General features: G+C 53.7%; 2 long non-coding RNA genes across 3 annotated transcripts; both read right to left on the reverse strand.

The window, feature by feature from the left end:
• Positions 1-5173: 5173 nt before the first annotated feature.
• On the reverse strand, positions 5174-8620 carry LOC140694491 (uncharacterized). The gene is made up of 4 exons (XR_012070121.1): positions 8521-8620; positions 7979-8151; positions 7103-7813; positions 5174-6847 (listed from the first exon to the last, which is right to left on the reverse strand). It is a non-coding gene; the product is annotated as an uncharacterized lncRNA (long non-coding RNA).
• A 44324-nt stretch (positions 8621-52944) lies between these two features.
• Positions 52945-60635, reverse strand: LOC140694443 (uncharacterized). Of its 2 annotated transcripts, none has more exons than XR_012070082.1 (4): positions 60559-60635; positions 56618-56779; positions 53750-53902; positions 52945-53283 (listed from the first exon to the last, which is right to left on the reverse strand). It is a non-coding gene; the product is annotated as an uncharacterized lncRNA (long non-coding RNA). The 2 variants fall into 2 exon arrangements; XR_012070083.1 differs by lacking the exon at positions 60559-60635 and adding an exon at positions 58620-58693.
• Between the last annotated feature and the right edge of the window lie 10230 nt (positions 60636-70865).

Below are 70865 nucleotides of genomic sequence, written 5' to 3' on the forward strand. Positions count from 1 at the left end.
CCTCCCCCTCCAGGGAGCACCCTACGGAGGACTGTGACTCACTGCACCATGCTGTGAGCTTGTGGGGTTCCGGCCGTGGTCCCTGCAGAACCAGACTTGAGACTGGCTTTCCGACAGAAATAACAGGACTGATTCCTGAGCAGGGCTGGGGGGAGGGAACAGGGGAAATTGAATGTGACCTCAAACACCTAAGTGGGTGCTGGGTCTGTTACTAAAATGGGGAGCCTGGGAGGTACTTGCCAGGAATCGAATTCCAGAGTAAATGGTGGACATGGGGCATTTTTAAGATGCCATTTGTCATCCAAGTTAGGACTTCAAAGAGGCACTCGGGTCGGTGAGCCTGGGGCACAGGTGAAGGTGCCGGACTAGAGATACACGTTGGGATTCATCCCTTTTAGCTGGTGTTCACAGCCTTACATGTGGGTTAGCACTTCTCAAGGGGTGCAGACTGAGGCTGAGGGAGGGCAGGGCTGTGCCTCGGTTGGAGGAAAGCCCCAGACCATGCAGCTTTGGTGTGTCAGTCAGCGGCATTTGTGATTTTCAGAGCAATGCCATTTATCCTTAAGGGGCCGGGTGTTCGTCAGGGCCAGCCAGGATGAAATCTAAAGGGAGGGTCGTGGCCACGTGTGCGTCTTGGGAAGATGCAGAGGCTGTAGTGTCTGGGAGGGGAGACTCCTCAGAAGCTGGAGTTGGATTGGGGAGTGGGGAGAAGGTAGTGACACTGACCTGTGAGGGAGGGAGGGAGGGAGGGAGGCCTAAGGAGTCCCCACCCTACCGGACTCTCTTTCCCATGAACAGAAGGCAGCCAGACAGAGGATCTGAGATGACAAGGGATGGGTGCTGGGAGGGGAGCCAACCTGGAGAATGGTGCTTGGACAGTTCTGGAATAGTCTCCCTGCAAAATAGAGTTAAAAAAAACCCAGACTCTAAAGAATATTGATAGTAACTGGGGAGGAGGCAGTTTTTGTGGCCTCCTAAGGGTAAGTCATGTATCCGGGGATACACAGAAGATCGGGCAGTCTCTTGGGGGGCTTGATCCTTACCAGAGGCAACAGTGCAAGTTTAAAGGGGGAGAAGGGCAGCGAAGGGAAACTAGCCAGGCCCTGTGTCAGGTACCAGTCGGCTGCCCTAATTGTGTGTTCCATTCACATCCATCCCTCCCATGTGGGCGGTGGCAGCCCCCTTTTGCGGATTGGCAAGCCTTCTCAGAGGGGTTAAGGTATTGGTCCGTTTAGCGGCTAGTAAATGCTGAAGCAGGATTCAAGCAGGGCCTTGGCAGACTTCAAGGGCATGTTTTCTCTAATTCCAGTTCCTCCCTTTTGTACGTGGAATGGTGAAGTGGGTCAGTTTTGGAGACTTTCAGAAAAAGTGCGATTTAAGTGCCTCAGGACTGTTTCACAAAGCTCAGTGTTTTTTGATGGTTCGGAAGCAATGCAGTGCTTTACGCCCCACAGATGTAAGGTCTTACTCGTTTGACGATGACGTGGTTGCAAATGACGTACAGGTGCAAAACCAGACTTAGCAGCTTCTGAAGGGAAACTCTCCAGTTCTCCCCTGATCGGCTGTCTTCCGCGGGATGTAACTCTGCTGCAGCGTAGGCCTGAGGTTTTCGTATGGACTGAGGGTTTGATAACCAGTGTTAACATAAAATGATCAGATGGAGAAAATCGACGTTGGCAATTTATTTTTGGGTTTCATTAGATAAGATGCATTATTGGTTAATGGTCCATATAACATATGAAATTCAGTACAGAACATTTAATTTCTTACTTTCTACTTAGAACTGTCTTCCATTGTAAGGTTGTCTGCTTTGAAAATTCAGCTCAGCCACTTGGCGCCTGTCAGTGTGTTGGTGTGATTGCATTTTACACAGTGCATGTAATCTGGGCTTCCTTAGCCCTAAACACTCCAGTGCAGAATCATGGGCTGTAGCAATCACTTAGTTTTACAAATACTTCTGAAACTATATGATTCCAAAAAAAAAAAAAAAAGGAGAGAGAGAGATTGCCTTTATCAAAGTTCTTTTGGAATTTAAATGCAAACTGTTGTTGAGCAGTTCTGGCTTGCTTTATATATGAATATATACATTTCTTTGCATGTAACTTGGTTTTTGAACTAGAACACCAAGCTCTTGCTTTCCATGAGCCACAAAAATCGTACCCAAATGACACACGTATGAAACATTTTATTATTTTTTTCTGAGAAAGAATCCTTAAATTTGGGACTTGGGTTTTGATTCTTCTTTTTGCTCTTCCCAACACTCTTGCCATCTCACTCCTTATTCCCATGTGGCCTCCAGGATGTCATGGTCTCAAAGGAGTGGGTGGACAAACACCAGTTGGTAGCCATGCAGTGCTGCTGTAGAGGAAGCACAGCCAAGAGCTTAAGGGCATTATCAGAGAGGACTTCCTGGAAGAAATGGGCTCTACATTCAGTTCTGAGGGCAGAGTAAGAGTCAGCCAGGAGAAGGAGTCCAGAAGGTGGCTCAGGTGGCAGGTGCAGCCCGGGCAGAGGCCTGGAGGCTTGTGGGTGGGGACTCGTGGAGACTGCCCTGTGCGGTCCAGGGTGGAAGGCGCCCCTGCTGGGGAGGACACTGGAGAGGTCCTGGGAGGAGGGCTTTGGAGGAGCTTGTGTTTTATTAAAACTGACACAGGAGGCAATGAAGGGTGTCAGCAGGAAGTGACCCTCAGGAAAGGTACTTCTGGTTATGCTTCTGATATTCTACTGAAAGAAGGGCCAGAACTGGCGAGAGCAGGTATGTCTCTCCCTTCGAGACCCACCCCGTCATTCATTTATTCATAACACGCGCACTTCTGAGTGTCTAGGGGAGAGAGGGCGGACCCACATTAATAAGCAAAATGTATTAGCTTCTTGGGAGCTTAGCAGTATCAGAAGTTGACTTAGCCTAGAATGTTCTAGGAACAGAGGAACAAAGTGCGGAGGTTGGAGGGAGGGAAGGCTTCCTTGAGAAACAGTCAAAATGAACCTGGAGGCAAGTGGGAAGTAGGAGCAGGTCAGGGGGCCCCTCATGTCACTGGGGACCTGGGTACTGAGGTAAGGCTGGGCGAGCAGGGTCAGGGTCAGGGTCAGGGGTGAGGCTAGAACTCCACCAGGGAGCCTCTGAAGGGTTTGAAGTGGGGTTGCGCTTTGGGAAGGCTGCTCTGGCTCTGTGTGTGTGTGTGTGTGTGTAGCGGGGAAGAGGGGGAGGTTGCCACCAACTGGCGGGGTCACTGGAAGACCAGTCACACTCTGGGAGGTGACCAGTGGGAGAGGGGCGTCGGGGCTGCTTGGGGACGGCAGGGGCAGTGTGGATGCCGGATTTCCTTATGTGGAGGGCTTGTAAGCGGGGCCGCCGTAGCGGCACCTTGTGGCTGGAAGAAAACAGATGGAGGCCGCCAGGTGGTATTTCCTCTTCTCTCCTTCCCTGCCTTGCCTGATGATCTTAGCACAGCCAACATTTGGAACAGAAGAGTTACGTTCTAGGGTAGCCCAGTACTTTGTTGTGCCTGTTCGAGTGAGATCAGATAGGACATAAATTTGTGTTCAGATCTGGATGTGCACTTAGTTACAAATTTCCCGTCTTTTGGATTTCCATAGGGGTTTTTATTCTTAATAAAGATTGCTTTCTTGGTGAGAGGAAACTTAAAACAGCTGTTGTTTTTCTAAAAAAGAAATCATACGATTTAAGAAATTTAATATTCAAAAGAATAGGAATATTTAAAAATGATAAAGTAAGGTTTTGGGGTAGTTTCTTTGGTTTCTGGCTTAATGTGGACTTATAGCCTTAGCATTACTTAATAGCACATCCTTGTCAGTATTTAAAGAGCTGTTAGTGAGCGCCCCAGGACCCATCTCTCAAAGCATCATTAAAGTTTGCTCTGAAATAGTGAGGTCATAAAGGTTTGTTTGCACAAGCCAAACAGTTGGTTTATAATATGCAGCATATTAGAAAAGTTTGCTGAGCTATTTCGGGGGCCCTCTCATCCTAGTTCCTATCTCCAAGGTGGTTCAAAGTCCAAAAGGCGGTCAAGCACTTAGTCAGATAGGTCCCTCGTAAAGAATGCCTCCCACATCACGACGACAGACTTCTTAGGCCAGCTGAGAAGCTCCTTCAGTTCTGCGCCCGTCTCGGCTCTAAGTTGACGTCAGTCCTCCAGGATCCAAGAAAGCCACGTTGGAAAACAAGTGGTGATTTTGATGGGACAGGAGATCAGTCATTTGGGGGGCGAAGGGTGGGGTAGGGAGAGATACCAGCCTGTCTGTCTGTTTTCATCCAGTGTGGGAGCCGTCCCTAAGAGATAACTCGAGAAGAGAGAAACGGGGAGTTGACAAAGAACACGTGCGGTGGCGTGCCCTCCCCCCACCCCAGGAGAAGGCCAAGCCAGAAGTCCCTCCGGATGGCGGGCTCCGGACTCCGGCTTCCAGGGGAAGCGACTTTTTTTCCTCCTCATTTCAGGCCCGGAAGAAGAGGGAGAGGCAGCGTGTCCTTCTCGGGCATCCGCTGTTTCTGAAGCACGCTTGTTGCCGAAAGATCGGGCCCCGTCCCCGACGAGCCCAAGAATCCAGAGGCGAGGTCTTGGAGCTTAGAAGCAAAGAGGCCATTTTATCGCTCTGCCGGGCAAAGGGGATTCACAGCAGGCTAGCGTCTTCAAAACTGTGTACCCACCTTGGGGATGGAGTGGGTGGGGTGGTTCTAGAGCCATAGCTCAAACAATCAAGCATCGATCGCCATCCACAGAATCGTTTTCTCAGCAGAAGACTCAGAATGGTGTCACGATGCCTCCCAGGTGACCCATTCTATAGAGGCTGGCGGTTAGATCTCGTTATCTCATAAGCACTCAAGGCGTGGCCTTCTTGGTCACTCAGGCTATTTTGTCAGGTCACTAGTCCCGTGACCGACCTCCTCCTCGGAGAAGGACTCAGAGACCCAGCACGATGATGACTTGCAATGACTGAAATACAGTAGAAACAGTAAGATCGATAGCTTCCAGTTTCAACAACGGGCCTGGAACCGTGAGCAGCAACCGGTCAGTCAGAACAGTTGATCGTTTCAAGGGTGAGCATAAGAAACCGAATGAAATCCCCCCCAAGCAAATGAATGAATGAATGAATGAATGAATGACCTAATGATCCTCCCCTCCCCTCCCCCGCCTAAAAAAGAAGAGGCAATCCGTTAGCCTAATTCCGGCCATTTTATTCATCCTCCTTCACCCTGAAGCCCCGATCAGCCACGTGCCACAGTGGTCTGTTTTCTGGTTTCCTTCACCACCCTAACCCCCACCAACGACCACCCCGCCAACATCCCCCCATGCTCAACCACGGCCCCAAGCGCGGGACTGGACGGGGGTGCAGGGGGCTGAGGGGGCGGCGATGGCGGCTTGAGGTGAGGGTGGGGAGTGTTCCGCCCAGATCGTATAGGAAGCTCAAACACAGCTGCAGTACGAGAAGAGATGGTAGATTTCTGTGAGTCCTCCCTCCTCTTAAAATCCTTCCTAAGGAGGAGACAGACAGAAAGAGAAACATCACCCTCACTCCCAAAGCCTCCTGCGCCCTCGATGCGCCCCAAAACAACAACAAGGAAAACGAAAACAAACACAACCACAAATAACTCGCTATCCCTGGGGAAGAAGGTTTCGAAGGCATGGGGATATCATTCTAAACTTCATTCCCTCTTCATCACATTTCATGGAAACCGATTGCGATCTATGAGGCCCTGTGAAGGTAGGGGTTGGGGGGTGTAGGGAGGAGGGAGGGAAGGGAAAGGGGGAGGGAGAGAGAGAGAGAGCGAGCAGAGGAGAGGAGGGATAAAAGGGGAGAGGACAGGAAAGGAGAGGAGGGAAAAGAGGGGAGGGAAGGGGAAGCGAGAGGAGGCGAGGGGAGAGGAGAGGAGTGGTGGGGAGGGGAGAAGAGAGGAGCGGAGGGGTGAGGGGGGAAGGGAAGGGAGAACAGGGAAGAGGAGAGGAGGGGAGAGGAGAGGAGAGACAAGGGAGACAGACAGACACGCATGCGCGGGCGCCCGCGCGCGCGCACACGCACACACACACAGACACACGCAGAATAGCGAAATGGAGAGAGAGGCAGAGAGAGACAGACAGACACGGATCTAGGTCAGGGAGACTACACATGGGTGTTCTTCTGAGTGATATTATGTGTTTTCTCAGTCGCCACCTTTGGAGATAAAAATCGCTCCCATAAGATGAAGGGAGTCCTTCTGCCACCGCCCCCGGCCCCGCCCTCCAGCACCGCTTGTGTTTGTCAGGGATTCCAAGCCAAAGCACGTGGAGGAGCGGGAGAGCTTCCTGGCGGCCCAAGGGGGAGGAAAGTCCGGCAGCATGAGAGAGGTGGTTGGCACGGGGAAGCTGGAGGCAGGCTGACGAGAAGATGGGTGAGGGGGCAGGGAGGAGGGTTTCCCAAGTTGGAGAGCCAAGACGAGGGACGGGAGCTGTCGGTGGTCGCGTTCTGACCCTGACCCCGACCCAGACTGGAGCGGATCCCTGAAAGGAGGCGGTTCGGGCTCTCCGGCCGAGAACGCCCCTCTCTTCCTCTTTGTGCAGAAACACCTTCCGCGGACCGAGAAAGTCCATCCTGAGACCCTCGTCGGAAGAGTCCTTTCCAGACCCATCTCGATCCTCCTGGGCCAAGGGGTCCAGGGGATGGGGCGGGGCCTCCATTCGCTCCGTCTTCCGTCCGTCCATCCACAAGATCTTGAACATCCATGTAGGATTCCGGACGGTAGCAGTTTTCCAGGATCCTCCAAATCCTTGTAAGTCCTCTCCTGGCAGATTCGACCCCTAGGTCGTACCGCGCAGCACAGGGCACTAGATTCAGTCCCTCGGGGCGAGGGTTCCTGAAAAAGACCAGGAAAAAGAAGAACACAGTCACTATGGTGTGCACCAGCCAGAAAGCAGCACAACCTCGTCACTCTTAACAGACTTGCCAAAGGCGGGGTGGGGAGAGAAAGTCATAGGATGGCTACCATCCCTTCCACCCCCACCCCACCGTCATCCCTGCTCCCCCTCCCCTCCCCCATTCCTCTCCCCTCCCCTCCATCGACACCCGCCTCCCGCTTGTACCCCACTCCTCTGAACCCAGCACCACCCACCTCGGCCTGGACGTGCTCAGCTCAGCTCGGCTCGGCTCGGCCCGGCTCGGCCCGGCTCGGCCCGGCCCGGCCCGGCCGTCCGGTCGACTTCTTCGCAGGGTCTAAAATAGCGCCCGGCCGACAGGCAGGTGGCACACGGCACCCGGCAGGGGAGCGAGCGGGACGGTTCGGGATCTCTGGGCGGCGGGGACACGCGGCCGGACAACCAGGAGCACGGACGGCCTGGCGTGCGTTTCTCTGCTCCGGGGGGGGGGGCTCGACCAGGGACCGTGGTACGGGGAACGGGGACACACACACACGGCACACACACACAGACACACACACACACACACACATCCCTTCACCCCCACCCCCACCTCTGACAGCTTTCGTTTGTTTTCGGCCGACCGTCCCTCGATGAGGGACGAGTGCCAGGGCTGGGGCTGGGGCTGGGGGGGGGTTGGAGTTCCTCCCTCCACAACGACCCCACACGGGCCCTTTTCCGGTCACCCGAGTCCTCTTCCAAGTCAGACCACAGGCCTCCGTCAGCCGGCGCGAGCACTCGGGGAAAAAGTCGCCATCCTCATCGCTCCACTCCACCTCTACACGTGAAGAACAGTTCCCAGCCCACGCCACTCAACCCCACCCCACGCCCCGATGCCACCCACCGCAGTGTAGAGAAACGAGACGAATCCACAGACGTCCATCCATCCGATGAAGAAAAGGACGGCCCTATTCCAAGGAAGCATAGATATCTAGGTAGGAGATTCATCGAGTACTATGGAGGCGGTGGGAAGGGGGGGGGGGTTGCGGTGGGGAGGGCCTAGAGATCCAGCAGTAGAGCCCGTGCTTAGCATGCAAAAACTAAAGGCCCAGGGTTCAATCCCCAGCACCTACTCTTCAAAAATAACCCGAGGAGAAGCAAGACGGCGGAGTAGAAGGACGCTCGAAGCTCACCATCTCCCACCAACACACCAAAACTCACACCGACGGACCCACTCGGCCAATCAGAGCACCTGCGGAACTCCGACAGAACACCGCCCTCTTCGAAAGACAAAGACGCCCAAAATCTGGTAGGAGAAAAGGAGAAAAGAAAGAGTAAAAAGCAAAACAGTGCGGGAGGGACCGGTCCCGCGGGGAGGGAGCGGCAGAGGAGGAATAGGGCTCGTCGGAGAGGCCGGCGGGACGGAGGGGGCGCCCCCGAGCCTCAGATCTGCCCGGAGCACCCCTTGGCCGACCGATCCAAGTGAAACGGGCACAGCGGGTCCCCGCGATACGCAGCCCGAGTCGCAGGCCGGCAGCGGGGGGCCGGGACAGGCCGCACGAGCCGGGCGGAGGACCGTGCCGCGTGCGCCGTGGCCGGGAGGGGATACAGAGCAGAACAGCCCGCCCGCCCCCACCCCCCACCCCCACCCCCACCGCCACCGCCACCCCCGTACATGACGGGAAAAGAAAGGCAAAGCAACACGGCCGGTGTGCCCTGGGGGGAGGGGCGCCGTAGCCTCCGTCTCCTCAGACCCGCGGCGCCATCACCGGCGCTCCTCGCGAGAAGAGAGGCGGGGCGCAGCCACAGCCGCCGCAGCCTCCGGCGCGCAGCATGCGGGCGGGGGCGGGGCCGAGACTCGAATCCGCGCCCGGGGGCTGCGCAGCCTTCTAGGCAGGACTGAGACTCGTTTACAGCCCGAGGCACATAGGATATTTCTGCCCCGGTACCTCAGAGAACTCGCGCCACCAAGACTAAGAAGGAGCCGAGTTCTGGGACGCAGCAGGGGCGGGGCGGTTCCACGGTCTTCCCCGAGCCCACCTACGGAGAGGAGCGCCGCCGACCCGAGGCGGAGCACACAGCCCGCACAGAGCAGCGGAACGACCGGGGCCGGGAGAGGGCGGGCGGCCAGCCAGCCACCCTCCTTCCCGGCAGGAACGCAGCATCCGACCGCGGTGCCGGGAGGGGGCGCGACGTACTAGCCCACAGGCACCGAGAGCGGCACAGACCGAGGGCGCCGACGGAGGGCCTGCGGAAACAGCAAGCTGAGTTCACGGAAACAGGGCGACGACAGAAAGACTTCTCGGTGAAACCGTTAAGAGCGCACCGTCTCCAGGAGAACACGTCCTCCCGCCCCCCCTTTTTTTTCCTTTTCCTTTCTCTTTTTTAATCTCTTTTCTATCGGTTTTACCTTCTGCTACCTTTTTAACCTTTACTTTTGAACAGTCGTATACGTTTACGGTTTTAATCCCTTTTAAATGTTTCATTGAAAATCTTTTTATTATTATTATTTTTAAACATCCACCCCCTTTCCTTTTTCGTTCTCTTGGTTTTGATCTCCTGTTAGTGATTATTCACAGGTTTCAGATATCGTTTCTCGATTTTTTTTCTCCATTTTATTAAGGTTACTAAAAGACGTCTCAACTCGATCGCTCTTCTGCTTCCACTTACTCTTCTATTATCGATTACACACTGTCTTCAAACCTTTTCTTTCTCCCTCCTTTTAAAACCCTGTGTTGTATCTCTTGTTCAAATCTGTTCTATTTCCGATTACCTTTTAAAAATTTACTTTTGAAACAATTGTGTTTTATTTTCTGATCTTTTCTAGTTTTTAAAGGCTTTTAGAAGACGTCTCAACTCGATCGCTCTTCTGCTTCCACTTGCTCTTCTACTATTGATTGTACACTGTTTTCAAACTTTTTTTCCTTCATTCTTTGAAAATCCGGCTCCCCCACCCCCCTCCCCCTCTCCCCCTCTGTCTCTGTCTCTGTCTCTGTCTCTATCTCTCCCCCTATCCCCCTCTCCGTCTCCCTCTCCCTTCCTCCCTCTCTCCCTCTCTCTGCCCCCCCCCTTTTAAAGTTTTATTCCTGTATAGGCTTTAGATAAATACATAAACTCCCTAAGGACCACGATAGATAACTGATACTCCTTAAGCCGCAGGGCCAGAGAGATAGGAGCAGCATGAGGAAGCAGAGGAACCACTCCCAATGAAAAGAGCCAGAGGGGAATTTCCCTGAAAGCACGATCCACGAAATAGACACGGATGGCCTGCTAGATCAAGATTTCATAAAAGGAGTGATCCAAGTACCGAAGGAACTACAAGAGATAGTGTTTACATATATACTGTACGTCAAAAACGAAATCAAGGAGAACTGGTAAACTCATTGGCTGACATGAGGAGTGGTCTAAAGGCTGTCCAAAGGAGGCTAGATCACGCCGAGGAGCGAATAAGTGGCCTAGGAGACAGGACAACAGAAAGAACCCAATCAGAACAGCTGAGAGAAAAACAAAGAGCAACGAAAACAATCTTAGGGACCTACGGGACCATCGAAAGAAAGCGTGCCCATCTACGCACAATAGGGGTTCCAGAAGGGGAAGAAAGAAGCAAGGGGATCGAAAAGGTATTTGAAGAAAGCATGACTGAAAATTTCCCAACTCTAAAGAAGGAATCAGATAGCCAAGTCCAGGAGGCTCAGAGGGTGCCAAAACAGGAGGAACTCAAACAGACCCACACGGAGACATATCCTAATCAAGACGGCCAGAGTCAAGGATAAAGCAATGATCCTAAATGCCTTTAGGCAAGAGAAAAGCAAAGAGTGCGTTCCAAGGGAACCCCCATAAGCCTCTCAGCGGATTTCTCTACACAAACACGTCAGGCCAGAAGGGAGTGGCAAGAGCTATTGAAATTCTTAAAGGAAAAACAAAACAAAAAGATGCAGCCTAGGATACTCTATCCAGCAAAGCTATGCTTTAGAATAGAAGGAGAGGTAAAGAACTTCACAGACAAGCAAAAACTAAAAAGAGTTTAGCAACACTCAACCCATGCGAAAAGAAACATCAACAGGTCTACTCTAAATAGAGAAGCAGCAGGATGGTACAAAAATGAGACACTCATCCCCGGAAAGGTGATCACTACCGTTCATTCCAAACAGAATAAACACAAAATTGTAAAAGAAGACATCGAAATCATCAAGAGTGAGTGGCAGAGGGAAGCAAGGAAATATAGAGACTTTTTCCCCCCCTTCTCCTTCCTTTCTTCCTCTTTGAAACGTTTTGTTCACGGTAGGATGGGCTTGAGATTCTATTACTATCTGTTTCGTACAAACAGTTACAGTCCTAGGTGAAGAGATTTCCAAAAGCAAACGAACAAACTAACAAACAAAACAGAAACAGACCGACAGAATACAAACTTGAGGTTGTCAGGGGTAAGGGCGGTGGGACGGGACTGGGATTTCAACATGTAGACTAGATAAACACGATGGTACCGTGGAACACGGCGAAGTACAGACAGGCTCTCTCGGTGGCTCACAGCGAAAGAGAACGGGACAAGGAACATACGTGTGTGTTCATGTAGAAGTGAAAAAAAACCAAAAAACAAAAAAAAAAAACCAAGCCTAATGACGCCTACCCGCCCGAAGAAAGTAAAGTCCATAGAGACGTACACGCATGCATTACACACATCACATACAGACAAAGACAGACAGACAGACAGACTTAAGCCAAGCATGCAAAATAAAAATCCCTCCATGACGTGAAGCAACCCATGTCCTCCAATAACCAAGGACGCCCGTTTGACTAGAGATCCTTGGGGACGCAGGAGGCCAGGTAAGCCGCATAGGCACACGGAGCACAATCCCTCGGGCCGCGGGGAGCCGAGAGGCCCGCGACGGCTGGTCGACCTCGGTGTGGGCAAGAATCCGCTCGGGGATCCCCTGACGACACGGGGAGCGAGAGGGCCGCGACGTACGTTCAACCTCGTTGGCGGTATCCACTCGGAGATCCACCAGGGCCGAGGGGGCCGCGTAGCCCGCAGGACACAACGGGATCCACCGTGGTCGCGGGAGCGACTGGGACGCGAACCACATGGGACACTCAGGGATCCCCCTCAGGGCCCGCTGGAGCCGTGTGGAGCCTCTGCTTCTGGTCGACCGCACGGCGACCCGGAAAAAGAAGGGGAAGCCGGCCTGCCTAGGGGCCGCGACCACCCACAGAGGCCCGTGCGCCGGTGGGTCGCCTCGGGCCGGCGAGGTTTCACAACGGGGCGCAGCCGGCACCGACACGGCGCGTGCCGGCTCGGACACCCCACAGGCGCCCGGGGGTTCCCGCCTCCCGCAGGGACGCGTTGGGGGCGCGCCAAACACGCGGCCACCGACCGTCCGCCGGGCCGCCTGGCGAGGCCCCACCCGACGCCCGCGGCGGCGGCGAGCGACGTGGCGCGGTGCCCCGGCCCCGGGGAGGCGGAGTCTGGGGGACGACGAGGGACGGACCCCCCGAGTCCCCACGGGCCCGACCGCCCCGACCCCAAGGCGGACGGGCGACTCCCCCCTAAGGGTCTTTAAACCTCCGCGCCGGGACGCGCTAGGTACCTGGAGAGGGCGAGGCGGGCGAGTCGTGGACGGCAGGACCCCCCGGCCCCAACCGTCGGCCACCGCCCCGACGCCGACCGCCACACTCCGGCCAACGACACGGGGCCACACCGGGCACCGGCCGGCCCCCGCCCCACCACCGGGTCCCACACCGCCAACGCGTGCCGACGGCAACCTTACCCCGTTGCCCCCCGCGTCCAGACAGACCGCCCGCCCTCCTTCCCACCTCCACCTCCAAACCCAAAGGCCCTGCAGGGCCACCAACCCGCACCCGCGTTCCGGGGTTCCCCTTCTCGCCACGGGGGACGAGGGGGGCCCACGATGCGACGCGGAGCACAACGGGCGGGGCGCCTTGGGCGTGAGGGGCGGGAAGCGAGAGGCGAGAGGCGTGAGCCGGCCGGCAGGCCCGGCCGGGGAAAAGAGGCCCGAAGCTCGCTCGGGTGGGGGGGAAGCCGAGAGGCACGTGGCAAGGCGGGGCGGCGGGATCGGAGGAGCAGAGGGCCGACGACGGCCCGTGGGGACCGGCCCAGGGCGAGCAGCCGGAGGCGGCCGCGGCCGCGGCCGCGAGGAGCGGCCGGCGCCGGAAAGACGAGGGCGCGGCGTGCGGAGGGGGGCTGGCACAGCCCACAGAGCCCTCAGACCCTCCTCTCGGCAAGTGGCGGGGAGGCCGGGCGGGGAGAGAGAGAGAGAGAGACACGGTCGCCAGAGGCGCCGCGGGCAGACGCGGCGTCGCCTCGGGACAGGAGGCCTTCCGGCCGAGACCACGGGTGGGGGGGCACGCGGTGCGCAGGAGGAGGAGGGGGCGGGCGGGGGGAGACGGGCGGGGAAGGGAGGCGAACGAGAGCCGCCCCACAAGCCGTCCCTTGCACGCCAACCCGCCACTGTTTCCCTCTCCCTCCCCTCCGGGACGACCGCCGGCCCGGCCCGGTCCGGACCGGCCAGGCCACCCGCCCGCCCGGGCAGGCGGGGCAGGCCCGCCCGCGGCACACCTCCGGCCGCCCTCTCCTCCCTCTCCCGTCCGTCCGTCCGACCGTCCCGCGCCGCACGGGTGGGAAAAGCGAGCGAGCGAGCGGGCGGGCGGGCGGGGCGGGCGAAGGCGCTGGCCAGGCGCCCTCGCTTCGCTTCGCGCCGCTCTGCTGCGCACGCGCGTTAATGATCCTTCCGCAGGCTCACCTAACGGAAACCTTGTTACGACTTTGACTTCCTCCCGATAGTCAAGTTCGACCGTCTTCTCGGCGCTCCGCCAGGGCCGTGGGCCCACCCCGGCGGGGCCGATCCGAGGGCCTCCCAAGGGCAGGGACTTCATCAACGCAAGCTTATGACCCGCACTTCCTGGGAATTCCTCGTTCCTGGGGAAGAGTTGCAATCCCCGACCCCCATCACGAATGGGGTTCAACGGGCTACCCGCGCCTGCCGGCGTAGGGTAGGCGCACGCTGAGCCAGTCAGTGTAGCGCGCGTGCAGCCCCGGACACCTAAGGGCATCACAGACCCGTTGTTGCTCAAGCTCGCCTGGCTGAACGCCACTTGTCCCTCTGAGAGGTTGGGGGACGCCGACCGCTCGGGGGTCGCGTAACGAGTTAGCATGCCAGAGTCTCGCTCGTTGTCGGAATTAACCGGACAAATCGCTCCACCGACTAAGAAGGGCCATGCACCGCCACCCACGGACCCGAGAAAGAGCCAGCAGTCTGTCAATCCTGTCCGTGTCCGGGCCGGGCGAGGGTTCCCGTGTTGAGTCCAATTAAGCCGCAGGCTCCACTCCTGCCGGTGCCCTTCCGTCAATTCCTTCAAGTGTCAGCTTTGCAACCATACTCCCCCCACAACCCAGAGGCTTTGGTTTCCCGGAAGCTGCCCGGCGGGTCATGGGACTAACGCCGCCGCCTCGCCAGCCGGCATCGTTTATGGTCGGAACCACGACGGTATCCGACCGTCTTCGAACCTCCGGACTTTCGTTCTTGATTAACGAAAACATTCTTGGCAAATGCTTTCGCTCTGGTCCGTCTTGCGCCGGTCCAAGAATTTCACCTCTAGCGGCGCAATACGAATGCCCCCGGCCGTCCCTCTTAATCACGGCCTCAGTTCCGGAAACCAACAGAATAGAACCGCGGTCCTATTCCATTCTTCCTAGCTGCGGTATCCAGGCGGCTCGGGCCTGCTTTGAACACGCTCATTGTTTCCAAGTAAACGCTACGGGCCCCGCGGGACACTCGCCTAAGAGCATCGAGGGGGCGCCGGGAGGCAAGGGGCGGGGACGGCCGGCGGCTCGCCTCGGGGCGGAACGCCCGCCCGCCCGCTCGCTCCCTCCCAAGAGCCAACTCCGAGCTTTCCAGCCGCAGCAACTTTAGTATACGCTCTTGGAGCTGGAATTACCGCGGCTGCTGGCACCAGACTTGCCCTCCAACGGATGCTCGCCAAAGGAGTTCCAGTGGACTCATTCCAATTACAGGGCCTCGAAAGAGTCCTGTAGGGTTTGCCGTCACTACCTCCCCGGGTCGGGAGTGGGTAATTGGCGCGCCTGCTGCCTTCCTTGGATGTGGTAGCCGTTTCTCAGGCTCCCTCTCCGGAATCGAACCCTGATTCCCCGTCACCCGTGGTCACCATGGTAGGCACGGCGACTACCATCCAAAGTTGATAGGGCAGACGTTCCAATGGGTCGTCGCCGCCACGGGGGGCGTGCGATCCATCGGCCCGAGGTTCTCTAGAGTCACCAAAGCCGCCGGCGCCCGCCCCCCACCCCCGGTCCGGGGCCGGGGGGAGGCTGACCGGGTTGGTTTTGATCTGATAAATGCACGCATCCCCCCCGCGAAGGGGGTCAGCGCCCGTCGGCATGTATTAGCTCTAGAATTACCACAGTTAGCCAAGTAGGAGAGGAGCGAGCGACCGAAGGAACCATAACTGATTGAATGAGCCATTCGCAGTTTCACTGTACCGGCCTGTGCGTACTTAGACATGCATGGCTTCATCTTTGAGACAAGCATATATATGCTCCTTACTGGCAGGATCAACCAGGTAGGCGAGGTAGGCGAGACCGCGCGCGCGCACACGCGCGCGCACGCCCCGGGGTGGGGGAGCGCGCGGCGCGGCGGGGCGGAAACGGGACCGTCCGTGCCGGACGCGGGGTGCGCGAGGCGCGAGCGGGGGCGCGGAGCGCGGCGCGAGGGGAGGTGGCGGAGGACGGAGCCGGCCCCGAAGGCCCCCCGAGCCGCCACCGCGGCGAGGGGGCCGACCGCCACGGGCCCGGGGACGCAGACAGCGCAACGCCGCCGGCGCGGAGGGAAGCGTAACGCGCCGTGGCGCGGCCCCAAGGGACGGGCGGACGGGGGAGAGGACAGGACGAGCGAGGAAGCAGCGGCCCACGGCCGGCGCGCCCGCGGACGGGCGACGCCGCCTGGAAGCCGGCAAGCAGGAGAGGAGGGCCGTGGAGCCACCGCCAGGGGCCCGCGCCAGCAACGCAGACGCGAGTCGGCCGCCGGGGTGCGACACGGGGTCTCAGCGCCACAGGCCCTCCGGCACGGGGGCGGCCCCGCGGCACCCAAGGCGCCGACTGGCTCTCTCCTCGGCACCCCACGGCACCCTCACGGGGGCTCAGGGCCACCCTCGCCCGACACCGCAGAGCCTCAGAGCGGCCCACCGCAAGGCTCTCCCGCCGCACGGGCCGGCGCTGCCCTGCCCCGACGCACACCCAAACGTTCGTGCCGTGCCGTGCTGAAGCACCCCGCCTACCCCGGCGGGTCCGACGACGCTTCACCCGGGGCCGCCTCCAGTGGAGGGACAGCACCCACACGCGGTGAGGCCACGTTCTGGTCCAGGGCGCGGGGTCGGCGGGGGAAGGCTCGGCGCGGGTGGCCATCGGTCCGGGCAGGGGAGGGCCGCCGACGACGGGGAGGGGCCGCTCGCGCGCAAGAGCGACGGACGCAGCAGGGGTGGGGGTTGTGGGCGGGCACCAGCCCAGGGAAGAGGAAATCCCGAGACACGACCGGGCCGCCGGGGAAACAACCGCAGGATCCCACCGCCCCCACACGTGGGGGCGGCCCCACGACGCCCAGGACGCCGGCCGGCCTCCGCCAACCCTCGGCGGTTCGTCCCACGCCCCGGCCCCGCCGCCGGGACTCGCGCGCAGCAGGCTAACCCCCAACTCGAGAGGATAGCCCCTTCCGCTCGCTCACTCGTCCGTCTGTCTCGTCTGTCCGTCCACCACGCCACATCATCCAGCTTCGTCTGGCTCGCCCCCAGGCCTCGCGGCCCGGGGAAACGCTCCCGAGCGAGGCGGCCCGACCCGTAGCCCACGCATCGCCACCGGTGGCTGCGCCTCGGGACCAGAACAGGTGGGGTGGCTCCTCGCGGCGGGGAGACGGGGGGGGGCACAGAGTCGGGGTGGACCGCCTTCCCCCTCCCCCACGGCACGCGCCGGTGAGGCAAAGGCCGCGCGCACACACGGCCCCGCGCCAGACGCCGGGCCCGTCCCGGCAGAACCCTCCCCCGACTCGGAGGGGGGAGGCGCGCGCCACAGCAGGCAGAGAGCAGCACACGGCCCCACCGCGGGGCCCGCGCAACCCACACGCCAAAGCGACGGGGCCCTGCCCACACGCTGTGGCAGTCACCCCCGTGGTGACTGCACGCTCTGGATGGAGGAGCGGCGGCTGGGGGTTGTCCGGTACCCCAAGGCTCCCCTCTCAGATCGCTAGAGAAGGCTTCCTCTCACCGAGGGCACATCGCTCCCTACCCAGCGTGCCCCCTTCAGGCCTACGGCAGTCCGCCAGGGTGGACGCCAGCGCTCGGCTGGGCGGGAGGGGTAAGCGGTGGGCCGAAAAGCGAGCGTTCGCGGTCGGGACCGGGGAAAGCCCGTGCCGCCTCGCGAGGAGGCGCACCCAAGACCGCGTGGGGACGAGACACACGCGCGCCCACAACGGCCCATCACCCGGCCCCACCACGTTCGCTCCCACGCCCGGGCGCGAACCCCACAGAGGGGGACCCACCCGGCGTGCGCCCGGCCACATCAGTCCCCCACGGTACAGGGTGAGGGCGACGATCAGGAGGCGGCCCGGGCCCCACCGCGGGTGGGGAGCGGCCACGCCTCGCTTACCATCTCGACCCCTCCGCGCTCCTCAAGAGTCGCTCGGGACACACGACCACCACAGGGGTTACCCGAGAGGACTCGCTGGGGACCGGGAGCGATGCCACCGCTCGGCCTCGGGCACCTGAGGGACAACCTGGAGCGCTCCAGGGGCACCACAGAGGGCCAAGGCGAGACACACGCTCACACCCCGACCAGGGGATAACGTGGCGTGGCGGCGGGGCAGCCCTCCCCCACTGCGGGGGAGGGCCCCTCGCGAGACAAGACGCCGAGCAGGCCAGGAGGCGAGAGTGTCTGCCGCGTCACAAGACCCCGGCCCCGCCAACACCACAAGGCACGGGAGACCGAGGTCGGGCCGGAGTCCGCACCCCTTCCTTGCCCCGCCACCCACGGGCGGCGGAGGAGAGGCGAGGGGCCCGCAGGCAGAGCGAGAAGAAAGGCCACGTTTACCATGAACGTCCCGTCCCTCGTCTGGCGCGGCTTAGGCCCGGCCCGGGAGAGCATGACACCACCGCATCAGTCAGGTGAGCGAGCGAGCGAGCCATGGGGCAGGGAAGCCCCAGAGGGGAGGGCGCGGCGAGGACAACCACCAGAGGGGGCCTGCTTCAGCCTCACCAGGCGCCACCCACTCCTCGGTCCTCTCCAAGGAGAGCGGCCAACGACCCCAGGCGGAGAATGCCTGACACGCGGCACGGAGCGTATGAGGGTGGGCTCGTGCCAGCCACCACCGGGTGCCTGCGACGGGGAGCACACGGGGTAAAAGACCCACGTCGCCACCTCACCCCACCGCCCTCGGGCCACCGGAGTCCGGAGGCCGCACCACGGGCCACGTCAGCCGGACGCACACACGAGAACCGGCGCGCAGGCCCGGGCGGGCGGCTCGAGTGTCAGAAGCAGAATCGGATGCTGCCAGGCCAGGCCTCACGCAGAGAAAAAGCCCAGAACCCCACACGCGTCCGGAGACCCAACAATCGGTGACAGACACCGAGGAAGACCGTATCACCACCTATCTGCTGGCACAAAATGCCCGACACGACAGAAAAAATGACAGCGCCCGGAAACGGGTCGGGTCCACGATTTGCAGGGGGGGGCCCCGGATCTCGGTCCGGCCACCTGCCCCCAACCCTACCCCCATTAATGGCAGACCCGAAGCTCTCGGGGGCCATCTGATCGACCGTCGCGCGGGTGGGGGGGGGTGGTAGGGGGAGGGGCGAGGGGAGGGGTTTAGGGGGAGGGGCGAGGGAGGGTTTAGGGGGAGGGGCGAGGGGAGGGGTTGAGGAGGAGGAGGAGGAAGAGGAGGAGGAGGAGGAGGAGGAGGAGCAGTGGGAATGGGAAGGGACGAGAGGGAGACGGGATCGGGATCGGGCCGGGGACGCCCTGCCCGTTTCTCGCCCGCGTGGCCGGGGACTTGGGGAGATGCCACAGAGGCGCCTCCGACGAGAGGGCCCCCCCCACGAGGGGCCGCTCCCGAGCACCGGGCCCCGGGCCCCGGGCCGGGGAAAGCCTGCCTCCCCCACATCCCTCGCAGGACGCCCCCGTGCCGGTCCCCGAGTCCGGATGAAGTCTCGGTCCCTCAAATGCCACCGGAACCCACGCGGGCAGGCTTACGGGCCGGGGGGCGCCCTCCCTGGCCTCCCGCGCCAACAGGGGCCGGCCCAGCCACGTCTCCGGATCCATCGGGACTCAGAAAACATTTCATCCAAGGAGGCGCCTCCGACGACCGACCGGGAACCCCAGCGCGCCAATCCCCGGCCTCACCGCACTGGGCCCGGGCCGCTCCTCGCCTCAGGAGCAGTCGTCCAAGGGACGCAGACGAGGGCCGGACCACCTAGCCGCCGGCGGCCCGGGCGCGGGACACCCTGTCCCTTTCCCCCGCGGCGGCATGAGGCAGGCCGCGTCCGATCGGCTCGGGTCGGTCCCCGCGGCTGGAGGGGCACAGGCGGATGCTGTTCGACCAGGCCAGGCCACACGGCTTCCCCCAACACACGAGATCCTGGGAGCGCGGAGACAGTCACCCCCTCATCGGCCTGCGAGTCCAATCTGTGCCGAGAGCAGGACGCGCCCGCGGCTCAGCGCCACGGGGACTGTCACCGCCGGTGTTTTGGAGGCCAGAAAAGACTGGGATAACATAAGCCAAAATATTGCAAGGTAAAGAAACACTGCCCACTAAGAATACTACACCTGTCCACAAAAGGAAAAAGAAAGAAAAAAGAAAAAGAGAGAAAAACTGCAAGACAAACAAAGTTCAAAAATGACAGCAGTAAGTCATTCTTGATCAAACATTATTTTAGCTGTAAATGGGCTAAACTCCCTAATAAAAAGATACATAGTGGCTGAACGGATTAAAAAGCCAAGATCCACCTATATGCTGTCTGCAAGAATTCATCTTAGATTTAAGGACACACATAGGCTGAAAGTAAAGTGAAGGTAAAAGATATTCCATGAAAATGGTGACCGAAACAAAGCAGGAGTGGCTATTATACTTGTCCCAGACAAATGTGACGTTTAGCCAAAAATGCGACAAAAAAATGTGTTATGTAATTATAAACACGTCAGTTCACTAGGAAGTTATAACAATTGCAACTATTTATACACATCTAATAGCAGATCGTCTAAATATGTGACGCAAACATTGACAGACCTGAAAGGAGAAATTTAATGCAGTACAATAGTTAGCATCTCTCTATCTGATTATCAACAGCGGATAGCACATTGAGACAGAAATCAATAAACAACCACTGGACCTAAACAACACTTTAGACAAATGGACCTAACAGACATACACAGAACTTTTCATCCAGTTGCAGAATAATTCACACTCTTTTCAAGTGAAAACAAAACATTCTCCAGGATACATCACATGTTATGTCACAAATTGAAGAAGATTGACATCATACCAAGAATCTTTTGTTGCACCATGAAATGAAACTAGAAATCAATTACAGCACAAAATTAAAAAACTCCACAAATACGAGGAAACTAACTAACACAATCTCAAAAACCACTGGGTCAAAGGCAAAATCAAGAGAACTGCCGATTATAAAATTTGAATTTGAGAAGTCATAACTCACCTCTTCTCTCTAAGACTTTTAGATAAAACTAGACTCATCACAAGGCGGATGTCTGTTACTTAGGACTTATGAACTGTGACTAATGGCAAATGATACCTCTACATGGAACAGAACACCTCTCATGTGAAACATTTTACTAAGTGCTTAGGAGTATTGATTTTTAAACTGAGGTCATGTTTAAAGTGTTCTGTATAGAAATCAGTGAATTAATTGTCAATGTCTATTACTCACTTCAATCACAGAGAATTCAGATGCCCAGCCCTGCACATGACTGAAGAGGATTCACGCAGATCTTGGGGCTAGCAGGTGCAGATTCTCTAATAACTACACACCTCAGATGTCCATTACCAGACGTGTGGACAAAGTCAGCATCACAAGAGACAAGCACCACTCGGAGGGTTGGAATACTCAGATTTATTACACTGGCGGGCTCAGAGGGGCTTCTGCTCTGAAGCTCTGAGCACCTCCAAACCTTGTGCATTAGGTTTTGTAGAGTTAATTGCAAGCATGGGGCTATAGCCAGTAAGGTGTGAACAGCAAAAGCAGGGAATCAGTACACTGGAATTTATCTATTAGGAACAGATCATGCTACTTTTGGGAGCCCATGATTGGGTTAACAAATTGTAACAGACCCCAGCCATTCGTCTCCTTAAAGAAGAGCAAATGTGCTTAGTTGACTGCCTTGCAACCAGGCACCTGTGCATCCGCACGCCAGTCTCCTGGCCATAAAAAGCAGAGACAATGCCTTGCTTGCATAGTTGAGGTTTTAGATAGAACTCTGCTCATTGCAAAGCAACCACCCAGGCCCTCAGCTATAAACCCTGGGTGTCTCTGCTGTTAGATAGTCTTCTTTGCCCAAAACAAGGAGCTGGCTGGGCTGGTGGTCTTTTCTAACATATCTATAGGGATATATCTTGTTCCCCTCTTCCCATGACTTCCCCGAAGATAAACAAAGCCTTTGTACTCACTGTGATTTCTACAATCTCAATCCCACCCTGTCTTTCCTTAAATTCCTGCATTCCATCACACAACTGTTAGTGATTTTTCCTTTGATTGTACACAATAAATGTGGGGGCATTTGAGAGGCTCGTGGAGTTGGCTCCCGACTCCCTCTCCCTCTCTTGACTTTTTCCACAGAGTCTTGAGTAATTCATTCCGTCTCAGTGGGACTTCTGCTGGCCAGAACCCAGTTACTGGCACTTGTTGGGCTAGGACTTATGCGTTAACTTGTTAGCCCAGTAAACCAACACTTACTAAACTTCAGACTTATGAGTTAGCCCAGCAGTACTTAGATCAGTAAACTGACACTTATTACACTTAGATTTAAGGGTTATCTTGTTAGTCCAGCCTGGCTTTTCCTTCTCATTATGAGAAAATGTCGATCGTGGCAGTATTTTGCCTTGAAAATGAGATAAGCTAAGAAGCACATTTTAAATATAAAATATTTTAAGTACAAAATAAGTAGTTGTATTCCTTTAAAGGCAGGAAATTAAAAGCATAATAAACTCTGACTTTGACACACTTAAAATAGAAAAGTCAATATAATGTGTTTTCATACACCTCTTTCCCTGTGTCAGTAACTTCTCAGCCCCCTTCACGTTACTCCCGAGTCCCCGCCAGTGACCTGTGGTGTTTACCTCCGACCACACGGGGAAGGGGGGCCCAGGCAGTGAGAACGAGGGGCGCGAACCCTCACCCCGTCCCAGCAGCTGAGGACAACGGCCGAAGCGGGTCCGCCGGCGCGCCCGTCCCCTCCCTCCTGGACTGGGAACCCAGCTCGGCCAGGTCCACACACACCCCGGTGTGAAGCTGGCTTAGCATGCGGGGAAACCGGCATCACCTCAGACAGCGAGCGAGGAGCGTCCTCCTCCTGCAGGAACGAGGGCCCCGCGGTCCCGAAGCCGCCGTGGCGCCGCCCGCTCCGCCCCGAGGAAAAGGAGCGTCGCCCTCAGGGAGGACGCCGACCACGGCTGTCGCGGAATGCGCATGCGCCCCACCACCTAAGCCCTGTTGGCTTCGCGCGCCCCCTGCAGATCCTTGGGAGCAGTGCTGGATGTTCAGAACTCACCGGAGAACACATGACCCGTCCCAGCCATGACGCTAAATCACTGGGAATCTCAGTGCCCTGGTCTCTTTGTTAATGTCACTGGTGATGCTCTGATCCAGCCGTGTCTGCTCTCTTGCCTGGATCATGCCTCACTCCTTGGAACCACGCCTGGATCAGATGCAGAAGAGTCTCAAATCCCATATTTAGAGATGATCAGGGTTGGTCTGGAATCCAAACCCAAATCTCTCAACTCCCTGGGGTCCTCTGAGGAGCGTGGCTTTCTCAGAACCGTCTGTTCCATGTCAGGAGCAGACCAAGCCTCAGGTAGCTTAGAAGGAATGTCATGCAGCCCATGCTTTGGACAGTTCTCAGTCCTGACCTGCATCATCTTGAGACCCTTTTGTAATTCCTAACACCCTGTTTTCTCATACCTGTATTGATGGTTATTGATGGCTAACTGAAATGTTGTTCTTATAATGCAGAGGTGCTATTGTTCTTCAGATAACAGAATATTTTGAAGGGAGCAATTATTTATCACTCCCCCTAATTAAACATACTTTTAAAGCTAGAAATTTTTCAGGCGGGCAATCAGGTCCTCTTCTTGTACCAGTTGCTGTGGTGCTGGGATTATCTGGTCTGAGCTCCAGATCCTGATCCTTCTGGTGGCTTATGGTGATACCCGTGTGAACATGTTTCTCCTTGTGCATCTGTGTGGAAAGGGGACAGCCCTGTTCCCAGATGGGACAGTTTCATGCTGACGCTCAAAGCAAGCACAAAAAAGAATCACAGAGTCCCCAGTACCAGCTCTCCCAGGTAGAAACGCCACCTCCATCACAGTGTTCCTGTGCTCCCATCAGGCCTTCCCTGCTCCCAGCAGGTCCTGCATGAGCAGTGTGACAGGTGAGTGCCTGTCCCAGCACAGCATGGTGGTGACAATCCCACCTTAATCTGTTTACCTTTGGAAGTTCCCACACCTCTCTGAGCTTCACTTTGCTCTTCTCAAAGACAGGGTTGTATAGGCATGGACCTCACAGGGTTATGGGAGGAAGTCATGGTACATGCTCACCTGGCGGCTGGCTCTGCAGAAAGGGCTACTGGGCGTGCTGTGTGTCTTCACATTCATCCTTCTCTCTCCCCAGTGAAAATACTCTCAGCCTCATCCTTCCCCGGCCTGTGGCCTTTCTGCATTTGCAAAAGAACATGCCACAGCACTTTAACCATGATGCCCTCACAGCCTCTTCTAGACGTGGTGCACCTCCCATATTCACCCGCACAGATGAATCACAGGACAAACTAAAGCTGTAGGTGGTCTTTGGATCCACAACAGGGGCTGCTGTCTCCTCAGAACAAAGTAGGTTCGGGGGCTGTACTGGGGAAAGACGGACAGAACCTGGAGCTCACACATCTATTAATTCCCCTGAAGAAGAAAATGAGTCACAAAGCGCTGTGGGTGGGGTCCCAGCCTCCCTGGGATTCAGAGGACTGTTGGACTGAGCTGATCCCTGAGAGACCCATCCCCCCAACAGCCCCATCTCCCTCACCTGCTCTCTCTACATGCACCTCCATGACCTCCATAGCTGGGGGCCAGAGCAGGAGGAGTGGGGAGCAACCCACTCACAAAAGTGCCTTCAGCCCAGTCCTGAAGCTCCTGTGCGTGGAGGATGGGGTAGGCTGTGCCCATGGCCTTGGAGAGAAGGGTGTCGGTAGGACCACACTCACAGCGGGTCCCTGTCAGGCCTACTGCATGACCAGCCCTCCCGCTACAAGGACGGCTGTCACAGGGGTGGAAGTGGGCTGAGGCCACCACCTGGGTCCAAGAGCCAAAGAAGGGAGTGTGAGAGCTCAGCATGGATGAAAGGCCAGGCCTCTGACTCTAGTTCATGCAGAAACCTCCCATGCCCTTTCCAGTACCTTGGGACCCTAGCGGCATCAGTACCTGCAGCTCACCTGGCAGCCCTGCACAGTTGGCCTACACTCCACAAGCCACACGCTACAAGATACAGTTCCCTCCAACATGATGCACCTGCCCCACCTTTTCCGGGTCATCGTGAACCTTCTAGCACCCACTGAGGCAGGGCCAGAGGGTAGGAGGCCTGCAGGCAGGGGGAGCTGTCTGAGTTGGGGTTCAGAGGCTGTGTGTCCCTTTTGAAGGCAGCAGAGCTTTCTTTTGGGGGAAGACACAGGGAAAGTCAGTTCTGTGGGTGAACCTTTCTCTTTACCCTCCTCTTGTGCCAACCCCACACCTGAAAATTTGCTGGAGAGCCAGAGGAAGGGTCAACTTAGGGCCTGGAGACAACCCCTCTCTGTTTTTACCAGCACCCCTGGCGCCGCAGCCAGCGTCACCGCCACCAGCTGCTCCAGTAGTGGCACAAGCAGCATCTGCCCCAGTGGGGGCGCACTCTGAGGCGGAGCAACGGGGCCCGTCCACTCAGCATTCCATCTCCAGCCTCAAAACTGGAGACAGAGCCAGCTCCAGCCCCAGGGCCCCTCTGCCCCTGATACATGACCAGGAGGAAGGGGACAAGTAAGGAGCAGTCTGAACTCACAGCCTCCCCACAAGGCTGGCGGCAGAACTGCTGACTCTCCTGGATGTGCTGGTGGGTGGGCTCTCATGGGGGTGCTGGAGCAGGGCTTCCCTTTGAAATAAGCTGTCCCACCCCATCCTTTCCAGGATCCAGACTTCTGGGACCAGAATCCAAGACCGCAGCTCCACCGCTAATCAACCGTGTGACCGGGGCAACTTTCTCAAACCCAAGCCTTCTCTGTCCACCTTCAGAGGTGGAGGATAACAGGATGTTCCGCACAGAGTGTATGTGTAGATTAAATAGGTAGAACAGAAAGAAGAGCGGGTGGGGCCTGGCCCATTGGTTGCGGGGGGGGGGGGGGAGGTCACCCTGTGCAACCAGGTCCAAGGGTCACCCAGAAATATGCCCAGAGGTTCAGCTGCCCTAGCACTTATCACATATCTGATGTGCACTTAAACACAGGGAGAGAAACAAACAGCCTGAGTGTAGCTGCCACTGGGGAGCATGCATCTGGGGAGTCAGACCAGAATGTGATCAGGATGGTGGAAGATGCCCCCTGGGGTTGAGCAGAGTGGAGCTGCCCTCTGGAGCCTGGAGTTAGTGAGGTTGGGCTTGTGGAAATTCCCCTCTCCTTTACCCATCAATGCTGGGTCCTGTGGGTACTGAGTCCCACAATCGGTGTGGTGCTGGTGCCCTCAGCACAGAGAAAAACCCAGGCTTCAGCCATGTCCTCTACTTCCTGGACTCCCACTCTGGTGACCCCCACCTGGGATGCAGAGATGAGGTATCGCTGATCATGTGATGTTCCCTCTGCTCCGGGAGGTGTTGAAGAAAGTGGTTCCCTCTCAATGTCTGGGATTCACCCAGTCCCAGAAAAACAGCCCTGGCAATGAGCACATGGCACCACCATCCATGCCACTATCACTCAGCTGAACAGTGTGGCCAACTGCATCATCACCCCTACCACAAGGACTGAGTGTGGTGGCCCAGGAGCAAGCCTGGGTGGTGGAGCACTGGGTCAAGGCGGCCAGGGTATGGGATGGACCATCCAGTGGAGCCTGTCTCTGGAATCTCGGGAATGGCCTCTTCTCCTCTGCCTGCTTTCTGGATGGAAGTCTGCGATCCAGGCCCCTGCACAGTCCCAGGTCCATCCTGCCGGGGCCGTGCTGACCTTGACTCCCAGCTCTCAGTGGGTGGATGCTTCCTACCTGTCTCCTTCCTTGGGCTGAGCTAACTTCATTCCTGTGGATTTTCAACATCCTGCTGTCTGTCTTACGTATTGTGTGCCTTCTAGGTCCTCCCTGGGCTCTCTGGGGGTGTGTCTCATCCAGGGCAAATTGAGACAGTGAGGGGACTAAAGCAAGAGCAAGCAGGGCAGCAGCTTCCCACCTCCAAGCCTGCTATGTTCCCCTCCCCAAGGGTTCCAGTCCTCAGGAAATTTTGCTCCCTGAATGCAGTCCTCTCTGCTCTGCCTCAAATCACTCTCCGAAGGAGACATGGGGCAGTTTCTACGTGGCTGGGTGTCTCTCCACAGGAAGTTCAAAGTCAACGTGGGGTCACTTATTTGTCTGCCATCCCCAACCCCAGGCAGCTGGCACCTCCTGGGGGAAACAAATTTGACAGGCATGATCTGGGTTGGGGGCCAAGTCTCTAAGCCCCCTTGGGAAATAGGCCATCATTCCTACTGCTTTAGGAATTTATTTTCTTAAACGCCCCAGGGGCTGCAGTCAAATTGGAGAATTTCTAGTGTTCTCTTTATACCAACAGAGCCCTGCCCAGCTGAAACTCAAACTGGTGAAAACAGATCTTCTCAGTAGAAATGGAAATGGAGGCCCCAGGTGACCAACCCCAGGGCTCCATCCCCAGCCCCACAGCACCTTCCTGCCCAGAGAATCCCAGTGAGACCCTCATCCAGGCAGTCTGAACACTCCATGTTCTCAAGTAAAAGGGATTTGCCCTTTAACTCCTCATGCACACATTTTCTCTGAACTTCTCCTTCCTTCTTCCCCTTCCCCTTAGGAAGAGCTTCTGGAAATGTGAAGATCCGTGTAGCAAAGCCGATTCCTGGAGCAGGGGTCTGCTCATCGAGGTAGCGTGGAGGCCTGAGGTCTGGAGGGGGGAGGGTCAAGGAGGGAAGGGGACGGGGTGGGATGTGGTTTTCAGTTTCTCACTAAAGCGTCTGAAAAATCCCCATCTTCTCTGGATCAGCAGGACGAGGGATGTGTTCTGCCCACAGAAAGGTGGAGGGGCAGGAGGCCCGGGGAATGTGGTGTGTCCGTGCTACTCCAGGAGGGGGCACTCGGATGGCAGCGCTAGCGGGTCTCTGGCTCCCATTCTAGTCCCTCCCGCTGGCACGTGGCTTCTTCCAGGCTCCTGGGTGGACGGGGTGGGTAGGGGGAACTTTCTTCTCTGACCAGCCCCATCTGTCCTCAGGAGCCCAGGTCCTTGCTGCCCATTCTGTCTTCACTGCACCTCCGAGGGGAGGGCGCCCTTCTCATCCCAAGGATGAGCACTGCAGGGGCCCTATGGTCTAGGTGTGCATATTGCCGCCCAGTCCTGGGTCCTAGAGGCTGGACCGGAGACAGGTATGTGTGCATTCTGTGACTCCACACTGCGCCCAACTCACCATCAGTGCTGGTCAGTCACGGTCAGGATTCTCACCCTGGTCCCCAGTCAGCAACGACCCAGGCCCCGGGTGGCCCATGAGAAATGTCTGGGAACTGATGGGAGCTTAGTTGATCCTTCCTGAATGACTTCAGAAGCTTCATGTGAAAGAGGAAGCAAAGTGTCCTGTCCCCTCCGACCTTGTGAGTCAGAGGTGGTGCCTCAGGGGTCACGTTCCTGAGTGCATGAAGAAAGCCTGCTGTGCAGGGGGTGTTCTGAGCTGTTCCCGGGGAGGGCAAGGCTTCAGCATGGCCTTGTTTCCAGCCTGGGTGGCTGAGACTGCAGGGATCCTGGGGCAGGCAGGGGCCGCAACCTGGCCTCCAAGGCCCATGTCCCCTCCATCCACAGCTCCACCCAGATGGGGGCCCGTCACCGCTTGGGAGCCCGAAGGGCACAACTCCCACCGATGGCGGAGCTGGGCTGGGGGAGGGACGCTGCCCCAGGGCCTCTGGCTGAGAAGGGGTTATGGCCTCTCCTCTGTGGGCCCCTGAAGCACCCCACTGCCCCTCGGCGGGCCTCTGCCTCCTCAGCCGGGAAATGGAGGGAGGATGACCCCGTGGGGCCAGCCTCACAGAGCGGCGATGAGGAGAAAGGTAGGAGGGTGCGGGGCTTTCTGTTCTGCTTCAGCAGGAGGTGAGGATAAAAGTGACATGGCCCTGAGACCTCAGGAGAACCTGGCGGGTAAGTGGGCGTCCAATACTTGCCAGGTGAGGAAACAGGCTCCGGGGGGCTAGGCCGCAGCCCCAAGTCACACACCCAGTGCGTGCCAGCGCTGGGATTGTTCTGGAATCAGAGCATGCTGGAGGGCACGTAGCACTGCTACCAGTGCCCGGGTCAGGTGTCAGGGTCTGAGGTCGGGGGGCTTGGGGAACCGGGTGAGGGGGGCAGGCTCAATGGCTCTGTCCTCCACTCCGGCAAGAGCAGCCTCCAAGCCCAGCGCCCTGGGGCGGGGCCTCCAGAGCCCGGGAGAGGCTGCGGGAGGGGGTGAGCGCCCTGCAGGGGAGGGGCTGCAGGGTCACAGGAGGGCGCTACCCCCAGCTGGAGGCCCCCAAATCAAGGGAGGAGGGGCCTTCCTCCTCCAGCCCCGCCTCCCACTGCCACGTTAGCTAAGATCCTCCTTCCAAGTGACTGCCAGGAAGGCCTGGAAAAGCTGATGCAGGTAGACTTGGTGATGGGAGTAGCCAAGGTTCAAACACCCTGTGATTTGCTGACACAAGTCTTGGGGGTTGACTAGGAGCCAGGGTTCTTGTAGGGCGAGGGGTGTGGAGATCGAGGAGGCTAGTAAGAGTCCCAGACTTCTCCACCTGCAAACAGTGGGGTGGACCCAGAGCTGAGGGTGAGGGGTTTTCACGGAAGGGTCTGTGGGGCCCTGAGATCAGAACCCAGGTTCATCCTCTCCCTCAGCAAAAACATCACCGACCTGGTGATGCTGGACCCAGTGTGGAGGGTGATCTGGATGTGAGTCTGGGGGCTGAGCAGGGGGACCAGGGTCAAGGCCTGGGAAGAGAGAGGCCACACACCAAGGCCTGGGCTGTCAGCATTCAGCAGACCTTTTGTGAGACCCTCATGGCCGGTCCTGTGAGCTGGGGTGTCAGGCCCATTTTAGGGGTGAGGAAAAGGAGGCTCCACATACAACAGTGGTCCAAGTTCCCTGGGCTGGTGGAGCCACAGAACTGGCAAACCACAGAGCTGCAGGGTGTTTTGTTGGAGCTGGACTCAGCCTCTCCCACAGGGGCTTCCATAGGGTGAGAGTGAAATGGGGCCTCGCAGAGTCCAACATCACATAAGTGGCGGAACAGTCCCCTCCTGCCCCAGGCTTCAGCTTCCCTGTGTGTCAGCAGAGAGGGTTCTGCTACAAGCTCCCCAAGACTCAGCCCCAATGTCTTCCCTCCTTTGGTGCCAAGATTTGGTTTGGATCTAAGTCCTGATTTCTGTGCATGCCCGGCCCCCTCCTGGGGCCTGGTCACAGGGCAGCATGAGAAGGAATGGGCATGGGGGCTGGCAATGACAGCAGGGCTCTTCCTGCTGGGCTTCGGCTGCCTGCCTTCCAGGGGCGTGAGTCTCTCCCACGTGTACATGCTATTAAACTTTTGTTTGATTTTCCCCTGTTAATCTCTTTCATGTCAATGTAATTCTTAGACTGGCCAGAAGAACCAAGAAGAATAGAGCAAAACTTCTTCCTCCCCAACAGTCCACAGTGAGGATGAGCTGCAACTTCCCTGGCTAAGCACACCTCACTCACAGCTGCTGCAGGTGGAGAGCCTGGGGCGACTGACAAAAGCCAGCAGTAGGTGAGATTCTTACCAGGTCAATCCCCTGAGTCTCTGCCTGCAGAGTCTTTTGGAAATGAGAAAGGTAAGAATTTTCCTCTTCTAGAATTCTATTAGCAGGAGAAAATATTTGTAGGGTTAGCTCCTTGGGCTCAACAGTTCTTGGTTTGAAATTCAGTGAATTACTCTTGGTTTGTGGATCTTTTCCCAACCAGACATTGTCACTAGTTTTCTTTATCTCTGTCTTCTGTGTCATTTGTCATAAGGAGAACAACCGCTGGTCAAATTAGACTTTCTTTTTGTCTGTCCAGTGTCTTGAGAGCTTGGCCTGTTGGCCAGTGAGGAAACTCCCTGATCTCTCCCACTCAGGAGGGGCATGCGCAGTGTGAATTTGGAGACCAGCTGAACAGACTGGAACTCCAAGCCTCCTCCTGGTCAGTCTGCACCAGTTCTCAAGGGAGCTGGCCATAAGGTGTCCCAGTCCACGAGGGGCCTCTGTTGTCTCAACCTTCGCTGCTTTGTTACTGATATAACAAAGTTCTTTACTTTCTCAGACTTTCTAGGGAATGAACTTTTGGATCATGGGGGCTACATCATGTTTGCCGTCAACAAGGATACCTCCTGCACCCACGGTAGACTGGAAAGTCCCCGCTGGGTCTTTCTGCAAATAGGCTCTTAAGATATTATTCTTCAATGGCCAATGATGGATCCTTTGAGTTGGAAAAACTTCTAAATTGCTAATTTTTTAGAAAGCTCTCATCACTGACAGCTAGTTTATTAGCACTAATGGAAAGACCAAATTTAAAAGTGGATACAACGAAATGGAACAGCTAACCTGTAGAACAGCCTTAGTTAAAAAAAAAAAAAAAGGAAAAGAAAAAAGAATAGAAAAATAAAGTTTTGAAAGGCCTTACTGAATCTGCAGTCTCAGCTTCCCCAAGTGGGTTTTTCAGATGCTATTTAAAAACTTAGACTAATGTCAGGCACAATTTATTATTTTTTGTCATTGATACGTCTTGATTTATGCAATAAAGCACTAATTATTTCACTGCTCAGGTTAAGTTTTTCTGAACCTTGGCTTTCCTTTGATAAAAATGACTTTCCCTCTTCCCTGAAAAATGAGAACATATCCTGTACCCCTCAGAACCAAGGGTCCTTCCGAGTTGATACGACCCCCACGGAGAGAAAGTGAAAAGCACGCTCAGCGCCTGAGGACCACGGCTCTTCAGTTGCGCCATCGCCCACGGGCGCTTTCAGGAGCTGCAGTGACTGAAGGCCTCGGGACAACATCTAGCCTGGGAGGAGTTTCTCGAGACGCAGGAATAAGGAAAAGCCTCTTCTTCCTCAACGTGATGCTTAAATACTGTCACTGCCTGTCAATACAGGCAAGGGCTTCCAGTGCCAAAGTGCTTTAGAAGTGATGCCTGAACTTGGCCTCCTCACCCCGATGACTGAACTGAGGCTTGAGGGCAGAGTTTTGGGTGAAGCAGAAAAGACTGCTTTATTTCTTTGCCAGGCAAAGGAGCTCACAGTGGGCTAATGCCTCCAAGACTGTGGGCCTGCCAGGGAGAGAAGGAAGGGTGCTTGAATTCAAGGAGTGGCACTGGTTTCCTTAGAGATCACATTCTGGGTGACAAATTGTTGCAAAATTGTCCTTGCTTTTGCTGAAGCAGCTCTTCCTTCCACTGGGCATGTCATTATGGGCACATGGTTGACCTCTGGCTTTGGGAATCTTCTAATATTCTTGTGCTTAGAACAAAGGGTGTGCAGGAAGGGAGGCTGTGGAAAAGCGCTAGGAAAAAAAACGTGTGCAGTTTAAAGTCAGGCTGGTATATGTCTCTAATATCTATGCAGACTGAGACCCAGGGCCTCCTTCTGCAGCACCGGCACAGGCCAGGACCTGCATCTCAAGCAGCAAAACACAAAGAAACCACAAGAGACTACAAACGAGTGCCTGTGTGTGCAGTTGCAGTGAGTTATGAACAGTAAGAGACAGAAAACAGAAACCCAATTGCCACTTCTGAGGTGTCGGGGGCAAAAGCACACAGCCCCACCAGGGGGCTGGGCAGACCACCCAGCCACCCCTCCTCTCCAGCCTCACCCTGGTGGGCCAGAGCAGGAAAAACGCCATCTGAACCCTTGAACACCTAAGCAGTTACAAATACCAGATGGTCGCCAATGACAATATTCCCCACTGCGAATTCCTTCCATATCTATGGAAAGTGGGAAGTGGACGCCATTCTCCCCAAACTGCTTCCTAATGAACTGGGGTTTCATCTGGGTTTTTTTCTGATGGAAAAAATGCACGTGTTCATGCCATTTAGAAAGGGGTCATGTTAGAGATTGTACCGTAGTTTGACAAAGGTAGGATACATAGCACATCAAAAGCTAAAAAACATCTAAAACCCTGGAATAACATTGATGAGCACAAGCAATAGCTGAAATGTTCCTGAAATCATAGAGCACAGCTTTTAGGAATTGAAAACAAACTTGGAAACCAATGAGGGACGTCAGAGCGAACTTCAGGGGCATTTGTGTCAGCGCCGTCAACATCCTGAATCCAGGTTTTCACGTCATCAAGAAGGGAAGGGGCATTTCCAGATTCATCAGGGATGTGAACACAGTGCGTGGCAGGAGTAATCACACTGCTTTCTCCCTGAGAAGCCGGCAGTATGTCTAATGCCACCTGGCTCTGAAAAGCTGTCTTCCACACTAGGGGGAACTCCGTGCTCAACAGTGTAAAACTCTGCTGGCTATCATTCGGGGCTTTTGTGTGAAGTTAGCCAAGGCCTCTTCGTGCAGGGTCACCTTCTCCAATCCTATATTAGGGACAAAGAAGTTGAGTAGACAATCAAACCAGAGCAGCGTGAGGACAAGCCCCAGCAGCAGCCCTTCTGAGAAGGGGCTGCTGGGTCATCCTTCTCCTTGGAGTAACCAGGCGCAGCCCAGATCAGAGCTCAGGCCAGGTGAGCTTAAACCACTTGGCAAGGAAGACTCGGGGCTGCACACCTACGGGCGTGAGGACTGCGGCAAGTGTAAATGTGAGGAGTGCACCCACCCAAGGCCTGCCATCAGCTTGGATCTGCAACAAGCAGTCCCTGCACTTGGCCCAGAATGTGACTGACTGGGACCTGTGTCTGCATGTGAAAGGCCTCATCTCTCACTTTTCCAATGATGATGAGGACGACTTGTGTCCCTGCTGCCAGTCTCACCACTGTACACACTGGTCGGCCACAGGCGTCATCTCCCTCTTCTTGTCCTGACCATGGTGTTACCTTTCCGCCTAGGGTTGCCCCAGATTGTGCCAGGGGTGTTACGATCTGGTGAACAATTCTTAGTGACACTGTAAACATTCACATAGGTTGCTGCAAAACTCCCACTGTTTTTTCCAGACACAATGTGCTGTATCTCTGTTTACACAACACCACCTGTGTCTGAGAAAACCAACCTATGCCCCACTACATGACACAGTCACCAAACACCACACCACTATGTTGCACATTGGGAAGCGTGTGAACCGATCAGCACATTTTCAGACTGTGTCTTGCCCCACAGAAGCCTTCGCTGCAAGACCCTCACTTCCCTTGGACCCCATGCACACCACACAGTCACAGTAAAACTTAACTTTTACTTTCCAGGCTTCCTGACAAACCGTTCAGTGCAAAGAATATCTATGTGAAGATCCACCACTCTGTAAAAAAGAATATTTTAAGAGGCTATTTTAAATTTGATCTTGCTGGAACTTTTTATAAGGGACCTCAAGTTAAACCTTTAAAGGCCTCCCAAGGTCAGGAAAGCCATGCCACCAGCCCTCACCTGCAGTACCTGCAGGCCCAGGTGGATTTTTCTCTTCCTGAGCTCCAAAATACCTTGAGGTTCCTGCAGCTGCCATGAAGTGGCCTTCCTCATTCACTTGGAAAGGTTGCTAGGAACCTAAGAGTTTCCTGGAGGTCTCAGGTAGAAGGAAAAGATAAATGCTTCAATTCTGTTCACAAAGGTGTAATTTACCAAGTTCCTGTAAGCCATAACTAGCTTCAGGGGAAGATTACCTCATATCTGGAAAATAAAGATTAAAAGCCAGGAATAGTTCAGATAAAACCAAAAATTGGAACTATATTCATCAGTTTACTCCATTTCATGTAACTAATATTTCGTTAACAGTTTTATGAAATAAAAAATTCCATTAGATTTCTTTAATTTCTTACCCAGCCCAGTGGTGTGATCTGAAAATCAGAAACCTGTACTTATCAAAAAGTGCTTTCCATAAACCTTTCGGAAAGGAGGCATTTTGCAAGGGCATCAGAGTAAAAGCCTAACTGTCTATGAGTGACAGAAGGCTCAGGAAGGCATGGTTACAGACCTGATTACAATGCAGCTGATAAAGAAACTTGGTTAATGCTGTGACATACATTTTAAGACAATAACTGGAATTATGATTGATAATATTTTATCAGGACATACCAAATTTTAGGTATTCCATATAACTTCTAGACTCTTTATGCTAATAACATTCACAGGTACCATATAATGTAAGATATTTTGTCATCACTCATTCAATAATGCTTCCTATGTAATTTAACCTATCAAATGAATGCAATCAGTTTGGGATCTCTTTTGGGGATGCTCCAGGGGCTCTTTGAAGCATTCCAAAGTTAGGTGGAGGTCAAAGAAAGTTAGTTAATATTTGATAATTGGGAAGTTTGTCAGAGTTTTAAAATATTTGGTCAGATAAGATCGTAGATCATTGCAAAACAATTCTTATTTGTTTAACCAGAATGACAATAAAATATTTCAAGAGCAGCTAGGGAACAGATTGCCTAAAGACAAAGAAATCCACATACTCTGTTATCAGAAGCCACTCAACAGTTTAAGAAATCTTTCTTTCACTAACAGAGAGTAAAAACAAATGCAACCTTGCATCTGTCTACTCTTAACAAAATCCGTTTACCTAATTACATTTAGTCAAGCCTTAGATTTTCTTAGAAAATCCCGACCATGTACAAAATTGTTTTCTCAGTGTGTCTTTTCCACAAACCTCCTTCAACTTTCTGTATCCATATTGTTTTGTCCCTTATTTTTTTCTGTTCAGAAACAACGAACTCAAGGAGAAAATCATCTTTTTTCTTTTTCCTTTTAACAAAAATCATTTCCATTCCTCACACCTTTATTTACTGAAAACATACTTCCAATTTTTTTCTTACACACTGAAGGGCATACATACGGCATGCGGTATTACAGTAAAATACCACCTTTCCCCTAGTCATGGGTCTGTACCTCGTGTTGAACCAAGCAATCAACATTCTTCCCAAGGGACTGTGATGAAACAGAAATGATGTCACCCATTTTGATCTCTAAGCAAAAGACACGAAGCAGACCTCAGTCAGCAGATGGAAGCCTCAGAAACCAGAAAGAGCAGAAGCTGAAACTGAACTACAGAAATCCAGAATGGGTTCCATGTCCCACTAAGCCCGTGATCACTACCCAGGTGGCACCTTCCAGACCAGGAATTCCAGTTAAGGGGTTCCACCAGATTGAGAATCCCTTTTCCAGAGTCTTACCCAGACATGGGCCCGGAGCCCTGCTGTGCACCCCTAGGGACTTTCGCTAATTCTGGCTGAGGGGTCGTGACTTCTCTGATGTTGCTTTTCTTCTTCTCCACATAACTTCAGTGCAGCAGGAAGTCTAAGCTGGTGCAGGTGAGGGAAAAGGGTGTTTCCCCAAATCAATAGTGGCTTCAGCAGATGCCTGGGTGGTCCCTCCTCCATTCTCCACTCCGTTCCCATAGTCCCTACCACCAGAGACAGAAAAGTATGACCCTGATGAAAGAAATTGGAGAATATGCAAATAAATTGAAAGACATCTCAGGTTCATTGGTTGGAAGAACTATTATTGTTAAGAAATATTTCTACTACTCAGAGCGATATGTATATTCAATGTAATGCCTGTCAAAACTCCAAGGGCATAGTTCCCTTAAACAGAAACACAATTATGCAATTGAAACTTGGGTTTGAACAAATTAATAGAGCGTCAAAGTGTTCAAAAATGCAATAATTAAACTTTCAACTTTGTAAGTTAAAAGAAAATAAAGATAAACACAAGTGAATTAGGTTTGAATCATTTAAAATAAAGTAAATTTTAATAAACATGTAAACATAATTAGGAATTAAGAATGAAATGAAGAATGATTATTTTATTAATAACAATTTTAAAAAGCAAAACTTTCAGGGAAGTAAAATAAAAAAGGACAATTCAGACTTCATTCTCATTCAGGATGTAAAAATTTAGAAGTTTTAACTCTATCTAACAACAAATGAAAAACTAAGTAAACAAACAAAATCAATGACTCCTGTTGGAAGCCTCAGAGAACTGAGGTTACAGGTCCCATTGCCACCCCCAAACTGGAGAGACAGACAGATGGACACAAAGACATCCACTGACCAGAGAAGAAATGCACAAGCAGAAACCTCCATGGACCCCAGGCAGGAAACCCGAACCGTAGCTGACAAACTGCTGGAGGCTCAGTGCTCCAGTCTGAGAGTTAAAAACGGCAGGGGCCGCAGTTCCAGGAGGCCCCCCAACTTTTGTTCAGGATTCCTACCAGGTTTTCACATTGACAGTTGGAGACAATGTGCCTCACTTCCAGCAGGGGAAACAGAAAGCAACTATTTTGAAATAGGCCCACAACATTTCATTCTTCTCAATGAGGGCTGCCCTCAAGAGACAATGAACAGACCATGAACAACTGGGGACTGAGCAGAGCATAACTGCCCTGAAATACGCAAGTCCAGCCCTCCCTGGAGAAACCATATAAATGTAACAGATGTAAGAAAAGCAGTAGCCAGAGAGCCAATCTTTATGCATACCAAAGAACTCACATGATAGAGAAACTTAATGTTCACAACCAATGTAAAAAAGCTCTCATTGATCATAAGAACATATTCTCATTGCTGAGCAGACAGGTCTATAACGACTCTGGGTGAGCCTCCATCCAAGCTCCAGCCCTGGGTGCACACAAGATAATGATAAATAGGAATAATCTCTAAAACACAAAAGAAGGAAAAGCATTATTTTATTTGGAGAAGAAAGCTCTTAGCTTGCACAAAATAATTCTTAGTGGAGAATCAATTCAGTCAATTACACGTTGGGTTTCTATTCCTCACACAGTGACACTTGCAGGACATTGGGGGATTCTCACTGCAGGAAACACTGTCAGTGTCATAAGTGGAAGAGGGTCTTCAGTGATCACTCATTCCTCAGTCAACTTTTGTGATCTCACACTGCAGAGATGGCAATGTTTCAGTCAATGTGACAAGGCCATCAGCTGGAATCCGTGTCAGAAAACATACTGAAAAGACAGGCTACGAAGACTCCTTTCGCATACCGCTGGGCGTTGGACTTTTGCTAATGATCTATTATTTTAAATTATAAGGTAAAGACGGGATTCCAAAATGTTCCTGGAAATGCTGAAGGAAATTTTGGAAACAAGTAATAATCAAGAAGATAAATCAACTGCAATCGATTCATACTTGCCTACATGCCTACAGTAAGAGTTGTTGCTGAATTTGTCTTGTCCAAACCATGGAACATTATGATGAATGAAAATGGAATATTTTTTTCCTTCAATAATATATTACTAGTAATCCTTTAGTCAATTCCTATAGTTAATGAAATAATAAACACTATTACAAAGATATACATCAATCAGAAGATAACTTTGAATGGTTCTGGAAATTGTGATGCCAAAAATAATGTCTTTAATATTAATTATATATATGGATGTGTGTATGTATATACATATGTATTTAATATTTATGTGTATATACAAAAATAACAAGAATGAGAGATAATTCTGATAAAAGAAAATTGAAGTGTATTTTAAATTTTTGAGGGGGCTCCCACACCAGCCCTCACAGGCTCCCTCTTCCGCCAGCTCCCCCCTGCCCCCTCCACACCCACCCATATACGGGAGCTCAGCCACCGGCCGGGGCATCTGCCTCGGGTTGCCTTGCTGCTGAACAGCACACATGTGAAATTTAAAAAAAAAATCACCCCAAGAAAATGCCCTCTGTGCAAGCTAAAAATGAATGAATGAATTAATATGTCTGTCTGTCTGTCTATAAATATCTCTCTCTCCCATGTGCTCCTTACACCCCGGGACCCGCGAGGGGGCGCGGGCTCCGGCCGAGGGGCCTCTCCGGCCGGCGCGGCTCCCCCGGCCTCCCCGGGCGCGCTGAGCTCAGCGCCGCAGCCGCTCGCAGCAGCTCCTTCCCCGAAAGCCACGGCGCGGGGGCCGCTGACCGACCGTGTGAGTGGGGACGCGGGCCACCACCGAGGTGTGTGCGGGCTCAAGATCCAAGCCGCAGCGCCACCGCCGCCACCGCGCCCGGGGAGGCGGTTGTGGAGACCGAGCCCGAGACGGCGAAGCGCAGCGACAGCAGACGGCGCGGCCCCGGCCCCGGCCCCGGCCCCGGCCCCGCGCGCCGCCCCGTCCCCGCCGCCGCCTCCGCCCGGCGCGCGCCTTCAGAGCCCCGTCCGCACCGCCCTCCCGCGGGTCCCCGGGCCCCCGCCCGGACTCTACGCCTTCTCCTCCGGGGTTGCTCAGCCTAACCCCTTCCCTCCCACCGAGCAGGGCTGCACAAAAGTAAAAGAAAAACAGAATGGGAGAAAGGCTTTGCTTTTCTTGTTCCCTTTGGCCGGGTGGCCGTGCTGAAACGGTCAGGTCTTTTTGTCCCCAGCCCAAGCTCACAGTCACCTGGGGAGCTCCCGAGGGGCTGGAGTCTGTGAGAGCGGGTTGAAAACTAGCAGAGCTCCACAGAGCCCGACCAGGGCGTCTGCACCGCCGCCCGATCCCGCGGAGGGATCGTCCTCCTCCAGCCGCCTCCCTCGCTCTGCGTTTCTCTTCCAACCCCCGACCTCCTCCGCTCTCCGGCCGAGCCCGCTGCCCAGCGCCAGCTCCATCCTCCACCTGCCCCCTGGCTCCTCGGTCCCCGGCCAGACCAGCGATGCGACGTGAGGCAGGAGGGGGATTTGCGAGGGGACCTGCCTGCTTCCCACTCCCGTGGCTCCCTGCCCGCTGCCTCCTCCTGCCCCCTGCTTCCCTCCTGCGCCTTTCTGACGCTCCCTAGTCGCCTCTGGTGTGCGTCTGAGTGTGCTTTTGAAAAATTGCTCCTTGCTTTTGCAACCCTGAAGCCAAAGTGGGGTGATGGGGGCACCTGAAAGAGAAGCGGGATGTTAAAAAGGCAAGAGACTGTAGATTTGCAACACTGGACGACCAGCGGAGCACCCTGGCTCATCTGATCTCTGCGCCAGGTGAGGACCTTCCCGGTTTTACAGCAAGACTCTCATTGTTCTCAGTGCCCCCTATTTCCTCCGGGTTTAGGATCCAAGGAGTCCCAGGAAAATGTTCTCCCCCTGGGCAGTAGCAAGGGGGTATCAGGGTGGTAGCTGGGGGGAACCTCTCAAGAAGAAGCAACCATTGCTCCCATCTCAGTTTTGGTAGCTGGGTGGAGGTCCGGGTTGAAAGTAAAAGTTCCCCAAATCCTGGTGGGTTTAGGTGAAGGGGATTCCAGGGTAAAGTCAGAGCTGGGAGATCCTGCCAAGTGTGCATCCCCTTCAGTATCTGCCTCCCATCCCTTGCCAGCTCCACAAGTTTAATTTTGAAACAGTAACAAGGAGTCAGTCCTAGAGGGTGGAGACTGGCAGTAAAATTTCACAGAACTCTGAGACCGGCAATGAGTCATTCCCTGACTTAACTTGTCATCGTTGTTGCTGAGAGATGAGTGGGAAAGTGGGACATAGAAGACTGTTGCAGAAGTGGGAAGGGTTCCTTTTTCACGACCCCATAGTACAGCAAGGTGTACGTACATACACTTGATCTTGTAACCGCAAAGAATTTCCCCAAGGAGATGCATTTCATAGCTCTTCCCTGAACATGCTCACTCCTTGCTTTTGATGAAATAGTCCTAAGAACAAGCTGGGAGATAGGTGTGTTTGGCAGGGGATCAGAGGTCCCAGCACTACGGTTTCAGAGACGGAAAAGATGAGATTGTGACCCTCAGCAAGGCCTGCCTCCCCTACCTGGGGATCCCCAGAATTCCACATGCTGCTCACATCTGTACCCCTGTGGTGTCTACCACCCCAGGAGGGCAGGACCCTGTGCTGTCGGCATCACTGCTCTACCCTGGGAACCCGGCACACAGTAGGTACTCAGCAAATCATCATTGAATGAACAGTAGTACTGGGTCCAGTTTCTGTGGGTGTCTGTCCCCCCAGTTCAGGGACCCCTCAGGGCCCACCTCACAACTGACATGAAAATAATAGCATCACCAGGAACAACGGCAGTTCCTCAGAATAAGTGGGCTTTTCCAAGCACTCTCCACCTGTTGCAAAGGCCTCCCAGCAGGGAGGTGGGCTGTGAGGGGCAGCACTGCACTCGCCACTGTGACAAGAAGAAAGCCAAGGGCCGCAGAGAGGAGTGCCTTTCCAGTGTCACTGCTCACATTCCCAACTTTTGGGAGACTGGAGGCTTTTCTGCTCTATTCTGGACCTGAAGCCTCAATCCTGAGTGGACATGCCTCCCTCTCTGGAGCAAGGAACCACTAAGTGACCTGTCACTTGTCACCAAGCAGAGGGATTCATCCCAGCTCATCATGCTAACTGCAGATTGGGCTAATAGCAGGATCCTCTGGGAGACATCACACTCTTCCACTGTGGAAACGGGCGGGCGAACAGCCCGTTTTTTCCTGGAGAGGATGGTCACATGGCCTCGATCTGGCCAATCAGCATTTTCCATCCTCCCTGGCCACTGGGATTGGCTTAGGGCTGGGCACCAGCCCAATCAGGCTCCACAGAGGTCAGGCCTTGGTGCTGGAATCCTGGGGGAAGAGAAGTTCTATTTCACTTGGGAGTTGAGGGGTGGTGGTGTCAGCCTGTGGCAGTTGCTGGCTGTCTTGCTCTCATAAAGGCAGAGCCGTGTGAAGATGGCACCAGTGCCAGAGCCCAGAGGTGGGGAAGGATGACTTCTGCTGATGTCACTGAGCACCAGATAAAGCCCTGCCTGAAGCTGTCTCCCTGTGGATGTCTCCGTTAAGTAAGTCATTCTCTCCTGCCCGGTTTGCTTCTTTAAGCCACTTTGGTTTTCTGTCACTGGTTTAAAAAAACAAAAACAAAAACAAAGACAAAAACAAAACTATTCTTTCAAGTTGGCTAAATGGAGACCCTAGAACTGCAACAGTGTGGTGACAGGCAATGATGTGGCTAATAGACTCCAGAGACCTCTGTTCAAATAAAGGATTGTAACTGACAAGGGAGAGTAAACATGGCCTCAGGGAACAGATTTGCTAGTGGCAGCTCCCAGTTCCTGGATATTAGTGCGCACACACTCAGCCGGGTCTCAGCTCTGCTGTCACACCTGCTAACCCACACCTCTCTTCTCCCACCTGCCCGGCCTCGGGGCTGGACACCCCAGGGCACTTGGAACAGCCCAGGGCTTTGTGTTGTCATTTACACAGGGTGCCCCCACGTCTGAGGGTGAGGGTGATTGGTCCCAGTTTACAGAGGAGAAAACAGACTAGAGGGGCTCGCTGGTGAGCTGTGGGGGTGGGTCTCCAACCTACCATCTGACCTATGACTTCAGAGTGGACAGCCTCCCCACCCTTAGCCAGGATGCTTGCTAAGCCTAGGGGCTCAGGAGTCCTGCTCCGTCCAGCACTCCACCTGGAGGAGAGGGTGGGGAGCGGAGGGGTGGGCTCTTCTCTCTACAACACTCACCCCTGCAGGGACTCATGTGTGACACCACAGACTGTAGTTCCTTTCTTATGACCTGGGCCTCCTTGGCCAGGTGTGAGAGGCGCCTTGACATGTGGGCACTGCAGTCCATGGGCGCACATGTGAGCAGGTGCACCTGTGACTGAGGGAACAGCCCCCCAGGTTAAAGCCCCCCATGCTCGGATGATTACATTCTGGAAGTGAGGGGTGCCCAGGGGTCAGGGGGCCAATTCTCACCTTGGGGGCAAATTGTTGTCATCCAGGGGGATGATATTTTAAATTAAATTACACATTTTCAATCCAATAGTCAAGCCCCTTTCTCAGCAGCTTTGTAGCCTCTCAGCTTTTACTCCTCTCTGGGACCACGTTCTTAGCTTCAAATTGAGTCCCATTATGGACATAAACATATCCCTTTCATGTGTCACCTTCAGAGTAAGAGACCACCGCCAACTCCCTTCCCTTCCCCTTGTCAACACCTCCACACAGGAAGTGAGGCTCTTTTGAAGCAGTTGTGCTGATGTGTGAGCTAAAGATTTAGAATGACCAGGCTAGGAGGGGCCTGCCCCACATGTCGGGGGGGGGGGGGTGGGGGTGGGCGGGTAGCTGGTGATGATTTACCTATAAAACCTCAGCTGGTATCAGGCAGTGACAACAGAGTGGCAACCAAGGGCTGAGCAGGTGCAGAATAAGCGGATTCAATGTGTTTACGCAGCCACCTCTGGGATGGCGGCCCCGGAGCATGACTACAAGTGTGGAAGGTGGAGGGCCCCCAGAGCCTGTACCCCTACCTTCTGAAACTCAGGGTTGAGGTGTATCTTTGAAATCAGAAAACTGGGGTTCAAAGCTTCCACCATCACTTGCTCAATTATTCAAAGCAAATGAGCTTCAGTTTTCTCATGTGTGAAATCGGAACATTGAAGCCTCTCCCTCTGTATATATATCACATTTTCTTCATCCATTCGTCTGTCGATGGACACAGGTTGTTTCCATATCTTGGTTATTGTAAATAATGCTGCAGTGAACATGAGGGCACTATTCTCTCCTTAAAATAGTGATTACATCTCCTTTGGCTATATTCCCAGAAGTGGAATTGCTGGATCATACGGGAGTTCTATTTTTGAATTTTTGAGGGAACTCCATACTGGTTTCCACAGTGATGGCACCAGTTTACATTCCCACCAACAGCGCGTGAGTTTCCCTTTTCCCCACACCCCCGCCAGCACTCGTCATCTCTTGTGTTTTGATGACAGCCATCCTGACAGGTGGGAGGGGATATCGCACTGTGGTTTTGATTTGCATCTCCTTGATGATGAGTGATGTTGAGCGCCTTTTCACGTACCTGTTGGACATGTGTGTGTTTTCTTTAGAAAGATGTATTCAGTTCCTCTGCCCCCTTTTTGACTCAGATTGCTTGTTTCTGCTGTTGAACTGTGAGAGTTCCTTATATGTTTTGGGTGTCAACCCCTTATCAGATATATGGTCTGAAAGTACTTTCTCCTCGTCTGTCTGTTACCCTGACCTCTGCTTTCTGGATGACGGGGCTCCAGGCACTCGGGAATCATCACTTCTCACACGTGTTTCCAGTAGTGGGTGGGTGGGGGCTGTGTTCTGATAAAACTGCAGAGCTGTGGGTCACCATCCCCTCTTCTAGGAGTTGGGCTCTCAGGAGTACAGTGTGGGCAGGGATGTTTCCCTGAAGTCATGTGTCTGATAGTCACGTGGCCTGGAGCTTACATCTTCTGGCCCGGTTGTGATGGGGCAATTTGCAAAGGGAGGACCTTGCAGCTAAAACACTGAGCAGGTGCTTGTGTGCCTTGTTGGAAGGACCTGGAAACCATGTTGTGTGGAACAGGGACTTCCCCAGGTCACAAGGCTCAGTTCAGACTTCTGGGATGCCGAGGCCTGCTCCGAGCCACTGTCGCTGAGGAGGGAAGGGCCTCAGGCAGGAGGGAGGAGCTTCTGGACTGCACTTGCCCTGCTTGTCAAGGGTCAGCTCTGGTGACATGCAGCACCTAGCTTAGCTTTGGGCCTGTAAGAGGAGAGATTCTTGGGGGAGGGCTGGCTTTTTCCTCTGACTGGGGGCCTACTGTGTGCCAAGCACAGCAGTCCTCTGAGTCAGTGCTGGAAAGCCAGGCACAGAGAGGTAGGGGAAAGCCTCCAGGCCACGCGGCGGTAGGGGCAGCACTGGGGTCTAATGCAGACCTGACGTCCAGCCCACACTCTCTCCTTTCCCAGGACCGTGGTGATCCCACATGTTGGGATCCCCTGAGAGGGTGTGGGCCCTGGGACCTTCCCTGCTAACATGCCAGGAGCCTTAAGAGGGGGGGTCGGGGTAATTCCTGAGTCCATGATGCCCAGAGGATGCTCTCAGCGAGGGGCCCAGCACACACTGGGCCGAATCCTAGCTCTGTCCTGAGTCACTATCCTCCCTGCCTCAATTCTGCCCACACAGGGCTGGAACAAGCAGCCACTTTACAAGCTTTTAAGGAACCTCCAGGATACTGGAAGCAGCACCCGCACACAGGGAGCGCCGTGGGGTCAGCTGCACTTGTCTCCTTGTCTTTTTCTCGCCTCTTTGCTGGATGAGGAGGAGTCCCAGCAGGGCCCTGGCTTGTCCCGATTCTCATGCCCTCTCATGGCCCAGCAGGGGGTGGTGTCCAGGCTGGACTCTGTCCTCTGCTCCTTCTGGGCACCCTCACGCCCTGCACCTTGGCTGCCTGGACACTGTCTTCCAGGGGCCTCTGTGTGCTTCACCACGCACCTGGCATTCCCCAATTCTGGGCTATTCCAGTGCCCTCTGGCCCTGGGCCTCACACCGACTCCGTGCTGAGTGGACGTGCACTGATGGACATGCTGGGCCTCCTGGACTGTCTGGGGGAGCCCGATATCCCCGTCTTGCTCATGGTCCAGAGAGACCAAAGTGGTGAGAGGGTGTGTCTCCATTCACGTGGATTTGCTCAGAGATTCTTAGCAATGTGAGGGACAAAAGGATGACATGAACACAGGAGAGCGGGGTGGAGGGGATGTCAGCAGAGCATGAGGAGGGGGCGATCCCGGGCTGGTCTCATAACCCCCTCAGCCTTGGCTTTCTCCTCTTTAAAGTGGGACAGACTATTGTGAGGTGAGCGGGATCCTGACCCATGGCCAGACACTGTCCTACACGCCTAAGAGAAGCTCACTGACTCCTCGTGGAAATCTGTGGTGCAGGGACAGGCGTTATCACCCATTCCTGCAGAAGAAGTAACTGAGGCACAGAGAGGACAGGTGAGGTGACCACCCCAGGTTACACAGCCCAGGCCGTCTGGTTCCAGTGTCCAGGCTCATGGTCGGTGCCCACTCTGGGTGTCCCCCCTCCCTTCACCCTCCAGTGGGACCCACGGCCGCAGCCTCATCTCAGTGTGATTGTTCATGGGGAGCAGGGTGGGGGCACTGAGGGCCCCTTTCTCTGAGCGCTGCTTTCCCAGGAGGCTCAAGGGGTTGGTTGTACTCACTGCTGGACCCCCAGGCCTGGCCCCAGGCCAGCCACCCTGCAAGGCCTGAATCAATGATTATTGAGTAAATACCTGAACATCTGCATGTACCTGCGTGGTGCCCCATTTCCTCATCTCCACAGCACACCTGGCTGCACGGCTGATACTTCTTGTCATCAGGCCTCTTCCGGGGAGAGTCAAGGGGACCAGAGCTGTTCAGCTGGGGACAGCGAGCCTCAGGGGCCCTGTGGCTGCCCCAAGCCTCTCCTGGCCTGTCCCAGGACAATCCACAGGGAGGCCCAGCCAGCTTCCAGGAACAGCAATGAGGTCCTCACCCCAGGGGTGTGGAGTAGGTGCTGAGTGACTCTGCATCTGATGGGGCCCTGGGGGTCAGGCTGCTTTCAACATCCATTCCAGGACTACACCCCTGCTGGCAGCACGGAGCTGGTCATAAAGGACACAGGCCCTGGGGCCAAGGTTATAGCAGGTCCCTGCTCCCTCTCTGTGCCTCAGTGTCCTCATCTGTAACAGAGAACTAGTAACAGGGCCATGGAGGGGCTCACTGAGACCCTCCTCTGTGGCCTTGGGTGGACACTGCCCTCCCTGTGCCTCAGTGTCCTTGTCTGTAACACAGAATTAGTAGCATTTTTCTTAGCCCCTTTGGCACATTTTTCTAAGTCACTTTCCATATTGGGCCCAGGGCTCTCACAGAGCTCACAGATTGGAGAGGTAATCAGAGTGATGTCCCAGCCCTGGGGGTGCCAGGGGAGGACAGAGGGGCTGCAGGAGGGACTTGGAATCCAGAAGAGCTTCATGGAGGAGGTGAGGTCTGAGCTGTGTCCCCAAGGATGAGCTGTCATCTAGCCAGAACCCACGTACATTATAAATGAGAGTGTGAATGAATGAATGAACATCCCTCTAACAGAGAATGAGGGGGGCGCCCCCTCAGACCAAGGCAGGAAACGCAGGGCACCCTGAGGGAACAGAGGGCCAGGCTGCAGTGTGATGCCAGCCTCATCATTTATGGACACCTTGCCGCCACTATAACCTGTGCACTGGCAAATTTGGAGTCCTCGTCTGTCCTCTGCTCCAGGGTCCTGCTGTTCATTCCCAGCACTGCCCATTTGTCAAAATCTGTGTCCTCAAGTGAACATGGACCCGCCTCATGGAGGATTGTGAACAGGGTGTATGTGTGCAGCCCGAGGCTGAAGAGGGGAGGAGAGGATGATGGGGGTTCCCCAGAGCGGGATCATGGGTTGGGAGGCATCAGAGGGATGAGGAAGGCCGAGCCTCAGGACTAAAGGATCCCACTGGTGGTGGCCTCTTTCATGAGGGGACTTCACATGGAGGAGGAAGTCATGGGGCAAGGGCAGAGCTCAGTTTGGGGTTCGCTGACCTGGACCAACTCAGCACAGAGATGTCCAGAGGAGCTGGAGGTAGGGGACAAACGAGCCACTGAGGTCAGGGTCAGAGCCTGAGACCCAGATGAGTGGGGCAGTGGTGCAGAAGAAGGGGCTTGAGGATGTCAAGATATTCACTCATTAGGACCTCAGGGCGGAGATCTTCGTGTTCACTTCACAGCTGCCTGGTGCCTAACAGAGCAGGGCTTAGGGAGGTCATTCAGTAGACACGTGCTGACAACCCAGGTTCTCCTGTTTCCACATTAAGTCCCTGGTGTGGAGCCAGATGGCACTCTCTAGAGGAATATGGTCCCACCCCTGGACTGTGTATGCCTGGAGCCTAGTGGCACTTTACCTCCCACTCCCCACTGCATGACCCTTTGCACACCTGCATTTCTACAAGATATAAAACATCTTCTCTTAGTGTGTGTTTACTCTATGAAAACTCATTGCCTCAGGAACACAGGCAATGCCCTTATCAAAGTGGTAAAGCCTGTTGTTCAGGGAAGCCTCTGACAGATCCCACAACCAACCAGGTACCTGTGCATGAACTGATCATGCAGCCCCCTCCTCCTTGTGTGCACAGAACCCCCAATAACAGACCCCACACACCTACCCTTGGTGCTCATGCAGGCACCTCTTGTCTGTGGGGCCCGATGTGGGCTATAGCAGTGTCCCTATTAAACTTTCCTAAACCCTTCTCAGATGCTGGTAATTCTTTACCAACCCAAGTAACTAGCTCGCCATTGTGCCCACAACACCTGAGACAGAATTGGCTAAATTTTACAGACTAGTGATGCAGGTTATTTAGCTAGAAAGGTGAGATTAATGCTTACAAATAAAAAACAACACACATACTCAAGGTGGGACAAAGAACCCACAAGGACACCTAAGACCCTCCACGTGCATCCCACTGTGGCCAGGGATTTTGCACTGGCTGCCCTTTCAGCCAGGAACTCTCTCCCTCTGCTTCTAAAACACCTCCAGGTATCTGCTCAAATGTCCTCCCTGACCTTATTTTTCTCCATGGAACTTATCACCGCCGGACATTGTGTATATTTTACTTATTTTTCTCTGTGTCCCCCACCAGGCTGTCTGCTGCATGAGAATGGAGACCTGCCTGTTTTACTCCCTGCTGTGCCTGGTGTCTTGAACCCGCCCAGCATACAGTAGGTCCTCAGCGAATGTATTCCGGGTGTGTGATCACTGTAGGCCACAGAAAAATTCTTCCCAGCAGTGATGATAAGAGTCATTCATTCTCTACTTACTGAGCCCTACTGTGTGCTGGATACTGACCTGGGTGGGAGGCCCACAGTGGGTGAGACATAGTGAGCACACAACATGTTAGGAGGGACACGTGCTCTGGAGAGCACACAGGGCTGGGGGAAGTCAGGAGTGCAGGAGTGGTGGAGAAGAGGGCCGGTGGAGACAGTGGTGGCAGGGGAGACAGAGTTGGGGCCCAGGTCTTGCAGGGCTCGATGGCTCCCGTGAGGGCATTTCCTCTGGGCAGCGGAACCACGGCTGGGTGCGGAGCAGGGTGGGTCTCGGGCAGCTCAGACTAAGACACCTCTGGCCTCAGCGTGAGCACATGTGAAGCCTCATCCTGGCTCCTGATGTGGTCAGACCCCTGGACATGAGCTAACAGGTATGAGACTGCTTCCATGACCTCACACACATTCACGCCAGTTTGGAAAGTCATCCTGTTCCTAGTTCTTGTCCTCCCTAGCAGGAAACCAGAGGGCTCTGAACTGCTCCCGCCGCCTGCTGCCCAGTCCATGGTGATGCCACGGACACATGCACACACAGGCATCTTCTGCCTGAGTCCTGTCTACCCCATCTCTGTGTCATGCATTGCTTCTTCTGTCCTAGGACCAGCAAGGATGCACCATGGGTTTCCCGGGTGTCCTCCTAACATGCCGTCCTTGGCTTATATGTGACCGTGCTGTCAGCATGTGAGGTGGACTCACACAACACACGACTCCTGGAGCCTGCTCGGGGCCAGGCCCTGCGCTGAGACCCTGCACTTGGGGCTGCCTCACCCACTAGGGAAGGCGCCCTTTCCTCCGGGCACCCAGGTCTGCCTGTAAGCGCCACCCAGGGAGGGGGCTCACAGCCTCACAGTGCACCTTCAGGCAGGTGCTGGGAGAAGCGGCTTTATTGATCAGCCTCTCCAGCCCAGGGGTCCACCTTCTCTCCTTCCACATTCTTGGGGCTCAATCTTCCTGTCACCCCCAGTCCACTGAGGAGGAAATCGAGGCTCCTAGAGGTGGAGTGGCATTCTCAGGTGGCTTGGCAAGCAGTCAGGGGTGGGGTTGGGCAGGGACCAGGAAGGTCTGCTCAGGGTCCATTCTTGTTCGCTGGTGTGTCCTGGCCTCTCACACACGGGGCTTTCCACAGTGATGGGGCCTCTGGCATTGCTGCCTTACTGTGCTTCAGTCTCTGAGCCCGGAGGCCCTGTCAGCCTTAGCTCCAGGGACCTGCAGTGCCCGTGACAGACCCCGTGTCCTCACAGAGGAAGCAGAGGTGGTAAACAGATGAAGATAAGTTCACCTCCACAGCTCCGAGGGGTGGAGAGGCGGGGAGGAGGCGTCGTGTGTTTCTGGTCCCTTGCTGCATCACAGCTCCTGGCAGCAAATATTTATTGTCTTGGTCCCTGGAGGACAGAAGCAGACAGGGCTGGGTGGTTCTGACTTAGGGTCCCTCATGAGGTTGCAGTCAAGACATCAGCTGGGGCCGCACCATCCAAGGGGCTGAGGAGTCACAGACAGTGGAGGAGGTGAGCGTTTCTCACACATGGGCCCCTCTCAGGGCAGCTCACTCGGCAGGACAGGACAGCTCACAGGACAGGACAGGGCAGGACAGGACAGCTCACAGGACAGGACAGGGCAGGACAGGACAGCTCACAGGACAGGGTAGGGCAGGGCAGCTCACAGGAAAGGGCAGGGCAGCTCACAGGAAAGGGCAGGGCAGCTCACAGGACAGGACAGGGCAGCTCACAGGACAGGGCCGCTCACAGGACAGGGTCACTGGCTTCCTCCGGGGTGCAAGGTCAAGATGGAGTTAAGAAATACACACACACGCACTGCCTACTTTTTCTGTCATATCTGTGATAAAATGGAGAAGGAAAACAAAGAGCAAGAGCTCTCTGACTGCTCCAGGCCACCCTTCCTCACCGGCCTGTGCTGGCTTTTGTTTTGGAGAGTCTGGCTGATGGTACTGGGCTGACCTGGTCACTGCCCTGGGGCAGAAGGAGCACAGGGTTCTATTGGCCACTCAGGTCCCTGACATCTGCCAGTGTCCGGGTGGTGTGGCTGTGTCGGTGAGCACTGGTGCCCACCTAGAAGTGCTGGGAGGGAGTCCGGGTCCTTCTGGTCAAGGGGTTTGCACTAAGAGAACTGGGAACCACTGGCTGTTCACTCATTTGCTGCTGGTGAGCCCGAGGGGATGGCTGGGTGCTGCCAGACATCCAGGCTCATCCAAATGTGGCAATAGGCCGGGGTTTTTGAGGAGCAAACCGGGGGCTCTGTCCCCCCTTCTAAAAATAATAACTTTGCACTTTGTTGAAAAACTGTGGGTTTTTTTCATTAAAAATTATTGATGAACCCACAGGAGACATAAAAAACTCACCTACATAGGGGTGTGTGTGTGTGTGTTGTTAATAGTTTGAAGATCCACTGTCCTCACTGCTCAAGTCAGTAAAAGAAAACAAACCTCTCCCAGGGGTCCAGTGCCCTGACTTCAGTGACAGTCCTGTGTCTGTTCTGCCTCGTCTTCTGACTCCCCGACAGGCACCTCTCAGCCCCAGCACTGGGCTTTTCTGTTCTACTTCCCTCTTTGGGGACTGGCCATCTGGGCGACGCACTCTGAGGCCATGGCTGGTGAGTGTCCCCTGTGTGGATGGGTCACGCTCGTCTGTGCTTCTGATGAGGCATGCTGGGCCTGTTCTCGCTCAAGGCCAGGGACACACTGCCAGGCCTGCTCCCACGTTCCACTGGCATTTACACTGGAAGCAGGACTTCTGGGTCAGAGGGGGCCCTCACCTTCCTGGCTAAGAAAAGCATCTTTCCTAAAAATTGAGCAGGTGTGTGTGCCAGGCCCCGTACCTACCTGGGAGGATGGGAGAAGCATTGTACGGGGACATTTAAGCCACACTGCTGCCTGAGCCGTGTTGTGGGGAAGAGCAGGTGCTTTGAGGCGGGGAATAAGGAGGGGGGCCTGGCCGATGCCCCTCCTATCCCTCCCCAAGTTAGGAGCACAGTCGCTGAGCGGGAGCTGCACAAAGCATCAGGCAGGAGGGAGTGTGTGCAGAGCTGCCAAGGCTGGAAAAGCCGCCACGACCCAGGGTCACCACCCAGGAGGCCTGGACAGCAGAAGTTCATCTTCCTACAGTTCTGGTGGGGGGAGGCCCAGCAAAGTCCAGCGAGGTCGCTTTCTGGTGATGACAATCGTCCTGGCCGCCAGCTGGCTGCCTCCTCGCTGTGTCCACATGGGGCGGGGAGCCAGCTCTGGGGGCTCTCTCTCCTGTAAGGACACCAGACCAACCGGGTGGGGCCACCCTCAGGACCTCACTCAACCTCTGCACCTCCAAACCCTGTCACATGGGGTGATCTCAGCCTGTGGCTCTGCGGGGCACAAACCCCAATCTGAAAAGGTGAGGGGAGTCTGAGGACCCGGAGCAGGCGGGGGCGAGGGCGGGGCGGCGTTCATGAACCTGCTGTCCTGAAACCAGCCGCCCCTAAGCTCAGCGGTTTAAAGCAACCCTCATTTACCCCGCCGGGCTGCACGGGGCGGGCAGGCCCGGGGGCGGCTCCTCTCCGCCGCCGGGACCTCAGCGGAGGCCTTGCCCACAGGGGCCGCCATCCCGGGCGCAGCGCGGCCGGTGGCCGGGCCTCCGCCTCCGTGTGGCTGCCGGGTTTCCCCCCAGCCTGCCGGCTGCTTTCCAAGAACAACGAAGCAAAAGCTGCCACCCTTTGCAGGTCGGGTCTGAGCCTGGCAGGTGTGTCATTTCTGTCTTGTGGAAGTCAGAGACGGTCCAGATGCTGGCCACTCACATCCCACACCGCGTCTTTTTTTTTTTTTTTTACAAGAATTCCGTGAATTTAAGGAGTACAAGATGAAGTTTCAGTGTGTATATACATGGTGAAAAGATTACTACCTGCAAGCTAATTAACACACCCACCTCCTCACCCATTTCTCACTTTGTGTGGTGGGGGCATCTCAAGGCTACTCTCCTGGTGAGTGTCCCCGACACGATGCAGTGTCATTAACCATGGTCGTCCTGCTGCACCTGTGTTCGCAGATGCACCTACCCTACAGAACTGTCACTTTTGACCCAGGGCCACCTCTCCCTGTTTCTCTGTTACAGCAGCTGGGCCTGCCTCTAAGCAGGACAGCAGTCTAGGAGGGGACACTGCTAGTGGTGCCCCCGGATCAGGCTGCTCCCAGGACCACAGCTGCCTGAGGTTTCCAGTCCTCCCTTCCGTGGGTGACAGCCAAGCCCGGCTCAGTCCACTCTCCCCTCTGAACACTTCTCTGGAAATCCAACATGTGAAGATGGATGCTCCCAACTAAATGAGTCAGGAGCTGACATCCTTCAGAGTGCAGCCCCACTGTCTCCCAAAGACGCAGTGTGTGTGTAAATACTCTCTACTGACTCCTTCCCTGCTGACATCTGTGGATCTAACTGATTTACTCAGGGAACAGGGAGGCTCACCAGTGGTGTAACTTGGTTATTACTGGAAAGATTAGTTTGAAACCGACAACTTCTCTACTAAGCTAAGTGTAAAAGCTTAATTTCAAAACCAATGAAACTCCACTCACAGTGTGAAGGCAGGACTTGGTCAAGCCTGGGCCTGAGTCCTCAGTTTGGGAAGACAGATATTTAGGACTTCGCAGGTCCTGTCCACAAAATGTTTATATCTCCTCCACCCTCAAGGAGCGTATGATTTTATGGGGGAAAGGAATTCTAATTTATATTAAAATATTAAACTTGTTGACGATATAAAAAGTTATACAAGTCTTTTGTTCTTCATTTGTTTACTCTAAGTGTCTGCAAAAAGTCTCGCAGGCTGGTTTGAAATAGATTATTTTAGTAGAAAATCTAAGGTTCAGGAAGGCCAAGAGATCAGGAGACAACTGCCATTGAAAAGGCAGTGTCTACTCACCGGACTGGCGGCGGGCCGGCACCCCACGCGGGGCCACACCCCGGGGGGAAGCCCGGGGCCAGGAGCGGAGGCTCAGGGCGCTGTGGACAGGGGCTGTCACGGGGTTTCTGCAGGAGGGAAAGGTGAGGCAGGTGAGCAGCCTGAGGACTGGCCAGTTGAGTAACTTCATGGGTTCTAGGGTGGAATGGCGACCCCAAGTGTCTGGACTTGACTCTGGGTGAGCTGGGCAGGTGGACAGTGGCTTAGTGTGAGTCCAATTCCAGTGGAAAAGGTGGGGGTTAGACCTTGAAGAAGGACTCCTCCTGGGGTGAGAGGGCCCACAAGGGAGTAAGGAGGCCAAGTCCAGGTGACTGAGAACAGGGCGTGTCCCGCCTAGGCCTGCAGGGCAGATGAAGGCATCCAGTCTGCAGAAGGTAGAAACATGGTCCATACAAGGGCTCCCCTCAGATGTCACCTCCTCAGAGGAGCCTTCCCTGCCTGCACAGTCTACAGGGACAGCCTCCTCCACGCACATCTCCCCAGCAGACACCCACTTCATTTCCTGCATCGCATTCAGGACGCGGCCACTGCTCCGCACCCAGCCATGGTTCCGCTGCCCAGAGGGAAAGCCCTCACAGGAGGCATCAAGCCCTGCACGACCTGGGCCCCACCTTTCTGTCTCCCCTGCCACCACTGGCCCCCCAACCCGGCCCTCTCCTCCTCCACCCTGCACTCCTGACTTATCTGAACCCTGTGTGCTCTCCAGAGCACGTGTCCCTCCCCCACACACTGTGTGTGTTCACTGTGTGTCTCACTCGCTGTGTGCCTCCCACCCAGGTCAGTTCCCAGCACACAGTAGGACTCACTAAGTAGTGAATGAACGACTCTTACCATCACTGCTGGGGAGATTCTTGTCTGTGGCCTACAGCATTCATACACCCAGCACACATTCACTGATGTCCTACTGTGTGCTGGGCGGGTTCAAGACACCAGGCACAGCAGGGAGTAAAACAGGCAGGTCTCCATTCTCATGCAGCAGACAGCCTGGTGGGGGACACAGAGAAAAATAAGTAAAATATACACAATGTCCGGCGGTGATAAGTTCCATGGAGAAAAATAAGGTCAGGGAGGACATTTGAGCAGATACCTGGAGGTGTTTTAGAAGCAGAGGGAGAGAGTTCCTGGCTGAAAGGGCAGCCAGTGCAAAAGCCCTGAGGCCACAGTGGGATGCACGTGGAGGGTCTTAGGTGTCCTTGTGGGTTCTTTGTCCCACCTTGAGTATGTGTGTTGTTTTTCATTTGTAAGCATTAATCTCACCTTTCTAGCTAAATAACCTGCATCACTAGTCTGTAAAATTTAGCCAATTCTCTCAGGTGTTGTGGGCACAATGGCGAGCTAGTTACTTGGGTTGGTAAAGAATTACCAGCATCTGAGAAGGGTTTAGGAAAGTTTAATAGGAACACTGCTATAGCCCACATCGGGCCCCACAGACAAGAGGTGCCTGCATGAGCGCCAAGGGTAGGTGTGTGGGATCTGTTATTGGGGGTTCTGTGCACACAAGGAGGAGGGGGCTGCATGATCAGTTCAGGCACAGGTACCTGGTTGGTTGTGGGATCTGTCAGAGGCTTCCCTGAACAACAGGCTTTACCACTTTGATAAGGGCATTGCCTGTGTTCCTGAGGCAATGAGTTTTCATAGAGTAAACACACACTAAGAGAAGATGTTTTATATCTTGTAGAAATGCAGGTGTGCAAAGGGTCATGCAGTGGGGAGTGGGAGGTAAAGTGCCACTAGGCTCCAGGCATACAGAGAGTCCAGGGATGGGACCATATTCCTCTAGAGAGTGCCAGCTGGCTCCACACCAGGGACTTAATGTGGAAACAGGAGAACCTGGGTTGTCAGCACGTGTCTACTGAATGACCTCCCTAAGCCCTGCTCTGTTAGGCACCAGGCAGCTGTGAAGTGAACACGAAGATCTCCGCCCTGAGGTCCCAATGAGTGAATATCTTGACATCCTCAAACCCCTTCTTCTGCACCACTGCCCCACTCATCTGGGTCTCAGGCTCTGACCCTGACCTCAGTGGCTCGTTTGTCCCCTACCTCCAGCTCCTCTGGACATCTCTGTGCTGAGTTGGTCCAGGTCAGCGAACCCCAAACTGAGCTCTGCCCTTGCCCCATGACTTCCTCCTCCATGTGAAGTCCCCTCATGAAAGAGGCCACCACCAGTGGGATCCTTTAGTCCTGAGGCTCGGCCTTCCTCATCCCTCTGATGCCTCCCAACCCATGATCCCGCTCTGGGGAACCCCCATCATCCTCTCCTCCCCTCTTCAGCCTCGGGCTGCACACATACACCCTGCTCACAATCCTCCATGAGGCGGGTCCATGTTCACTTGAGGACACAGATTTTGACAAATGGGCAGTGCTGGGAATGAACAGCAGGACCCTGGAGCAGAGGACAGACGAGGACTCCAAATTTGCCAGTGCACAGGTTATAGTGGCGGCAAGGTGTCCATAAATGATGAGGCTGGCATCACACTGCAGCCTGGCCCTCTGTTCCCTCAGGGTGCCCTGCGTTTCCTGCCTTGGTCTGAGGGGGCGCCCCCCTCACTCTCTGTTAGAGGGATGTTCATTCATTCATTCACACCCTCATTCACCATGTACATGGGTCCTGCTCTGTGCCAGGCCTCAGCCAGATGACAGCTCATCCTTGGGGACACAGCTCAGACCTCACCTCCTCCATGAAGCTCTTCTGGATTCCAAGTCCCTCCTGCAGCCCCTCTGTCCTCCCCTGGCACCCCCAGGGCTGGGACCTCACTCTGATTACCTCTCCAATCTGTGAGCTCTGTGAGAGCCCTGGGCCCAATATGGAAAGTGACTTAGAAAAATGTGCCAAAGGGGCTAAGAAAAATGCTACTAATTCTGTGTTACAGACAAGGACACTGAGGCACAGGGAGGGCAGTGTCCACCCAAGGCCACAGAGGAGGGTCTCAGTGAGCCCCTCCATGGCCCTGTTACTAGTTCTCTGTTACAGATGAGGACACTGAGGCACAGAGAGGGAGCAGGGACCTGCTATAACCTTGGCCCCAGGGCCTGTGTCCTTTATGACCAGCTCCGTGCTGCCAGCAGGGGTGTAGTCCTGGAATGGATGTTGAAAGCAGCCTGACCCCCAGGGCCCCATCAGATGCAGAGTCACTCAGCACCTACTCCACACCCCTGGGGTGAGGACCTCATTGCTGTTCCTGGAAGCTGGCTGGGCCTCCCTGTGGATTGTCCTGGGACAGGCCAGGAGAGGCTTGGGGCAGCCACAGGGCCCCTGAGGCTCGCTGTCCCCAGCTGAACAGCTCTGGTCCCCTTGACTCTCCCCGGAAGAGGCCTGATGACAAGAAGTATCAGCCGTGCAGCCAGGTGTGCTGTGGAGATGAGGAAATGGGGCACCACGCAGGTACATGCAGATGTTCAGGTATTTACTCAATAATCATTGATTCAGGCCTTGCAGGGTGGCTGGCCTGGGGCCAGGCCTGGGGGTCCAGCAGTGAGTACAACCAACCCCTTGAGCCTCCTGGGAAAGCAGCGCTCAGAGAAAGGGGCCCTCAGTGCCCCCACCCTGCTCCCCATGAACAATCACACTGAGATGAGGCTGCGGCCGTGGGTCCCACTGGAGGGTGAAGGGAGGGGGGACACCCAGAGTGGGCACCGACCATGAGCCTGGACACTGGAACCAGACGGCCTGGGCTGTGTAACCTGGGGTGGTCACCTCACCTGTCCTCTCTGTGCCTCAGTTACTTCTTCTGCAGGAATGGGTGATAACGCCTGTCCCTGCACCACAGATTTCCACGAGGAGTCAGTGAGCTTCTCTTAGGCGTGTAGGACAGTGTCTGGCCATGGGTCAGGATCCCGCTCACCTCACAATAGTCTGTCCCACTTTAAAGAGGAGAAAGCCAAGGCTGAGGGGGTTATGAGACCAGCCCGGGATCGCCCCCTCCTCATGCTCTGCTGACATCCCCTCCACCCCGCTCTCCTGTGTTCATGTCATCCTTTTGTCCCTCACATTGCTAAGAATCTCTGAGCAAATCCACGTGAATGGAGACACACCCTCTCACCACTTTGGTCTCTCTGGACCATGAGCAAGACGGGGATATCGGGCTCCCCCAGACAGTCCAGGAGGCCCAGCATGTCCATCAGTGCACGTCCACTCAGCACGGAGTCGGTGTGAGGCCCAGGGCCAGAGGGCACTGGAATAGCCCAGAATTGGGGAATGCCAGGTGCGTGGTGAAGCACACAGAGGCCCCTGGAAGACAGTGTCCAGGCAGCCAAGGTGCAGGGCGTGAGGGTGCCCAGAAGGAGCAGAGGACAGAGTCCAGCCTGGACACCACCCCCTGCTGGGCCATGAGAGGGCATGAGAATCGGGACAAGCCAGGGCCCTGCTGGGACTCCTCCTCATCCAGCAAAGAGGCGAGAAAAAGACAAGGAGACAAGTGCAGCTGACCCCACGGCGCTCCCTGTGTGCGGGTGCTGCTTCCAGTATCCTGGAGGTTCCTTAAAAGCTTGTAAAGTGGCTGCTTGTTCCAGCCCTGTGTGGGCAGAATTGAGGCAGGGAGGATAGTGACTCAGGACAGAGCTAGGATTCGGCCCAGTGTGTGCTGGGCCCCTCGCTGAGAGCATCCTCTGGGCATCATGGACTCAGGAATTACCCCGACCCCCCCTCTTAAGGCTCCTGGCATGTTAGCAGGGAAGGTCCCAGGGCCCACACCCTCTCAGGGGATCCCAACATGTGGGATCACCACGGTCCTGGGAAAGGAGAGAGTGTGGGCTGGACGTCAGGTCTGCATTAGACCCCAGTGCTGCCCCTACCGCCGCGTGGCCTGGAGGCTTTCCCCTACCTCTCTGTGCCTGGCTTTCCAGCACTGACTCAGAGGACTGCTGTGCTTGGCACACAGTAGGCCCCCAGTCAGAGGAAAAAGCCAGCCCTCCCCCAAGAATCTCTCCTCTTACAGGCCCAAAGCTAAGCTAGGTGCTGCATGTCACCAGAGCTGACCCTTGACAAGCAGGGCAAGTGCAGTCCAGAAGCTCCTCCCTCCTGCCTGAGGCCCTTCCCTCCTCAGCGACAGTGGCTCGGAGCAGGCCTCGGCATCCCAGAAGTCTGAACTGAGCCTTGTGACCTGGGGAAGTCCCTGTTCCACACAACATGGTTTCCAGGTCCTTCCAACAAGGCACACAAGCACCTGCTCAGTGTTTTAGCTGCAAGGTCCTCCCTTTGCAAATTGCCCCATCACAACCGGGCCAGAAGATGTAAGCTCCAGGCCACGTGACTATCAGACACATGACTTCAGGGAAACATCCCTGCCCACACTGTACTCCTGAGAGCCCAACTCCTAGAAGAGGGGATGGTGACCCACAGCTCTGCAGTTTTATCAGAACACAGCCCCCACCCACCCACTACTGGAAACACGTGTGAGAAGTGATGATTCCCGAGTGCCTGGAGCCCCGTCATCCAGAAAGCAGAGGTCAGGGTAACAGACAGACGAGGAGAAAGTACTTTCAGACCATATATCTGATAAGGGGTTGACACCCAAAACATATAAGGAACTCTCACAGTTCAACAGCAGAAACAAGCAATCTGAGTCAAAAAGGGGGCAGAGGAACTGAATACATCTTTCTAAAGAAAACACACACATGTCCAACAGGTACGTGAAAAGGCGCTCAACATCACTCATCATCAAGGAGATGCAAATCAAAACCACAGTGCGATATCCCCTCCCACCTGTCAGGATGGCTGTCATCAAAACACAAGAGATGACGAGTGCTGGCGGGGGTGTGGGGAAAAGGGAAACTCACGCGCTGTTGGTGGGAATGTAAACTGGTGCCATCACTGTGGAAACCAGTATGGAGTTCCCTCAAAAATTCAAAAATAGAACTCCCGTATGATCCAGCAATTCCACTTCTGGGAATATAGCCAAAGGAGATGTAATCACTATTTTAAGGAGAGAATAGTGCCCTCATGTTCACTGCAGCATTATTTACAATAACCAAGATATGGAAACAACCTGTGTCCATCGACAGACGAATGGATGAAGAAAATGTGATATATATACAGAGGGAGAGGCTTCAATGTTCCGATTTCACACATGAGAAAACTGAAGCTCATTTGCTTTGAATAATTGAGCAAGTGATGGTGGAAGCTTTGAACCCCAGTTTTCTGATTTCAAAGATACACCTCAACCCTGAGTTTCAGAAGGTAGGGGTACAGGCTCTGGGGGCCCTCCACCTTCCACACTTGTAGTCATGCTCCGGGGCCGCCATCCCAGAGGTGGCTGCGTAAACACATTGAATCCGCTTATTCTGCACCTGCTCAGCCCTTGGTTGCCACTCTGTTGTCACTGCCTGATACCAGCTGAGGTTTTATAGGTAAATCATCACCAGCTACCCGCCCACCCCCACCCCCCCCCCCCCGACATGTGGGGCAGGCCCCTCCTAGCCTGGTCATTCTAAATCTTTAGCTCACACATCAGCACAACTGCTTCAAAAGAGCCTCACTTCCTGTGTGGAGGTGTTGACAAGGGGAAGGGAAGGGAGTTGGCGGTGGTCTCTTACTCTGAAGGTGACACATGAAAGGGATATGTTTATGTCCATAATGGGACTCAATTTGAAGCTAAGAACGTGGTCCCAGAGAGGAGTAAAAGCTGAGAGGCTACAAAGCTGCTGAGAAAGGGGCTTGACTATTGGATTGAAAATGTGTAATTTAATTTAAAATATCATCCCCCTGGATGACAACAATTTGCCCCCAAGGTGAGAATTGGCCCCCTGACCCCTGGGCACCCCTCACTTCCAGAATGTAATCATCCGAGCATGGGGGGCTTTAACCTGGGGGGCTGTTCCCTCAGTCACAGGTGCACCTGCTCACATGTGCGCCCATGGACTGCAGTGCCCACATGTCAAGGCGCCTCTCACACCTGGCCAAGGAGGCCCAGGTCATAAGAAAGGAACTACAGTCTGTGGTGTCACACATGAGTCCCTGCAGGGGTGAGTGTTGTAGAGAGAAGAGCCCACCCCTCCGCTCCCCACCCTCTCCTCCAGGTGGAGTGCTGGACGGAGCAGGACTCCTGAGCCCCTAGGCTTAGCAAGCATCCTGGCTAAGGGTGGGGAGGCTGTCCACTCTGAAGTCATAGGTCAGATGGTAGGTTGGAGACCCACCCCCACAGCTCACCAGCGAGCCCCTCTAGTCTGTTTTCTCCTCTGTAAACTGGGACCAATCACCCTCACCCTCAGACGTGGGGGCACCCTGTGTAAATGACAACACAAAGCCCTGGGCTGTTCCAAGTGCCCTGGGGTGTCCAGCCCCGAGGCCGGGCAGGTGGGAGAAGAGAGGTGTGGGTTAGCAGGTGTGACAGCAGAGCTGAGACCCGGCTGAGTGTGTGCGCACTAATATCCAGGAACTGGGAGCTGCCACTAGCAAATCTGTTCCCTGAGGCCATGTTTACTCTCCCTTGTCAGTTACAATCCTTTATTTGAACAGAGGTCTCTGGAGTCTATTAGCCACATCATTGCCTGTCACCACACTGTTGCAGTTCTAGGGTCTCCATTTAGCCAACTTGAAAGAATAGTTTTGTTTTTGTCTTTGTTTTTGTTTTTGTTTTTTTAAACCAGTGACAGAAAACCAAAGTGGCTTAAAGAAGCAAACCGGGCAGGAGAGAATGACTTACTTAACGGAGACATCCACAGGGAGACAGCTTCAGGCAGGGCTTTATCTGGTGCTCAGTGACATCAGCAGAAGTCATCCTTCCCCACCTCTGGGCTCTGGCACTGGTGCCATCTTCACACGGCTCTGCCTTTATGAGAGCAAGACAGCCAGCAACTGCCACAGGCTGACACCACCACCCCTCAACTCCCAAGTGAAATAGAACTTCTCTTCCCCCAGGATTCCAGCACCAAGGCCTGACCTCTGTGGAGCCTGATTGGGCTGGTGCCCAGCCCTAAGCCAATCCCAGTGGCCAGGGAGGATGGAAAATGCTGATTGGCCAGATCGAGGCCATGTGACCATCCTCTCCAGGAAAAAACGGGCTGTTCGCCCGCCCGTTTCCACAGTGGAAGAGTGTGATGTCTCCCAGAGGATCCTGCTATTAGCCCAATCTGCAGTTAGCATGATGAGCTGGGATGAATCCCTCTGCTTGGTGACAAGTGACAGGTCACTTAGTGGTTCCTTGCTCCAGAGAGGGAGGCATGTCCACTCAGGATTGAGGCTTCAGGTCCAGAATAGAGCAGAAAAGCCTCCAGTCTCCCAAAAGTTGGGAATGTGAGCAGTGACACTGGAAAGGCACTCCTCTCTGCGGCCCTTGGCTTTCTTCTTGTCACAGTGGCGAGTGCAGTGCTGCCCCTCACAGCCCACCTCCCTGCTGGGAGGCCTTTGCAACAGGTGGAGAGTGCTTGGAAAAGCCCACTTATTCTGAGGAACTGCCGTTGTTCCTGGTGATGCTATTATTTTCATGTCAGTTGTGAGGTGGGCCCTGAGGGGTCCCTGAACTGGGGGGACAGACACCCACAGAAACTGGACCCAGTACTACTGTTCATTCAATGATGATTTGCTGAGTACCTACTGTGTGCCGGGTTCCCAGGGTAGAGCAGTGATGCCGACAGCACAGGGTCCTGCCCTCCTGGGGTGGTAGACACCACAGGGGTACAGATGTGAGCAGCATGTGGAATTCTGGGGATCCCCAGGTAGGGGAGGCAGGCCTTGCTGAGGGTCACAATCTCATCTTTTCCGTCTCTGAAACCGTAGTGCTGGGACCTCTGATCCCCTGCCAAACACACCTATCTCCCAGCTTGTTCTTAGGACTATTTCATCAAAAGCAAGGAGTGAGCATGTTCAGGGAAGAGCTATGAAATGCATCTCCTTGGGGAAATTCTTTGCGGTTACAAGATCAAGTGTATGTACGTACACCTTGCTGTACTATGGGGTCGTGAAAAAGGAACCCTTCCCACTTCTGCAACAGTCTTCTATGTCCCACTTTCCCACTCATCTCTCAGCAACAACGATGACAAGTTAAGTCAGGGAATGACTCATTGCCGGTCTCAGAGTTCTGTGAAATTTTACTGCCAGTCTCCACCCTCTAGGACTGACTCCTTGTTACTGTTTCAAAATTAAACTTGTGGAGCTGGCAAGGGATGGGAGGCAGATACTGAAGGGGATGCACACTTGGCAGGATCTCCCAGCTCTGACTTTACCCTGGAATCCCCTTCACCTAAACCCACCAGGATTTGGGGAACTTTTACTTTCAACCCGGACCTCCACCCAGCTACCAAAACTGAGATGGGAGCAATGGTTGCTTCTTCTTGAGAGGTTCCCCCCAGCTACCACCCTGATACCCCCTTGCTACTGCCCAGGGGGAGAACATTTTCCTGGGACTCCTTGGATCCTAAACCCGGAGGAAATAGGGGGCACTGAGAACAATGAGAGTCTTGCTGTAAAACCGGGAAGGTCCTCACCTGGCGCAGAGATCAGATGAGCCAGGGTGCTCCGCTGGTCGTCCAGTGTTGCAAATCTACAGTCTCTTGCCTTTTTAACATCCCGCTTCTCTTTCAGGTGCCCCCATCACCCCACTTTGGCTTCAGGGTTGCAAAAGCAAGGAGCAATTTTTCAAAAGCACACTCAGACGCACACCAGAGGCGACTAGGGAGCGTCAGAAAGGCGCAGGAGGGAAGCAGGGGGCAGGAGGAGGCAGCGGGCAGGGAGCCACGGGAGTGGGAAGCAGGCAGGTCCCCTCGCAAATCCCCCTCCTGCCTCACGTCGCATCGCTGGTCTGGCCGGGGACCGAGGAGCCAGGGGGCAGGTGGAGGATGGAGCTGGCGCTGGGCAGCGGGCTCGGCCGGAGAGCGGAGGAGGTCGGGGGTTGGAAGAGAAACGCAGAGCGAGGGAGGCGGCTGGAGGAGGACGATCCCTCCGCGGGATCGGGCGGCGGTGCAGACGCCCTGGTCGGGCTCTGTGGAGCTCTGCTAGTTTTCAACCCGCTCTCACAGACTCCAGCCCCTCGGGAGCTCCCCAGGTGACTGTGAGCTTGGGCTGGGGACAAAAAGACCTGACCGTTTCAGCACGGCCACCCGGCCAAAGGGAACAAGAAAAGCAAAGCCTTTCTCCCATTCTGTTTTTCTTTTACTTTTGTGCAGCCCTGCTCGGTGGGAGGGAAGGGGTTAGGCTGAGCAACCCCGGAGGAGAAGGCGTAGAGTCCGGGCGGGGGCCCGGGGACCCGCGGGAGGGCGGTGCGGACGGGGCTCTGAAGGCGCGCGCCGGGCGGAGGCGGCGGCGGGGACGGGGCGGCGCGCGGGGCCGGGGCCGGGGCCGGGGCCGGGGCCGCGCCGTCTGCTGTCGCTGCGCTTCGCCGTCTCGGGCTCGGTCTCCACAACCGCCTCCCCGGGCGCGGTGGCGGCGGTGGCGCTGCGGCTTGGATCTTGAGCCCGCACACACCTCGGTGGTGGCCCGCGTCCCCACTCACACGGTCGGTCAGCGGCCCCCGCGCCGTGGCTTTCGGGGAAGGAGCTGCTGCGAGCGGCTGCGGCGCTGAGCTCAGCGCGCCCGGGGAGGCCGGGGGAGCCGCGCCGGCCGGAGAGGCCCCTCGGCCGGAGCCCGCGCCCCCTCGCGGGTCCCGGGGTGTAAGGAGCACATGGGAGAGAGAGATATTTATAGACAGACAGACAGACATATTAATTCATTCATTCATTTTTAGCTTGCACAGAGGGCATTTTCTTGGGGTGATTTTTTTTTTAAATTTCACATGTGTGCTGTTCAGCAGCAAGGCAACCCGAGGCAGATGCCCCGGCCGGTGGCTGAGCTCCCGTATATGGGTGGGTGTGGAGGGGGCAGGGGGGAGCTGGCGGAAGAGGGAGCCTGTGAGGGCTGGTGTGGGAGCCCCCTCAAAAATTTAAAATACACTTCAATTTTCTTTTATCAGAATTATCTCTCATTCTTGTTATTTTTGTATATACACATAAATATTAAATACATATGTATATACATACACACATCCATATATATAATTAATATTAAAGACATTATTTTTGGCATCACAATTTCCAGAACCATTCAAAGTTATCTTCTGATTGATGTATATCTTTGTAATAGTGTTTATTATTTCATTAACTATAGGAATTGACTAAAGGATTACTAGTAATATATTATTGAAGGAAAAAAATATTCCATTTTCATTCATCATAATGTTCCATGGTTTGGACAAGACAAATTCAGCAACAACTCTTACTGTAGGCATGTAGGCAAGTATGAATCGATTGCAGTTGATTTATCTTCTTGATTATTACTTGTTTCCAAAATTTCCTTCAGCATTTCCAGGAACATTTTGGAATCCCGTCTTTACCTTATAATTTAAAATAATAGATCATTAGCAAAAGTCCAACGCCCAGCGGTATGCGAAAGGAGTCTTCGTAGCCTGTCTTTTCAGTATGTTTTCTGACACGGATTCCAGCTGATGGCCTTGTCACATTGACTGAAACATTGCCATCTCTGCAGTGTGAGATCACAAAAGTTGACTGAGGAATGAGTGATCACTGAAGACCCTCTTCCACTTATGACACTGACAGTGTTTCCTGCAGTGAGAATCCCCCAATGTCCTGCAAGTGTCACTGTGTGAGGAATAGAAACCCAACGTGTAATTGACTGAATTGATTCTCCACTAAGAATTATTTTGTGCAAGCTAAGAGCTTTCTTCTCCAAATAAAATAATGCTTTTCCTTCTTTTGTGTTTTAGAGATTATTCCTATTTATCATTATCTTGTGTGCACCCAGGGCTGGAGCTTGGATGGAGGCTCACCCAGAGTCGTTATAGACCTGTCTGCTCAGCAATGAGAATATGTTCTTATGATCAATGAGAGCTTTTTTACATTGGTTGTGAACATTAAGTTTCTCTATCATGTGAGTTCTTTGGTATGCATAAAGATTGGCTCTCTGGCTACTGCTTTTCTTACATCTGTTACATTTATATGGTTTCTCCAGGGAGGGCTGGACTTGCGTATTTCAGGGCAGTTATGCTCTGCTCAGTCCCCAGTTGTTCATGGTCTGTTCATTGTCTCTTGAGGGCAGCCCTCATTGAGAAGAATGAAATGTTGTGGGCCTATTTCAAAATAGTTGCTTTCTGTTTCCCCTGCTGGAAGTGAGGCACATTGTCTCCAACTGTCAATGTGAAAACCTGGTAGGAATCCTGAACAAAAGTTGGGGGGCCTCCTGGAACTGCGGCCCCTGCCGTTTTTAACTCTCAGACTGGAGCACTGAGCCTCCAGCAGTTTGTCAGCTACGGTTCGGGTTTCCTGCCTGGGGTCCATGGAGGTTTCTGCTTGTGCATTTCTTCTCTGGTCAGTGGATGTCTTTGTGTCCATCTGTCTGTCTCTCCAGTTTGGGGGTGGCAATGGGACCTGTAACCTCAGTTCTCTGAGGCTTCCAACAGGAGTCATTGATTTTGTTTGTTTACTTAGTTTTTCATTTGTTGTTAGATAGAGTTAAAACTTCTAAATTTTTACATCCTGAATGAGAATGAAGTCTGAATTGTCCTTTTTTATTTTACTTCCCTGAAAGTTTTGCTTTTTAAAATTGTTATTAATAAAATAATCATTCTTCATTTCATTCTTAATTCCTAATTATGTTTACATGTTTATTAAAATTTACTTTATTTTAAATGATTCAAACCTAATTCACTTGTGTTTATCTTTATTTTCTTTTAACTTACAAAGTTGAAAGTTTAATTATTGCATTTTTGAACACTTTGACGCTCTATTAATTTGTTCAAACCCAAGTTTCAATTGCATAATTGTGTTTCTGTTTAAGGGAACTATGCCCTTGGAGTTTTGACAGGCATTACATTGAATATACATATCGCTCTGAGTAGTAGAAATATTTCTTAACAATAATAGTTCTTCCAACCAATGAACCTGAGATGTCTTTCAATTTATTTGCATATTCTCCAATTTCTTTCATCAGGGTCATACTTTTCTGTCTCTGGTGGTAGGGACTATGGGAACGGAGTGGAGAATGGAGGAGGGACCACCCAGGCATCTGCTGAAGCCACTATTGATTTGGGGAAACACCCTTTTCCCTCACCTGCACCAGCTTAGACTTCCTGCTGCACTGAAGTTATGTGGAGAAGAAGAAAAGCAACATCAGAGAAGTCACGACCCCTCAGCCAGAATTAGCGAAAGTCCCTAGGGGTGCACAGCAGGGCTCCGGGCCCATGTCTGGGTAAGACTCTGGAAAAGGGATTCTCAATCTGGTGGAACCCCTTAACTGGAATTCCTGGTCTGGAAGGTGCCACCTGGGTAGTGATCACGGGCTTAGTGGGACATGGAACCCATTCTGGATTTCTGTAGTTCAGTTTCAGCTTCTGCTCTTTCTGGTTTCTGAGGCTTCCATCTGCTGACTGAGGTCTGCTTCGTGTCTTTTGCTTAGAGATCAAAATGGGTGACATCATTTCTGTTTCATCACAGTCCCTTGGGAAGAATGTTGATTGCTTGGTTCAACACGAGGTACAGACCCATGACTAGGGGAAAGGTGGTATTTTACTGTAATACCGCATGCCGTATGTATGCCCTTCAGTGTGTAAGAAAAAAATTGGAAGTATGTTTTCAGTAAATAAAGGTGTGAGGAATGGAAATGATTTTTGTTAAAAGGAAAAAGAAAAAAGATGATTTTCTCCTTGAGTTCGTTGTTTCTGAACAGAAAAAAATAAGGGACAAAACAATATGGATACAGAAAGTTGAAGGAGGTTTGTGGAAAAGACACACTGAGAAAACAATTTTGTACATGGTCGGGATTTTCTAAGAAAATCTAAGGCTTGACTAAATGTAATTAGGTAAACGGATTTTGTTAAGAGTAGACAGATGCAAGGTTGCATTTGTTTTTACTCTCTGTTAGTGAAAGAAAGATTTCTTAAACTGTTGAGTGGCTTCTGATAACAGAGTATGTGGATTTCTTTGTCTTTAGGCAATCTGTTCCCTAGCTGCTCTTGAAATATTTTATTGTCATTCTGGTTAAACAAATAAGAATTGTTTTGCAATGATCTACGATCTTATCTGACCAAATATTTTAAAACTCTGACAAACTTCCCAATTATCAAATATTAACTAACTTTCTTTGACCTCCACCTAACTTTGGAATGCTTCAAAGAGCCCCTGGAGCATCCCCAAAAGAGATCCCAAACTGATTGCATTCATTTGATAGGTTAAATTACATAGGAAGCATTATTGAATGAGTGATGACAAAATATCTTACATTATATGGTACCTGTGAATGTTATTAGCATAAAGAGTCTAGAAGTTATATGGAATACCTAAAATTTGGTATGTCCTGATAAAATATTATCAATCATAATTCCAGTTATTGTCTTAAAATGTATGTCACAGCATTAACCAAGTTTCTTTATCAGCTGCATTGTAATCAGGTCTGTAACCATGCCTTCCTGAGCCTTCTGTCACTCATAGACAGTTAGGCTTTTACTCTGATGCCCTTGCAAAATGCCTCCTTTCCGAAAGGTTTATGGAAAGCACTTTTTGATAAGTACAGGTTTCTGATTTTCAGATCACACCACTGGGCTGGGTAAGAAATTAAAGAAATCTAATGGAATTTTTTATTTCATAAAACTGTTAACGAAATATTAGTTACATGAAATGGAGTAAACTGATGAATATAGTTCCAATTTTTGGTTTTATCTGAACTATTCCTGGCTTTTAATCTTTATTTTCCAGATATGAGGTAATCTTCCCCTGAAGCTAGTTATGGCTTACAGGAACTTGGTAAATTACACCTTTGTGAACAGAATTGAAGCATTTATCTTTTCCTTCTACCTGAGACCTCCAGGAAACTCTTAGGTTCCTAGCAACCTTTCCAAGTGAATGAGGAAGGCCACTTCATGGCAGCTGCAGGAACCTCAAGGTATTTTGGAGCTCAGGAAGAGAAAAATCCACCTGGGCCTGCAGGTACTGCAGGTGAGGGCTGGTGGCATGGCTTTCCTGACCTTGGGAGGCCTTTAAAGGTTTAACTTGAGGTCCCTTATAAAAAGTTCCAGCAAGATCAAATTTAAAATAGCCTCTTAAAATATTCTTTTTTACAGAGTGGTGGATCTTCACATAGATATTCTTTGCACTGAACGGTTTGTCAGGAAGCCTGGAAAGTAAAAGTTAAGTTTTACTGTGACTGTGTGGTGTGCATGGGGTCCAAGGGAAGTGAGGGTCTTGCAGCGAAGGCTTCTGTGGGGCAAGACACAGTCTGAAAATGTGCTGATCGGTTCACACGCTTCCCAATGTGCAACATAGTGGTGTGGTGTTTGGTGACTGTGTCATGTAGTGGGGCATAGGTTGGTTTTCTCAGACACAGGTGGTGTTGTGTAAACAGAGATACAGCACATTGTGTCTGGAAAAAACAGTGGGAGTTTTGCAGCAACCTATGTGAATGTTTACAGTGTCACTAAGAATTGTTCACCAGATCGTAACACCCCTGGCACAATCTGGGGCAACCCTAGGCGGAAAGGTAACACCATGGTCAGGACAAGAAGAGGGAGATGACGCCTGTGGCCGACCAGTGTGTACAGTGGTGAGACTGGCAGCAGGGACACAAGTCGTCCTCATCATCATTGGAAAAGTGAGAGATGAGGCCTTTCACATGCAGACACAGGTCCCAGTCAGTCACATTCTGGGCCAAGTGCAGGGACTGCTTGTTGCAGATCCAAGCTGATGGCAGGCCTTGGGTGGGTGCACTCCTCACATTTACACTTGCCGCAGTCCTCACGCCCGTAGGTGTGCAGCCCCGAGTCTTCCTTGCCAAGTGGTTTAAGCTCACCTGGCCTGAGCTCTGATCTGGGCTGCGCCTGGTTACTCCAAGGAGAAGGATGACCCAGCAGCCCCTTCTCAGAAGGGCTGCTGCTGGGGCTTGTCCTCACGCTGCTCTGGTTTGATTGTCTACTCAACTTCTTTGTCCCTAATATAGGATTGGAGAAGGTGACCCTGCACGAAGAGGCCTTGGCTAACTTCACACAAAAGCCCCGAATGATAGCCAGCAGAGTTTTACACTGTTGAGCACGGAGTTCCCCCTAGTGTGGAAGACAGCTTTTCAGAGCCAGGTGGCATTAGACATACTGCCGGCTTCTCAGGGAGAAAGCAGTGTGATTACTCCTGCCACGCACTGTGTTCACATCCCTGATGAATCTGGAAATGCCCCTTCCCTTCTTGATGACGTGAAAACCTGGATTCAGGATGTTGACGGCGCTGACACAAATGCCCCTGAAGTTCGCTCTGACGTCCCTCATTGGTTTCCAAGTTTGTTTTCAATTCCTAAAAGCTGTGCTCTATGATTTCAGGAACATTTCAGCTATTGCTTGTGCTCATCAATGTTATTCCAGGGTTTTAGATGTTTTTTAGCTTTTGATGTGCTATGTATCCTACCTTTGTCAAACTACGGTACAATCTCTAACATGACCCCTTTCTAAATGGCATGAACACGTGCATTTTTTCCATCAGAAAAAAACCCAGATGAAACCCCAGTTCATTAGGAAGCAGTTTGGGGAGAATGGCGTCCACTTCCCACTTTCCATAGATATGGAAGGAATTCGCAGTGGGGAATATTGTCATTGGCGACCATCTGGTATTTGTAACTGCTTAGGTGTTCAAGGGTTCAGATGGCGTTTTTCCTGCTCTGGCCCACCAGGGTGAGGCTGGAGAGGAGGGGTGGCTGGGTGGTCTGCCCAGCCCCCTGGTGGGGCTGTGTGCTTTTGCCCCCGACACCTCAGAAGTGGCAATTGGGTTTCTGTTTTCTGTCTCTTACTGTTCATAACTCACTGCAACTGCACACACAGGCACTCGTTTGTAGTCTCTTGTGGTTTCTTTGTGTTTTGCTGCTTGAGATGCAGGTCCTGGCCTGTGCCGGTGCTGCAGAAGGAGGCCCTGGGTCTCAGTCTGCATAGATATTAGAGACATATACCAGCCTGACTTTAAACTGCACACGTTTTTTTTCCTAGCGCTTTTCCACAGCCTCCCTTCCTGCACACCCTTTGTTCTAAGCACAAGAATATTAGAAGATTCCCAAAGCCAGAGGTCAACCATGTGCCCATAATGACATGCCCAGTGGAAGGAAGAGCTGCTTCAGCAAAAGCAAGGACAATTTTGCAACAATTTGTCACCCAGAATGTGATCTCTAAGGAAACCAGTGCCACTCCTTGAATTCAAGCACCCTTCCTTCTCTCCCTGGCAGGCCCACAGTCTTGGAGGCATTAGCCCACTGTGAGCTCCTTTGCCTGGCAAAGAAATAAAGCAGTCTTTTCTGCTTCACCCAAAACTCTGCCCTCAAGCCTCAGTTCAGTCATCGGGGTGAGGAGGCCAAGTTCAGGCATCACTTCTAAAGCACTTTGGCACTGGAAGCCCTTGCCTGTATTGACAGGCAGTGACAGTATTTAAGCATCACGTTGAGGAAGAAGAGGCTTTTCCTTATTCCTGCGTCTCGAGAAACTCCTCCCAGGCTAGATGTTGTCCCGAGGCCTTCAGTCACTGCAGCTCCTGAAAGCGCCCGTGGGCGATGGCGCAACTGAAGAGCCGTGGTCCTCAGGCGCTGAGCGTGCTTTTCACTTTCTCTCCGTGGGGGTCGTATCAACTCGGAAGGACCCTTGGTTCTGAGGGGTACAGGATATGTTCTCATTTTTCAGGGAAGAGGGAAAGTCATTTTTATCAAAGGAAAGCCAAGGTTCAGAAAAACTTAACCTGAGCAGTGAAATAATTAGTGCTTTATTGCATAAATCAAGACGTATCAATGACAAAAAATAATAAATTGTGCCTGACATTAGTCTAAGTTTTTAAATAGCATCTGAAAAACCCACTTGGGGAAGCTGAGACTGCAGATTCAGTAAGGCCTTTCAAAACTTTATTTTTCTATTCTTTTTTCTTTTCCTTTTTTTTTTTTTTTAACTAAGGCTGTTCTACAGGTTAGCTGTTCCATTTCGTTGTATCCACTTTTAAATTTGGTCTTTCCATTAGT

This window comes from Vicugna pacos, unplaced genomic scaffold (assembly GCF_048564905.1).
Source record: "Vicugna pacos unplaced genomic scaffold, VicPac4 scaffold_21, whole genome shotgun sequence".
Lineage (NCBI taxonomy): Eukaryota > Metazoa > Chordata > Mammalia > Artiodactyla > Camelidae > Vicugna > Vicugna pacos.